Source organism: Stegodyphus dumicola, chromosome 3 (genome assembly GCF_044657685.1).
Source record: "Stegodyphus dumicola isolate Sdum_Otavi_A_Nest chromosome 3, ASM4465768v1".
NCBI lineage: Eukaryota > Metazoa > Arthropoda > Arachnida > Araneae > Eresidae > Stegodyphus > Stegodyphus dumicola.
The window spans coordinates 50,201,613-50,269,423 of record NC_140770.1 but is presented as its reverse complement, the minus strand read 5'-3'; the positions used below and the strand labels follow the sequence as shown (position 1 = coordinate 50,269,423).

Below are 67,811 nucleotides of genomic sequence, written 5' to 3'. Positions count from 1 at the left end.
AAGCCTTAGCAGTAGTATGGGCACTCAACAAATTTAGAGGATATGTTGAAAGCCAGTCTATCACAATCACCTCTGACCACCAACCATTGAAATGGCTGATGTCTTTAAAGTCACCAACTGGTAGGCTCGCAAGATGGGCCTTACAAATCCAATCCTCCAATCTGACTATCAATTACATTCCTGGACGATTGAACTTTATTGCTGATTTATTGTCTCGTCCTATTTGTGAACACTCAAGTACAGATTCTTGTCAAGTATGTGCTGTCTCTGTCGAAATCCCTACTATTAGCCCTGCAGAATTAAGACAGTCACAGCTAGAAGACGATGATCTTCGGAAGATCATCGAAACTTTTGAGAGTCCAGAGAAAGAAGCAGACTGTGCAACTTGGACTGGAAGAGGCTACGTTATTAACAGAGGAGTTTTGTACCGATATTCCCCTGATTCAGAAGAGGAAGAAGCTCAACTAGTTATACCTCAAAAAAGAAAAGCAGAAATCTTGAAAGAATATCATGATTCGCCAACGGCCGGTCACTGTGGATCTGAAGGAACATTTTATCGAATAGCAAAAAGATACTACTGGGTTGGAATGAGAAAGGATATAGCAGAATATGTCAAAAGCTGTCTCGAATGCTGTCGTTATAAAGCCACTAATCAAAAGCCATCTGGTTTACTTCAAACTCCAGTCTATGCTCAACGTTTTGAGACCTTGTCAATTGATCTTTTCGGTCCCCTTCCTGAAACACCGTCTGGTGAAAAATGGATTTTTATTGTGCAGGACTGTGCTACGAAGTGGACAGAACTATTTGCTTTAAAGGAAGCCACGGCTAGAGACTGTGCCACTATTCTTTTGGAGGAAGTTGCCGTTCGATTTGGGTTACCCAGGAAAATAATAAGTGATAATGGTACCCAGTTTACTAGTGCTGTTATGCAACAACTATGCTATATCTTGAACATTGATCAAAGTCTTACTCCTGTCTATCACCCACAATCTAACCCAGTTGAAAGGAAGAATAGAGATCTGAAACCACGTTCAGCAATACTTGTTGGTAACGACCATCAGTCATGGAAGGATAAACTGCCATTAATAAGGTTTGCTTTGAATACAGCCAAATGTGATTCAAGTGGTCATTCTGCTGCTTTTCTTCAATTTGCACGAGAGTTACGAACCTTAGATGATGTAAAGCATGATATAAAAGCCGTAATTGAGAACGATAATTTTGTTCCCGAAATTACTCCATATTTGAAACGTTTTGCAAGAAATGTACAACAGGTACGAGAAAGAGTCGAATTGCATCAAGATAAACAGAAACGTTATGCTGACAGAAAACGAAGAGAAACGCCGAAATTCGTTCCTGGAGATAAAGTTTGGGTCACCCTCCATCCAATCAGCAAAGGTCCACTGAAGAAAACTGCTAAATTCATGCCCAAGAGAGATGGTCCTTATGTGATAGTGACTACAAGATCTCCAACCGCTTATGATATTGCCGATCCTCATGAACGAGACAAAATTCTCGGCAAGTATCATGTTTCAGCCTTGAATCCATATCAAGATCGAAATAAGTTTCAAAACACAGCTCGTGTAACTCCAGTGGTTCCCTTAAAGAAAAGAGGACGCCCGAAACGTGTAATACCACCCGAATCTGCACCTGTTGCACAAGGTGCTGGTGACGCTAAATTTCCTGCTTGTCAAACTGGAGCCCATTCATCTGATTCTCCGCCCGCTGCACAAAGTAGACAAAGGTCAGTTCCTGACTTCTTGCCGAGACGTCTACGAAGTCAGAGGGGGAGGATGTAACAGACCTATTTAAGTGTAATTGAACTATTTTATTCATGTCATGAACTGTAACCGAACTATTTTATTTAAACGCCATCTCGTGGCGATATGAAAAAACGTCAGTCGACCTCCAGCCGCCATGATGATAGCTTACTATGTTATGTTATTCTCAATGTTTGATGTTCCATTTGGTATATGTTTCATTTTTTATGTATATTTCTTTTGTTTGTAACCGTTCCTGTGTGCTCTGTTAATAAATCCTTTTAAAGCTAGCCGGCATTTGTGTCTATTGAGGAACGGCTACGTCACAAGAAGAAAAAGCATATTTTGCATTCTTACAAAATTGTTGTTCTCAAGTTCATGAACCCTTGACTTGCATCACATGATAGCGAAAAATGAAATTTCACTATGTCAGACAGAGCCAACAACATTCTTACATGGATGTTCTAACTGCTACTCGATGTACATTAAAGCGATAGCAATTTTCGTGATGCGCGCATTCCACCTGTTTTACAATTAGAGAATGTAGACTGCGCAAAAACGAAAACAATGGGACAGTTCAATATCTCCCGTTTTACTGGACGGATTGACGGAATTCAACTTACGTTTTTCAGGTCTTGAACGTATGACTTAGGATATGTATTAGATTTATTTATAGTATGTAGTGTTGTTCTAATATAGGTATTTTGACACAAAATCGGATTTTTCCTGAAATGACATAATTTTTTTTCCATATTTTGATTCTACGACTCAAATCATGCCACACTGCCTAGTTTTGTAAAATTCGCACGAGTGGATTTTTAAAAAATAGCTTTCAAAATTTTACCTCCTCAATATTATTAATTAAATTGGATATATATTTATTAATATCTCTTTTTTTATTAAACTTGTAGAGACATGCAGGAATTTTTTCGAAGCCTGAGAGATGAAATATGAGGAACCGCCTTCGCCGGGAATCGAACCTCGGACCTCTGAAATACTGGCCTAGCGTGCAGAACCACTACACCACGAAGGCACGCCAAGAAGGTGGGAGAAATACCTTATATATTCCCCCTTTTAAAGAGCGACTGGGGTTTTTAGGCGAACCAATCGCCAAATCCTGGGCCTGGAGAGTCATCATCCACAACCCTTTTAGTTCGGGAGCCACTGTAGAGACATTAGGATTTTTTTCGAAGCCAGAGAGATGAAAAATGAGCAACCGCCTTCGCCGGGAATCGAACCACGAACCTCTGGAATACCGGCCCAGCGTGCAGAATCACTACACCACGAAGGTACGCAGAGAAGGTGAGAGAAATACCTTATAAACTTATTTGATTCTTTCTTCCATAATACGAAATTTAGGCTTAATCGGAATATAATTCGCATATTTTTTATGATTTATTTTTAAAATTTGTATAAATTTCTCGAAACAATTTTTGTATAATATACCTATAAAATTTTTGGCTTGGTTAGGTTTATAGAGCTTATGGCAAAGCACACTAGGGCTATCTGCCTAAGGGGAGGCATGCCGTCGTGGAGAACTTTCTAAGGAAAACTGGCTTGTATACACGTTACACATGGGGAAATCCACGAAAACACCCATGCAGCCAGCTCGTTCGCGGGATTCGAACCTCGGACCGAACTACCGGTCTTCAGCGACTTTATCGCTCGACCGCTGGTGGGCCCTACAAAATTTTTAACATCGTCTTAAAGTAGATGTAATTTTATGCACACCTGCAGAAAAAAAATTATTCAAAATGTTCTAAGATATACATGAATTTACATATTGGAGCGTTTTGAAATTTGGCATTATTATTTTTAGCGATAATAACGCCAAATGGGGTTTCCGCACTTTGCTAAAATTATATGAAAGTATGAACGATGACTTTTTTTTTTATCCACTTGTCTTACAATGAAAAAAATAAAAGAAAAAAATAGCTTGCTATAAATTAAGAAGTTCGCCAAGTAAATTATTCTTGGAGAAAACTGAAAAAAAAAACGCCACATAAATTTTTTATTCCTCCTCAAATTTTGCCCCAAATTTTACAAAATTTAATATTTAGGCAATAATTTGAAGCGTAGAATCGAAATATGGAAAAAAAATTGGCATGTCATTTCAGAAAAAGTTCGATTTTGTGTCAAAATACTTATGTTAGAATGATGCTATGTATGAACTAATATACAGTCTAAGTCGCGCTTTCGAGACATGAAAAACGGAATTTGAATTTCGTCAATTGGCCCAGTAGAACGGGAGATATAGAACTGTCCCTATTTTTTTTTTCGCAATGTACATTTGTAATAATTCTCAGTTCGAATTTTTTTAGTGTGGTCCAAAACATGGATCACAAACAATTTGCCATTGATGAATACCCGGAGAAACAAATAGAGCGTAATGCAGATATAGATTGGGAAATCAGAAGCACAGCTGTCTGACTTGTGCACTTCGACCGATTCAAAGATTAAAAAATAGCTGCAATCAGATAATATAGGTTCCAACAACATGCTGAATGTTGCAAAGACTCGATTACCAAGAGATTTAGGTTCTGGAAGAAAGAAACGTGAAATATCAACTATACATTCTCAGGGTTTCGAACCACAGATTTTCCGTTACTAAATGATATTGTACCACAACAAACAGCATGCGAGTGGAAATCGTAGTCACTTAAATCCACGTCTTCAAAAGGAGGCAAGAGACTCAGTCAAGTCCAGACAGAGACAAGTGATCGTCCATTATATTTTTAGCTCGAGTTATTACTTTTAGCAGAAGAATAATGTGAGAAATCAATTGCAATCTTGCCTGGATTCGAACCACCGAATCATCTAATTTACTACCTGGAAGTGCTACCGCTATACACCCCATGAGAAGGCACAGGAAGAATACCACGTTCCTCACAAGGTTAGGTATTATGATATAATCTTTATTTTTAATTCCAGTTTAATTAATATATGACACAATATTTTAACTGGGAGAAATAGCACTTAATAAATAATATATACTTATCTTATTTAAAAAAAGAAACTGCATAATTCAAAACGTATAACGCTATAAATAAATATTAGCAATAATGCAAGTAGCAGTTTGTAATAAATAAAGCTCAACTTCGCAAATATTAGCCGTTACAAAGTTTAATGTTTGCATTACTGGGCAAAATGCCCAATGCTCTCTTTGTGAAGGGACATCACGATGAAACGGGCTTCTAGACTGTCCTGGAGAATCCTTCATTTTGGGAACAAAGGAATTCGCTTTATCCGTTTTGGACAAGAATACGAATGATAATATGATCATAATTTAGGTGAGACTGATAAAGTATGATTTGGTGTGAGCGTTCTTTTTCTTATCTGACCATAAATCTTCCGTCGCCAAATTAAACTGCTGTCCTAACAGAGGGACGCAGCGCTCCTCAACCGGCGAATAAAGAAGATAGTGACGTCATCTCGTCTTTCCAATAAATCAACACTGGTCTTTTGGCGACGAAACGATTTATTCAGAGAGGTGTCTCCTTAAAATGGGTTTGTCTCTTTCAAGAAAGAGGTACATGTAACCGTATCGTATCTGTAGTGGACAAGGTAGATGTTTTCTGATTGGCTGTCAAGTATAGTTTCCTAGCTATTCTCTGAGGCATCGCAAACAGTTTTTTCCCTCCGAGGAAGTATTTGGTTTTATTCCTAAATGAAAAGACAAGCAAAATATTTGGTGAGATTACAAAAAAGGATAAATAGACATTAAAAAAAAAGAAAGTACTTCTTCACCTGAGATTTTCGTGAAATATGTTGTTTGAAGCTCAAGCAGTTGAACAAATTTACATTTCTGAATATATCTATACATATTTCCATTCATTTTACATATGTCTGATCATACTAAAACATGTTCTAACTGGGTTCCACAAATTTCTACTTATAGATTTCAGCTTTCGTTATACTTATTTATAAACCATTTTTTAATTTTTGTCATTCAAAAAAAATTGATAATCATGTTTTAAATTAATCATAATTTAAATTCACGTGAACTTTAATGAGTACAGTTTGATAATTTTTCATGAATTGTGTTACTCGAGTCAATTCAGCACTTGACTCGATAAAGAAAACATAAAAATTAGATTTTGGTTTCGATTTGGGATATTAGTTGGCATTTCTGTCTTATATTATCTTATGATTCATAATAAAAGAATAAAAGATATGATCATCTTTTGGAAATAAAAATAATAATAATAATAATAACAATAAAAAAATCTGAACGCTTTCAGATTTTATATGACGCCCAAAGGGACGTTTTTTTAACGTTTTATGTGTTGCTTTTATTTATTAAATAACATGTTCCTTGCACTTAAGCCATAAAATTCAATTCAACAGAAATATCGCAAAATAATTTTAAAAGAGCGTACCTTTAGAATTTCCGATACACAGTCTCGCGCGCTGGAGATAAAAATGTTTTTCTTCCCGCACAGTGTTGCCATTGCTGGCTTTGAAATCGGTGAGTTTTTTAATCAAAAATTCGTTAAGTTTTACAAAATATGAAATAGGTAATAAAACAAATTCAATAGCTTCGCTCTTTAGATGCACTCTGCATTGTGTTGTTTTTAACGTTTTTAGTAGTTTAAAATGTAACTACTGATTATGCTGTATGGTACTGAGAAGAATTGTACGAGTATTTTTGTGGAACGGTAATGTGGTAGTGGATACATTGGAGTGAATAATAACAATACTACTTGATGAAGTATCGAAACACACTTTATTGGCCGGTATTAATCAGGACAGCTCCAAAACACGCTTACAGTCGTCGATTATCTACTATAAACACACTGGAACAATCAGCGACACAGCCTTCCCACTCTCAGGCAATAACGGTGGAGACAGCTTCACTGCAAAGAACCCGAGTACAGCTCCCAACACTGCTTGGTCGTTCTTGGAACTCCACGTACTCTCGAGACTCTCCACGCGATGCACTCGACGATACACAAGAGTATAGCTCTCGACTCAGCACAGTCTCGACTCGACGATGCACTAATTCGCGATGCACTAAAAGACTCTCTCGATGCACTCGACGACCATCTCGGCGCTAGACTTCGAGACACTCGCTCAATGACTGACTATCACCTCGCTAGACGAGGCACACACACTGGATACTAACTGTCTCGCAGTCCAGACGAGGCATTCTGACTCGCCCTCTCGAAGAGACACACTCTCGATACTACACTCTCCACGTACCAGCAGGGTTTATATAGCTTTTCGCTGTGGTTCTGGGCTAAACCGATAAGAATTCATTCCAGAAGGTTCTCCAGCCTTCCATGGTATATCGCCAATTTTGTCGCCAAATGTGGCAATCCTGCCTTCCCTTGCCATTTTATGGCAACCCTAAAACTGCTTTGCAGGGAAGCCATCTTACCACGTCTGGACATTTCGTAACAGTATTAATGTGTAATAGTTGGGCTTTCTAATTTTGGTTAAGTCCTAAGTAATAAATTATAATCATTTTTACTTCCTTGTACGAAGTAAAAAGTATTTTAATCGCGAAAAGCTTCAGGCAGCATATTTCAACGAAAATATCCACTTTGACCGCTTTCGAATGCAATTTAACGATGTTTTTGCGTAATATCTATACGTAAGGACAGAATAAAAGACTCTTTCCCTCCAAAAAAAACTAAAAAACTGCTTTAAAATGAATTCTGAAGAGAACTTTTCGTGGCGTCTGTACGAACGTATGTACGTACGTGCGTACGAACGCACGTATCTCGCATAACTCAAAAACGAGCAGCCTCAGAACGTTGAAATTTGTATTTAAGACTACTATAACATATAGATGTGCACCTCGTATTTTGGTTTCAATCGGCCGCGCCAAACGTATATAAATATATTTATAAATATGTCCACTCTGTTACCCGGCTCAGCGATCTCAGTTTCTTTACTCTTATATGTTTGTAAATTGTACATTTTTTGCTTTAAAAATGATTGAATTATGTTGTTTTTATCTTCCGGTTAAAGTTTTTATGCCTTTCGTAATTCTGGAAGCAATATTTGTACAATTATCCACAATTTAAAAGCTGTTTAAGTGCGGTTAAGTTTTAAATAACATGGCGGACATATTTCTTTACATTTGAAACAGCAGAATTGTAGATTTGTTGCCAATCTAGAGACACTAAGCTTCGCAACACAAAAATGACGTCCTCATTTATTATTGTGAATTAAATCATGCTTAATCCTTTCTGGAATTTTTTCGAGGAAATAAGTATTTAAGATTTACTTCGTAATTTTTAATACAGATATTTTGAGTTTTTATGTATTTTTGCCTTGTCGCGAAGTGAAAACGGAATTAATTGAATGAGAAATACGCAATCGTCTGAGAAAAACTGTTTCTTTTTCGTTTTGTTTGCTTAATTTCTTTTATACATAGTTCTAGCTTTGTTATAGTATTTGAATAGAACATGTGGCAACGATTAGATAATTCTTTAAATGATATAAATTTTGTGCATTCTGAGTTATAATATGAACGAAATATAATACTGCTATGGTAAACAAAGTGAATTTTAAAGAATGCATTTATTCTATTGTGGTTTATGCGCTGTCGGTGAAGTAGGTTTAATTCAATCTAATAGGTTAAATGAAATGCAAGAAAAAATTGCGTATAATTTAATATTCCGTACAAGGAAGTCATGTGATGTACACATCAGATTTTTTATCCTTAGGATCTCGTGCAAATATCTAAGGCTTTCCTGTCCATTGAATATATAATGACTGGTTGCTATTTCTTCTTTCGAAAATGCCTAATTTTTTACGACAGTAAAAGAACATCTTCATCATTAAAGACAGAAGCATAATTTCACTCGATGGTTATTACAAAAAATGTACTTTATTACCTTATGTTTGCATACTAACTATGCAAAACTGGACATCAGACATCAGGACGGCATATATGCACAAAAGCTTGAACTGTGCGGCCCATTCACTATTGAATTCCTTGGAAAAGTGGCATAGAGGTTTACTCACAATTTACAACTTTTCAGTTGCTTTCGATTTCTCTGGCAATAGTTAGAGCTGTCTAGCTCGAAAAGAAAGCAAATTAGATATGTGATGCATGTCTCAGTACAGTGCAGTAATTATGCAGAACACTTGAGAATTTCAATTACGTCTCTATCGCTATCAACTTAAAATGGAACTAATTTAGTGTCCTATGAATACTTAACCTAATCTTCTCATTCAGAAAGCGAAATTTCTTCATCATATGTGGTGAATGTTTCACTCATTTCTTTCGCTCTTTACTGTAGCACAAATTAAAATTATAATAATGAAATCAAAAATGTGTTTAAAACTTTCCTAAGTGTCATTGAATATTTTGACTGATTTGCATTACTGCTGAAGGATCTTTTAAAGGATTTTCATGGACAATATGATTTCAGTCCTTAAAATAAAATAAGATAAAACAATGATAATTTAATTCCTTAAACTAAGATAAAAAGATGATAATTTCAGTCCTTAAAACCTTTTTAAGCTTATACTCATCTTAGCTTACAGCTATAAATGTTCATAAAACACACGTATAAATTGATTTTACTCACTTCGAACTCGATTCAAAATTTCCTTGCTTCCGCCCTGCGAATTCTGCAACCGCCAAAATGTCGCTTGGAGTAATTACAGGCTCGAAATTCGATAAACTCAGTGTTAACTGAAAAGACCATTTTCTCCGTGTGTTATAATATTATCGTAACTCCCCAGAATCTCGATTTTTATACTTGTGGTTTGTGTCCTTTCTTTATCCGTTCTCGTTTGGACGGATGAAAAGTGATTGGTATCATCACTGCGAGCCATATGTATATTTTTTTAATTTCATGCGCTTCATCCTCATTATTAAAAATGCTTCTATTTATTGTCATGAAAATTTTGGATTATTTGCTACACATGACGGCTCAAAATGAGAATTCGTTTACAATCAAGGACTGAAGAAAAACATGGGAACAAAAGAAAATCGACGTTTGTTTTCAGTGTGGGTAGCTTTGAGCCTTTCGAATGCCTAGTTTGCATGCCGGTTACTAGATCAGTGACTTTTTCTACGGTTTAGGGTACGGTTTATAATACGCAGCTATAACTCCAACCTTTGACAAAAAGCTGCAGAAAAAATAAGAATTTTTTTATCGTTTCGTTGTTCTTCTCAGAAGCTTCTTTACGGATCATGAATAGCAATTAAGGAGGGAAATATAATTGTGCATGGCCTAACTTTAAATAAATAAAATATTTCATGTACATAATCTGAAAAAACGACTGCCCCAAGCATTTTACTCTTTTGATTTGAAATTTTAAAAAAATATAGTGCACGTGTCTCGTTCATTAACGGAATTTTCTCACTCCTAAAAACGTTCATTCGCTGCTCGTAATCATGAATTGTCTGTAATGATACTAATATATAAATATATAGATATAGATATAGATATATACTCGTATATTGTCTCACAAGAATAAATAGTTAATGTTAAATTAAATTTAAATAATTCTCTTGCGCCATTGCTTCAGGGAATGAAATTTGAATTTAACAAACATTCTCTATTCGTATAAAGATAATTTAAAGTTAACTAAATTTTTTAATTGCATGCAAATAAAATATTAATTATTCCTGCGAACTAATTTACAATATCATTTAAACTCTGAGAGCATATGTAAATTAAGCGCAAGTACCTAAATCCATGAAAAAATATATAATATTCTAAAAAATTAAAGACTAAATTAATTTGCATTAATGAATAATTGTTGAGTAGGCAAGAGACAGGTCTTATCAAGGGGAAGTTGCCTCAAGGGAAAGTTGCGAAACACAAACTGAGTAATTGAAGAGTTAGGTTTGGAGGCAACTTACCCTGGATAAAATTTATCTCCTGCCTACCCAATTAATTCCACTAATGCAAATTAATTCAGTCTTAAAAAAATTTTAGGATTAATTTCTTAAAATATTACATTTTTTTCATGGTTTTAGATACTTGCACTTAATTTAATGCTCTCAGAATTTAAATGATATTGTAAATTAGTTCGCAGCAATAATTAAGCTTTTATTTGTATGCAATTAAAATTTCATAATTTAAATTTTAATTTTAATTAACTTTAAGTTAGCTTTATACGATTAGAAAATGTTTGTTAAATGTATATAATGCCTCTGATGAAGAAACACATTCTCTATACAACGACTGATTCACATTCTGTTTCTGAGCAAGAAAACGTAGCAAAAGAAAACAGAAAAGAAAAATACAAATTTCCGAGACGCGAAAAGTAGAACAACTCCACCCGATATTAATTCTAGGATGCGGAAGATTTGCATTCTGGATGGAGAGTGTTTCGTAATCATCATTAGAGTAAAGGATGTGTTGTATCCTTTTCTGAAAGATCTGATTTCTGGTTGTTTATTTTCTGTTACGAGTGAAAGTTCAGTGGAACATCACCAAATCTATTTGAAGTTCCACTATACGGTTTCCCACCATAATAAAAGCTTCATAAATTTAATTTTATTTCCATTACCTGTAAGGTTGCCATCCATTGCCTGTAAGCAAAAGGAAGATAGTCCATGTTTTGTTCTTCATTTCATGTTAGTTAAATTAATTAATTCTCAGTTATCATTTGAGTGATTTGACTCCAATAAGTTTCGGATTGTTATATCATTTATAAATATTATTTTTGCCTGGTCTTACTTTTTTACGCTTATGCGTATTTCATGTGGATGCGCTAACTACAGAATTGCTTGAAATTCTACAGCAACTATTCTTCTACTTATACATACCGTCAATGTTTTGCGACCATGAATCTCACCGTAATTTCGTGCTTCGCCTTTCAATGATTTTCGTCATCTGGATTGTTATTCATAGGCAGTAGTTCAGTATGTGAGCCCTTTTACATCTAACAGTATCTTCTGTGAGTTTTGTTTGAGACAATTAGTGGTAACTGCGTAGAGACATTGGATTATTTTGAAGCAGGAGTGCATGAAAATGAGCAATGCCCTCGCCGCCGGGACTTGAACCTGGACTTCTCGAATATGCGCCGAGTGTGCTACCCTTACACCATGAAGTCAATTTCAATTTTCTATAGTCGACTTTGTATCAACTATAGAAAATTGAGTTCAAAAACTTCGCAGTTTAGAATCATCGTCGTCGAAAATATTGTAGTAAAAAATAAAGTACCTACAAATCATCGCATGACGATAACATCGCACACGTGCGTTTTTGAGGTTTTAAAAGCTGTAAATGCATGTCCGCATAATGATTTGGAAGCGCAGGAAGGAAAGAGGGATACTTTTACTTCTATATTTCATTTTTTTGATTGAACTAATAAAATCTTTTTACTTCCTTGTACGAAGTAAAAAGGAAGTATTGCAATCGCGAAAAGCTTCAGGCAGCATATTTCAACGAAAATATCCACTTTGACAGCTTTCGAATGCAATTTAAAGATGTTTTTGCGTGATATCTGTACGTATGGACAGAATAAAAGACTCTTTTCCTCCAAAGAAACTAAAAAAACTGCTTTAAAATGAATTCTGAAGAGAATTTTTCGTGGCGTCTGTACGAACGTATGTACGTACGTGCGTACGAACGTACGCATCTCGCATAACTCAAAAACGAGTAGCCTCAGAACGTTGAAATTTTATATATAAGACTACTATAACATGTAGATGTGCACCTCGTATTTTGGTTTCAATCGGCCGCGCTAAATGTATATAAATAAATATATTTATAAATATATCCACTCTGTTACCCGGCTCAGTGATCTCAGTTTCTTTACTCTTATATGTTTGTAAATTGTAAATTTTTTGCTTTAAAAATGATTGAATTACGTTGTTTTTATCTTCCGGTTAAGGGTTTTATGCCTTTAGTAAATCTGTATGCAATATTTTTAGAATTATCAACAATTTTAAAATTGTTTAAGTGCCGCTAAGCTTAATTTGATGGCGGCCATTGATGTTTACATTTGAAACAGGAGACTAGTGGATTTGTTACCAATCTAGAGACACTAAGCTTCGCAACACAAAAATAACGCCTTCATTTATTATTGCCAATTAAATCATGCTTAATCCTTTCTGTAATTTTTTCGAGGAAATAAGTATTTAAGATTTACTTCGTAATTTTTAATACAGATATTTTGAGTTTTTATGTATTTTTGCCTTGTCGCGAAGTAAGAACTGAATTAATTGAATGAGAAATATTCAATCGTCTGTAAAAAACTGTTCCTTTTTTGTTTTGTTTGTTTAATTTCTTTTATACATCGTTCTAGCTTTATTATAGTATTTGAATAGAACATGTGGCAACGATTAGATAATTCTTTAAATGATATCAATTTTGTGCATTCAGAGTTATAATATGAACGAAATGTAACACTGTTAAGTAAACCTAGCGCCAGAGTGTCGCTATGGTAAACAAAGTGAATTTTAAAGAATTCATTTATTCTATTGTGGTTTATGCGCTGTCGGCGAAGTAGGTTTAATTCAATCTAATAAGTGTAAATAAAATGCAAGAAAAAATGCTTGTAATTTAATATTCCGTACAAGGAAGTCATGTGGTGTACACATCAGATTTTTTTAAAAGTAAAAAGGAAACTTCATTATATAAAAATTGAAAATGAGAAGAAAATTAATGCAACTTATAGCAAGTACTTAATAGAATTTTAAATTTAACATTTGGTGGCAACAATTTGAAAAGTGATTCAGACTTTCATAATGAGCCAACGCAAAATACCAAAACGAAATTAATAGCTCTTCTATGCAAATTAGAGCTAATAAATTGTTTAAGGGAGAGAATTAAATGCTGTATGTCACTGCATTTAAAATTTGCAGAATATTGATTCGTGAGTTTATTACAACGGTTCTCTTTAACGATTTAGTTTCACATTTAAAATTCAATTATTTTATTCATAAGATGGAAGTTTTTTTTTTTTTTTTCATCTATAGCAGCAAATTTGTTTCGAAAAAGAAGTCAGAATATGTGAGAAAGAGGAAAGCAAACAGGAAATTTTCGGAAAACTAATGCTTGCAGCTTTTAATTCTGAGTACTGAGTTGAAAAACAAGTTTCTTCGCCGGCAGTGTTACCCTAAATCTTACATTGTTAAAATTAGAAGGCGCTATTTCTTTTTTTATTTATCTGTAGAGACCCTTCGTCTTTGCCACATGAAAAGTTTAAAATATCTTCTTAGGACAGTTTACATGCAGTACCTCGGCCAGCTGGAGAACATCCTGAATTTTAAATTCTCGAAGGTCACAGCTGTACTTAGCGGCTGAACTCAGGCGGATTCCACTCAGGGGTTCTGTCCATCTGTGACCTGAAAACTATTTGGTTAATAAAAGAGAGCTAAAAATTTCTATCATTACAGAGCATGGAGATAGGAAGTAACATCCATGTTACAGAGGATGTTCCATACCATGTACTTAGCCCTTAGACAAACAGAAATCGTATTTCTTAACTTAATTGTATTTGTTTGTTTTACAGCTGACATATCGACAAGAACTTCTGCAGATGTCAGTATTTCTGAGAAGCATTCACTGCAAATAGTACATATTATCTTTAGAAAAAAAAAGATTGCTCTTAAAATTATACTTTCAAATTTGAGTCTTTCAATTAAAATGATGTATAAAAACGAACTATTTTCCGTTAATATTCCCCTGCTGAAGTGGCCACAGTGCCCAAGCGGTAAATTCGCTGATCACTGGTATTTCGAGCAGGCGAACGAGCTGTTTGCATGAGATTTTCGTGGTTTTGCTAATGTATAACGTCAATACGTGCCAGTTCCTGAGAAAGTACCCTACAAAGGCATTCCTCTTCTTAAGCAGATAGCCCTAATGAATTTTGGCATAATTCAATAAATTCAAATCCCACACTGTCATATTATGTAACTGACTTTCGTCATAACAAACAAATCCACATCCAAATAATCGATTACGCGCTATACATGAAAACGTCAAAGACACTTTAAGAATAAACGGAAACAAAACAAGGTATAATTTTACACTAAATATCAGATTAACAAACGTGAAAAAAAAATAATTTGATCATTAACTAAGCAATTTTTCTAGAGGCAACCTCATGCTTATCTTCCTTTTTCTAAACATTTTTAGACTATATTTTTCATGAAAAAGTATCAGTAAAACTTTATAAAAAAGATGAATTTATTAATGACCTTTGTTAGTTAACTACGTAAATAAAAATTCTATTAAGTTTGCATTAATTATCTTCTCATTTTCAATTTTTAAATACTTAAGTTTCCTTCTTACTTTTTCAACAAAAATTTACTCGTTCATTCAAAAATATGAAATATAGAATAAAAATATCCCTCTTTCCTTCTTGCGTTCCCAAATCATTATGCGAATATGCATATACAGCTTTTAAAACCTGAAAAATGCATGTGTGCGATGTTATCGTCTTGCGATGATTTGTAGGCACTTTTGTTTTTTATCACGATATTTTCGACGACGATGTTTTAAACTACGAAGTTTTTAAACGCATTGTTTTAGACCACGATATTTTATACAACGATGTTTTAGAACTGCGATGTTTTATTTTTGCTTTCTTTTCTCCTACGATGTTTTGTACCACGACGTTTTTGCCTTGCGTTGTTTTCTCCGAGAAGTTTCCGTCCGCGTTTTTCGGCTGTAGCGAAAATAACTGGTTTATTAACATAAATACACCTCGCAAATGAATTTTTAAATCTGCTAGTTATCTCAAACTTTAATTATTAACTCGATATATATTAAAAAATGTGCACTTTAGAATGTTCTGGTTTTCGATCACTGATCTTCTATTTTAAAACCTTAAATTCAGTTATTCAGCTGGTACCGAAACTTCATACTTTTAAAAAACTGATGTGTACACCACATGACTTCCTTATACGGGATATTAAATTATACGCATTTTTGATGCATTTTATTTAAACTTGTTGAATTGAATCAAATCTACTTCGTCGATAGCGCATAAACCACAACAGAATAAATGGACTCTCTAAAATTCTCTATATTTATTTATCATTGCGACACTCTGGCGGTAGCTACACTTAACAGAGTTACATCTCATTCCTTTTTATATAACTTATAATGCACGAAAATTATATCATCTGAAGAATTATCTAATCATTGCCACATGTTCTATTCAAATACTATAATAAATCTAAAACGGTGCATAAAAGAAATTAGACATAAAAAAACAGTTGTTGTTGCATAGCTTAGATTCTTTAGATTGGCAACAAATCCACTATTCTGCTGAGTTTCAAATGTACACAAATATGGCTGCTGTGGTAAAAAAATTAGGCTTAGCCGCACTTAAACATTTTTTAAATTGTTGATAATTCTACAAATATTGCATGCAGGTTAACTAAAGGCATAAAAACCTTAACAGGATAATATTAACAACATAATTCAATCATTTTTAAACAAAAAATGCGCAATTTACCAAAGTATAAGAATTAAAAAAACTGAACTCAGGGATCCGAATAAGAGTGGGTATATGTGTACATACATATTGATTTACTTTTGGTGCGGCGGTTTGGCACAAAAAGGGAGGTGCACAGCTACATTTTCTAGCTGCTCTGTATACAAAATTTCAACGCTCTGAGGCTACTCGTTTTTGAGTTAGGCGAGATACATACATACATACACGCGTACGCGTAGGTACAGACGTTACGACAAAAATCTCTTGCGAATCCATTTTAAATCAATTTTTTTAATTTCTTTTGGGGAAAAGAGTTCTTTTCTGTCCTTACGTACAGATTTCACTCAAAAACATCGTTAAATTGCATTCGATAGAGATCAAAATGGATATTTTCGTTGAAATATGGTACCTAGAAATTTTCGTGATTACAATACTTCCTTTATTTCGTACAAAAAAGTAAAAAGGCTAATAAAAATAAAACACAAATATGAAAGCTTTCAGATTTTACGTTACGCCCTAAGGGGCGTTTTTTAAACGCTTTCTGTGTTACACCTTCAGTTAAAAGTTTACAATTGGAAGCCCCTTGTTTTTTGGCGGTTCTTTTTTGGTGTCAGGAAGGAACAAATTAAAGATGGCCGCTACACAAAACGAAAATAAGAAGTCAGATAATCGGATAAACTCGATGTCCATGTACACATCGATCTACCTTCATTTAAAAAATTAGGAAGCTAAAACAAAGTTAAAACTATCATGGTAACCAGAAATAGGGTTTTATCGCCAAAGTTGAGCAAAATTTGTCGCTATCTAAGGGAGTATCCAATTCTACACTACAGCCCACCTTTATTTATTAAATATCATGTTCTTCTCCCTTAAACCATAAAATTCAGTTCAACAGCAATATCGCAAAATAATTTTTAAAATGATCATATCTTTAGAATTTCCGATGCAGAGACTCACGCGCTGGAGATAAAAATGTTTTTTCTGTACAACGTTGCCATCGCTCGCTTTGAAATCCTTGAGTTTGTTTCGTTAAAGTTTTAAAAAATATGAAATCGATAATAAAACAAATTCCAAATTCCAAATTTGGGCTTCCAGATGCCCATATTCGGAGGAGGATTATGTGATTCAAAATTTGATGGCTCTAGGTATCGTCGTTTTATCACAATGCGAGAAACATTCGTACATGTACGCAGATTCTTCATTATTTAATTTTTTCAAATATAACACAAGACGATAACATTTGGTGGCAACAGTTTCAAAAGTGATACGGATATTTACAGAGAATCGACGCAAAATGGCAAAATGAAATTGATGGCAATTTATTTCCAAGAGATGTGGCCGTGGTCTCTGTAGATCGTGATAACATTTCGAATTAAAATTAAAGATTTCTTTACAAAATGCAATTTCGTCTATTATTTATTTCATTAGAATGCACGCGGCTTTGTAACTTTTTTATTATTTCTTACAAACCATTACTTTTTTCCCAGTAAAGTTTAAAACTTTACGTATCAAGAAATTGGCATCATTCGTGTTTAAAGTTTTGTGTTTGTGGTAACTGACAGGCATCTTCAGTTTCTTCAACAGCTGGATTTTAAGCTCTGAAGTAAGTGACAGAATAATGATCTATAATCTAGACTTATTGCTTGTTGACAAATTATTGCTATTATTTTATTAATTTAAAAACTCGAAATATCCAAAACGTAGTTTTAAATGCAAATTAAAAGCTTAAATTTGCAGTAATGTCTAAAAAACTATTCCATCATTAAAGGGCGTTTTTAGATTTTCATTGTATTTTTAAAGTAAGTAATTGCATTTCAAGTTGTATTGCTGAATTCGAATTCAAAAATACATGAGATTTTCTTTAGGAAATATTATTTAGTTCAACACAGTACATATCACCTTCTTCTTTTTTCATCTTTCGCTCTACAGCCGATTTCCGGCCAAGGCTGTCTCAATCAGGTAGCACCTATCATAGCTAATCTTAAAAATCAATCAAAAGGCATTACAAAAGTATCGCTATTATTCAAAATTTTACAACTAGATAGATATGCATAGATTTCGAATTGTCTGCAATAACTTCTAGATACATTAATTAGTATGTCATATTGAGAAAAAAAATGGTACCTTTTTTAAAAAAAAATTTATCTTTTCTATGCAGAATGACTTATTCCAATTACTATTTTTTAAACATCTCGAAGTACTACTGATTTTAATTTTTGATAAAATTTTATTCTGTAAAAATTAATATTATTGAGAATAGATGATGAACAAGATCTTTCGGTTTCATATACGAGGTTCATATAAAATGGTTATAATGGTAATAAAATATTATTTATTAACAATAGACAAAAATACAGAAGGTAATTAAGAGTCTTACTTGCCTGTCATGTTTCCATGTAATCAGCAAATCTGTTAAGCATTTATCTGAACGTAGGACCGACTTGTTTAACCCGGCTTGGTAGAAATCCCATCTGTGAATCGAGCCAGTTCTCGATGGCTGATTTCATAACACTGTCTGAAGACGGTCTCATTTCAGATAAATGTTCCCTCAATTTCGGAAAAAGGAATTAGTCACTGGGTGCTAAATCTCGGCTATATGGGAGGGTGACTCCAGACTTCCCACTTAAACCTTTGCAGCAGTTCTTGAGTTTGCCTAACAGTATGGGGACGAGCAAGCATTGTCATGCAGGAGGATGACACAAGCACTCAACACGCTAAAACACCTGCGTCGGATGCCTTCACGTAACCTTGTCAAAATGGCACAATAACGCTCGACAGGAGCGTTATGGCTGCGCTCGAGATACTCTGTAAGGATAACCAATCACGGCTCGTACTCCAAGCGAGACCACTTTTCAAAACGTCTTGCCATTTTATTTGCTCTGACGCGCCTGCGAATTTACTGTACGCACCCTCACAAACGTTGCTAGATAAATACTACTAGCTGTCTACAGGCTGTGGATAAAGTATTCCCACCATAATAACTACTTTTCAAATGGCTGATGCTTGTAACTTTTTTTTTTTTTTTTTTTTTTTTTGTTTTTGGATCCACCTATGTGCTTTTGCTTTTATAAAAATGACTGGTACTTTCTGATTATCCTCACTCAGAAACAGAACAGAAAAGCCTCAAAACTGTGTAAATGAGACACATATACATGTAATAATTTTGATGCGTAGTCGGGATGGCAAAATGGCAAGACGAGACGGGATTCCCGCAAATCACCAGTTTTTTATTTTAGAGCTTATCAAAAATCATGCTTTTGTAACCAAGATACTTTTTAATCATACAATAATTTCCATATACACCGTTTTAAAAGTATGACGTAAGCATTTTGGATTGGACAGCATAAGCGGCGTAGAGCTCTGGCTAGAGAAAGGAATGGAATAAAGTAGTTTGATTGACTGACTGATAACTTATAGCCAGAATACCACTGAGATCAGTAGTTTATCTGGTTCAATCAAATTTATGCCGGATGGGCACAATAACATAGAACTATCTTCACATAATGTCCGCAGTAAGGAGGAGAAAGACGGATAAAGAATAGGAAGACCAGCAACGCAAGAGCTCACTAGCAAGTAACCGGCCCGGTAAAGGCGTGACTAAGTGGAAGTCATAAAATGAGTGTAGAATGTGAATAAACTAGTGAATTTAAGAAATACACAGTACAATAAATGAGTAAGATACAAAATTAAGAATGCTAATAAACACATTGGGTACATTATTTACAGGTGGGCACTATGTGGGAAAGTTCGGGTCCCTGATAAGGTGGGCCGCAAGTGGGCGCAGTTTGGCGTCCTCATTCAATATTTCGTAGGTAAAGATATCAAAATTTCTCATATGGTCACAGTTCAGAGCTTTCGTGAAGAATTTCCTGTTGATCTTATTCAGGTGCTCTTCTAGAGTGTCCAGTTTTAAGTCACAGTGCAGTGTAGCATTGCTCACAAAAAAGTGAGCATGGGTGATAAGCTTTAAGTCTTTGTTTTGCAAGATTTGAAGTCTTTTTATATCCTCCTTGGTAGCCGTACACCAGGCCGGCGATGCATAAGTCATCAATGGCCTAATTGCCGTGATATAAACTAGCCTCTTTTTCCTAAGGTCTAAGCTAGAATAATTACCCAATATAGGGATGAGACTATTTACAACAGTGAAAATTTTTCTTCTGACCTCTGTTATATGATCTCCCCATTTTAATCTTTCATTTAGCATTACTCCTAAATATTTCGCCTTACTAACTCTAGGAATCTCTTCAGAGAATAAGAAGAGCTTGCTATTAATAGTCAACTGTGTATTTTTCCTCCTTATCAATAATAATTGCGACTTGCTGGCATTAATAGCAATTCTCCAAGTCGTACACCACTTTTCTACCACTGGTAGAAGCTCCTGTAATTTCTTGATTGCATGGTGTGCGTTTGCGGACTTTACGGCTAATGCCGTATCGTCCGCATAGCACCCAAGAAAGTAATTTCTGCCAATGTGAGCCCTAGGGAAGTCATGAACATAAAATAAATACAGGACGGGCCCTAAAATGGACCCCTGTGGGACGCCTGCATTCATGGTGCGTAAACTGGAGATGTCCTTTCCAATAGCCACAGTGAATTTCCTATTAGTGATGAAAGACATAATTAGCTGAGTCAGCTCTCTATCCATAGGGAGATTTATAAGTTTATAAATAAGCCCCTCATGCCAGACGCGGTCGAATGCCTTCGCCACGTCTAGCATGAGTAAGGCGACATTTTGTTTCTTGTGAAGCGCATCCCCACAAAACTCGACGAGCCGAACCAGCTGCTTCGTTGTTGAAAGCTTTCTCCGGAAACCAAATTGTTCCGGAGGCAGTAATTCAATATAGTTTTTCAATCTGCTGTAGATTAATCTCTCAAAGACCTTTCCTAGTCCCGGAAGCAAGCTAATGGGCCTGTACCCATCTGGCTTAGTGTTATCCTTGCCGGGCTTAGGCAATAAAATAACTTTTGCGATTTTCCATTTTGTGGGAAAATAGCATTAACTAAGACACGCATTGATAATACTCGTGAATTTTGTCACAACATTGCAGGACAGATTTCTAAGTGCGTGATTATTAATACCGTCTATGCCAGGGGCCTTTTTGACTTTAAGCTTCTTTGTGATTTCTTTGATCTCACTGGGGGTAGCAGTGGCCATGTACCTCTTAGCAGTGTGGGCATTACGCCAATCCCTAACAAAGTAGCATGCCTCATTGACAAAATTAATGTCCATGGGCGTCAGGTTATGTCTGAACTGTTCTTCTAAATGGTCCGCAAGGACCGTCGATTTGTCTTTATTATTGAGAGCAACAGAGTTTTTAGTATAAATCGGCTTATTGCATGTACGCTGCCTTTTCAAGTTACGCATGAACGTCCAGAGAGTGCCATCATTCGGACTAAGATTCTGAATTTTTTCCTCCCATACATCTCTCTTATGCTCATGTATTTTCTTTTTAATTAATTTATTTAATTTGTTCATATCTCTTTTAACGTGAGGGCTCCATGTAAGGTGCCACGCTTTCCTCATCCTATTCCGGTCCTTAATCATCTCTCTAATTTCCTGTGGCAGAATGCCAGCTTTATTATTTCTTCTCACGTGTCTAGATGCATTTTCAATAGCATTATTGATTGAATCAGTGAGGGTATCAACTGCATCATCTATATCTTTCCGCGAGTTCAGAGTATCAAAGATGGGCGGATTCTGACTTCTGGAACTTATTCCAGTCAGTCGTGCGGATCATTTCATTTTCTGCCTCTTTAGTAGTGCCTATGTAAGCAATGACCGGTATATGGTCAGAGCTCAATTCGTGCTTTACTTCAGTATAAAAAGGGATTGAAGTATTTGTCAGAAGAATATCAAGAAGGTCTGCATTTCTTGGGTTCTGTGGTCTGTACGTATACTCCTCAGTAACATGCAAGGCAACTGGGTGATTATTTATAAATTCATAGAGGACCTTACCATTTTGGTTAGTTTTACGGCACCCCCACTCGGAGTACTTTGCTTTGAGATCACCCGTTAGGATATACTTATTATTGTCAGAGAGAAGTTTGGAAGGAACACTTTCCGTCAGTAGTTTCCTGGGCGGATTATAACATGAAATGAAATTCAAATTACCATATTGCGGTAAGCACACTGAGACTGCGACCATCTCATGTCCGTCGTTTCTATCTTGGCTAATCAAACAGGACTGTAGCGAGTTTCGCACATAAATTGCGGCCCCCCCACCACGGTGACTCAAACGATCGCACCTATATGTGCGGTAATTGGGCAAATTTATACGCACGCATGGCGTGGCAAAAGTCTCTGTTACAAGGGCAATATCAATATTGTGATTGTTAAGGAAGTTTAAAAATTCCGTCAACTTGTTCTGAATGGCATGAGCATTCCAGAATGCTAATTTTATGGGATCTCCTTGTGTGGTGTACCTATCCATTAAGATCTTTATTTATGGTAGTTTTGTCCTTATGAGTAGGTGCATTTTGTCCTATTTGCTGTGTTAAAAGAAAGCCGGAGCTCTTAATGACCGATACAAGCTCGGCCAGGTGTGCAAAAACAGTTTTTGCTTCCTTGATCGTGTCTGCATACAAACCAGTAGACAGGGCTTGTGCAAATGATTTATTTTCTATAACCCTACTAGTATAGACTTTTGGCTTATCCTGTTTCTTTTTAGGGAACATCTCACAACCCCTAAAGTTCGAGGTGTGAGATTGTTTACTGTTCGCACAACATGGTGGCAAGTCAGAGTTTTTATTAGGGCATTCAAAGGACAAATGTCCCTCTCCGCATCTCACGCACTTGGGTGCATAGTTGCAGCCAGTTTGCGTATGATGAAATCCTTGGCACCTATAGCATTGTAGCGTGCCCGATCTACCTTTATAATTTTCGACTTTAATTCCTAGGTCACATAAGTGAGTTTCGTTGTGCATATCTTTGGATTTGGGTTTCTTCGGCAGAGTAACTAAAAATAGCGGGAGTTTAATAACCGCCCCTTTTCTTCTGCGCGTAAGTTGCTTAACTGATTGAACTTTGTATCCTAAATCCTCTAACTCCTCTTGTATTTCTACCGTATCTGTATCTCTTAAAAGTCCTCTTATCACAACTTTTATGTCTTTATCCTCAGGAAGCGTGAAAGAGTGATGTTCCACTTTCGTGTCTTTTAAATAAGTAACAGTCTGCCTGTTATGTTCAGGGTTTCTGATGAAAATTTTAATCCCGTTATTATTCTTATTAGAGTTAAACTCAATGTTTCTCTGTTTAAGTGCCCTAGCTATGTTTTTCCAAGTAGGGTAATCTACTTTAACAGTTATGGGTGGTATCCGTGACTTTTTCACAAATTCCGCTTCTATGTTTCCATCTGAGCTTGTATTTTGTTTAGACGTACTAGCGTCCGTGTCCATACTATTGTTATCCTCACCATTAGTGGAATTTTCACTAAGTCTCTCCTCCATAGTGTTCATTTGAGTTGCGCCAGCCTGGGGAATATGAGCGTCAGTTCGCCCAGTCGGGAACGTGACCTCATCTGGATAACTGAGTGGTCGCGCTGCGTTTTCGGTTCCAGACCTACTCGCTGCAGCCTGTTTCTCAGTTCCTTCACGAGATGGCGCCACTTTATTGTGGCTGCTGACCGCAAACTGAACTCAATGTTTGTGTAATTTTACTACCTATGTCCTGACTAGGCGAGATTTTTGAACTTTTGGGAGCCTTCGGTTTGGGATTTCGTTTCAAGCTAACATCACCTTCATGTCTGGTACTGTGCTTGTACAGTTCGACAGTAAGTGCGGAGTCATCATCAGCTATGTTCGCAAGAACATCAAATTTGTTTTGCACCTCAGGAGGGTCCGATTCAGTATCGCTCAGAGTACGTTTCGTTTTTTTGGTAACAGCAGTCCAATGCATATCGTGTTGGGAGACATCAGCATGATGGGTATCAATTTCATTAGACGATAACCGGTTAGAACCGACTTGCGCTAAGCCTAGTTCAGAGCCACGTGCAGAGTTCAGACTTGCTCGTACTTTATCCGATAGGTTAGGGAGAAGATTTAATAGAAAATCCAGATCAATTCTTTCATCCTCAGTCAAAGGTAAATCCTTCTCTTTGGAAGTTAATTCCGCATATCGAGCGAAAATTAGTTTGACCAATGACATGTTGATCGAGTCCTTAAACCAGTTCAGTCATCAGGGAAAAATAGATGCAAAGAATCAGTAAAATCGCACTAAGGCCTTTTTACTACTCTTTGGCCACTTAAGACCGGTGAGCAACCTTTTATGTGCTAACAACTGATCGTAGAAGAAAAATCAAATCGACTTGGTAAAACCGAGAGCCGTGCTAAGACAACCTTCACGTGCGAGTCCGTGACCGAAGCTTCGAAGCAGTGCTTCACTTCATGAAGTAGTTTATTGTGCCAAGAGGTATTTATACTAAGTCTGATGAAATTGCAAGGACAAGCTATGATTGGTTAATTTGAGGCTGTTGGTTGGTTGGTAACGGAGGACGGGGACGCCTGATGTCTAACAGAGGTAAACAGGCATGTGTCCCGCGCCCTCCACTAACCAGGAACAACTCCCTGGGGCCTCAAGAGGCCGCCTCGGGAGCTTTTTAGGATGTTAACAAGATCATTTACATGGCCATACAAGGGCAGATTGCATTCGTTTTACCGTTTTGACATTTGTTGTTGCAATTTGCTATGGTAATTTTGCACATTCACAATAAAATTCTAATAAAATACAAATTAAATATACAGATACAAAAATACAGTTACAAAATAATAGGATCAAAATACAGGCTCATAGGGAAAAAAAATAAATAATAATAAAAAAAATAAATAAAAATAAAATAAAATAAAATAAAATAAAATAAATAAATAAAAATTTTTAAAAAAAATTAGTATTATGCATATACAGAAGAGGAAATGTTAAATACATTTGATTGTGCATTATTTGAAAGGTGTCTGTAATAGGGACTTATGTAAATTTTAGGAGTAGTCTTATGTGTCTGAGAATGTGGAACTGCATGCTGACTTAGTTAGTGTATCATGTCTTGAGAGTTTTGGTTAATGAGGAGAGCACAAATCTTGGCCCATTCTCTTGAGCTTGTTAACAACTTTGCAAATTGTATTTACTGCCGGTTTGTGCTTTATAAGGAAGCGGTGATAAGCTTCACTATTGTTGATAGGAAGAGGGAGGTGATTTCCTGCTGTCAGATGGCATTCAAAAACATAGTGGTCTGGGGAGCCTTCCGCTCCGCAGGCGCATATGTCCGTGGTTGTTATGCCATGTCTATTGAAGTAGGTCGGGAATGGGCCGTGTCCCGTAATATAAGCCGTAAGAGGAGCTATTGCAATGTTGCGTTCAGTGCTGACTTTCGGGAGATAGCTGTATGTACGTCTTCCAGTTGTGCAGTGCGTCCAGTCTTCCTGCCAAAGATTTAGGCCTTGACCCCGTAATAGCCCTTTGAGGTAGGAAGGAGGGGCTGGGATTGTGATTTTTTCAGCTTCTGGATCAGTGGCTGCTTGCTTGGCCAGGCTATCAGCTGCTTCATTTGAGGCTGTTATGTAACATAGAAAGATCTCGAATTTGGGAAAAGAGATGAATTTATGGGGAGAGCACCAAATCTAGAATCGTTAATTTTTAGATTGCCAATTTTTTTTTTTAAATCAGCTATCGTATTTTGTTATATCTTACACACACACACATATATATATGTGATATTTCGGCATCAAAGTTCAGGCATGGTTTATGCAGAGTGGTAAAGCTAATCCAAATGAAGAGGCAAGTTGATTTAGCTTTTAATGGCACATCTTTATTCCATAGCTTTAATTTAATTTGTACCGTAGATCATGCTTTACTTCATATTAAATTCTCTAAATCACATATTCAATAGTAGTTTAAACCAAATACGACTAAAACTTTATGCGCCATTACTATTTCTAACAAAGGAAAGATAGATCAAGCAGCAGCGAGATGTATAGCACAAGAGGAGAGGCGAGCTTCTGACGCAAAATGTCGCGCATTCGTTATTTATAGTAGCAGTTACGTAATAGACTAGCAATTTCTAGAAGGTACTGGTCTAGGGGGAAGATCCTGAATTGCAAAAAGTTCATTAAAAGTTGCTTGTTAGTATAGGCCTTTCAGTTATAAATACACTGGTTATCATAAATTAAGGAAAAATCACGATTACTGAAAAACTTACATGTGAATTTTAACACATAGTAAGGTATCAAATAACATAAAAGAAATTACCAGACAATTATGGTAGTATAGAAATTAGCACATGTATAAAATGAACAAATAGATGATGTCAGTTTGCTATAATAAAAGTACCTTCAGTATAGAATATAATCGCCTTTAGAAGCAATGCAGCACATTCAGCGATGTGTGATGCTTTCAATTATGCGGTCTATCAGTTCCATAGGAAGCGAGAGCCATTGCTCTTGCAAAACAGTTGCAAGCGCGGCAAGGGTCTAAGGGAGCGGATTGAGAGCAACTAGACGTCCCCCTAAAGCATCCCAAACGTGCTGGATAGGGTTCAAGTCCGGGGATCCAGCTGGCCACTCCATGCGCATAATTATTTCCTGTTGAAGATAACCACATACGATGCGAGCCCTGTGTGGCCTTGCATTGTCGTCCTGTAACAGGAAAGCATCACCTATTGCCCCGGCATATGGGCTTACATAATCATCAAGAATGTCACCTCTATAAACATGAGCATTCACGGTTCCCTTGGAAAAACATGGAGGTCTGTGCGTCCACCCAAAGAGATGCCACCCCAAACACAAACACTGCCTCTTCCCTCTTCCGTATGCATCTCTTTCACAGATGTTTGACGGATGATAACGAGTTCCAGGTTATCTCCATATCAAATAACGCCTACTATCGCGTTCTAGACTAAACCTGGACTCATCCGTAAAGAGAATAGCCCTCCATTGCTCAGGCGTCCAGTGGACATGTTGTCGTGTCCACTGCAAACGGTCCCTGCTATGGCGTGACTTGAGCGGCACGCAAATGGTTTTTCGCCTCGCATACAGACCACCTTCGTGAAGCCTTTCTACGCACAGTTGACGTTGACTCCAACCTTCCGGTGGCTGCAGCAAGGGAGGATCTAAGAAGAGTCGGAGTAGCGGTTCTATTCCTGAGTGCACATAATGTCAAATATCGGCCAACGGCGCTCGTCTTAGCAATTTGCCGTCCTTGGCTGAACCTCCTAGGTGCCGAATCTGTGATTTGAAATAGCTTCCAAAGTCTATGAATCACAGAAGGACTCACATTTTGCCATCTGGCCACTTCTGTTTGTCCTGCCTCTAGTCTTCCAATGGCTCTCTACCGTAGTTCTGCAGGCAAATAATGCCTGGAGGTCATTGTTACGACTCGGCTATCTCAGATTTCTGATGTCACTATCACAGTGAAATATGTGGTCTTGCTCTCAAACATGGACTTTTATGCTCCTGGCAGATGACGTATTCCGAGTGCAGCGCCAATAATTTTCATATTGGAGTTTTACTCAGCTACTCTTACTTGACAACATGTTCAAATTTTACACGATTTGGCTTATTTTATGCGAGTTATGGCTATTTTTGTGATTTTTCCTTAATTTATGATAACCAGTGTATATTACCAGTTTGATGGCGTACAGTATTTTATGTTTATAACAGCTAAAAATACAGTGTGATATAATTCTATGTCTGTAACAGGATCTAATTGAGCACTTTTGTTATTCCAGCATGACTGGGGAAGGAGATGTCAAACGTGATATTATTCGAGAACTTCCATTGTCGGATCGAGTAGGATTCGATACATTACCTTATCAGTACGTTAAAAAGTGTGCAGAAGAAGTCTTCGTTTTCAACATCATGTGCGTAGGCGAGACAGGTATCGGTAAAACGAGTCTAATTGCCTCTTTATTCAATATACCTTTCAATGATTCCCACAGCAACCATAATTTTCCAGAAGTGAAGCTAAAAACTGAAACACACATTCTCACAGAGAAAAATATCAAACTGAAGTTGACTGTTGTTGAAACGATGGGCTATGGTGACCAAATCAACAAAGAAAATAACTTCAAACCCATTGTAGATTACCTTGACTCTCAGTTTGAAAACTTTCTACAGGAAGAAATGAAGTTCAAGAGAGCGATGTCATCTGTAAAAGACACCATGGTCCACGCTTGTTTGTATTTCATTTGTCCCACCGGACATAACCTAAAATCAACTGATCTTATTTGTCTGAAGAGTTTGCATCAGAAAGTGAATATCATTCCTGTTATTGCTAAAGCTGATTCAGTGTCCAAGGATGAGCTGAAACGTTTCAAAGAAAATATACGTAAAGAACTTTCAAAGGATAATATAGCAATATATTCTTGTCCCACAGACGACGAAAGCACCGCTCAAATCAACGCCGCTTTGAATGATCTGATGCCATTCGCTGTTGTGGGAAGTCAAGACTTTGCCATGGTTGATGGCAAAATGGCTCGAGTTCGCGGCTATCCTTGGGGCACGATCTGTATTAATAATGAAGAGCATTCTGACTTTCCCAAACTCAAAGAAATGCTCATCATGACCAATATGGAAGACTTGAGAGAACAGACCCACAAACGTCATTACGAGCGCTACAGGGCAATAAGCTTAGAAAAAATAGGTTTCTGCTATTGGGAGAATGATGGCAAGCCCTTTAATTTGAGAGACATCTACGAGAAAAAAAGAGATGAACTCCAAAAAGAGATGAATGATAAGGAAACAAAAATAAAAGAAGCTTTTGCTCAAAAGGTCAAGAGGATGGAGGCAAAACTGAAGGAGGAGGAATGGGCGATGCATTCTAGGAATAAACAGATCAGCATGCAACTAGAGTTAGAGATGAAAAAGCTGGAAGAAGATAGAAGATGTTTAGAACTTGAAATAGCTGCATTTCAGGTGAAGAAACAAAAGTCATTTCTCAAAACAGGGAAGTCTGGTGTTTAGAAAAGTCTCATTGTTAAGTAACAACATCATAGCATTATGCATACATAGCATTCATCCTTTATTTTTCCATAAAACCGAAACCTGATTCACAGAATTCAAACTCATTTCGTATTTTATTCTTTTTTTGTGCCACCCGAACTTTACTTTTGAAACTTGACTTTTTTTATACCGCCAAAACTTATTTACTAAAAATTTCAAAACGCTGTTTAGAAATTATTTAACATTAAACATTTTATATAAGTTATATCTTCTCATTCTTTGAGTCTCACCTTCTTTGATAATATCACCTAGATGAAAATTCTGAAAGACATAAGTGAATTATCGCTATGGCAATTACAACAGAGACTTCAAAGACCTTTAATTAAATTCAGTTGGCTCACCTAATACCAGCGTGACGAGCCTAAAGACGAGAATAATGTAACGCTGCAGATAAACTCCTATAAAAAAAACTCAACTAGTAACGTAGCCTTCAGCAGGCCGAACACGCTTTGATTCTACAGTCTAAAACCTTCCAATTCCTTCTCTTTCTACCTCATTAGAGTACGCGCGAAATAGATACTAGCATTCTGGCAGAAAAACGGAAAGCGAGAAAGAGAGTAAAGATAATTAATATAAAATAACTGGCTCCCCAAACTAAATAAATCCTTACAAAATCTAAAACATGCATTTATATATATGTATATCTACCATCTTTTTTTTTTTTGTATAAATAAATATATATAGTATATATTTACACAGAAAAATAATAACAATATATATATATATATATATATATACACAGAAAAATAATTGCGTGCGTACGTGTTCGTAATAAATTGAATGCACAAGTCCTATAAAAAAGAATACAAATTTATTATTATCACAACAAATAAAACAAAATGCTTAAATTTCCTAATTTTCTCACAGTAGTTACCTTTTTAACTACACAAAACCTTCTTTCAACAGAACTTAATTCAAAACAGAGAAAGCTAATCCGATTTCATCGCGAATTCGCTACAGTAAACAACAACAGTTTTCTGAACAACTGAACTGAGATTTTTGGATCCCGCTTTTTATAAGCTTTTAAAATGCGCGAGCACATTCTGGTATTTCCTCTATTTTTCTAGAAAAGCAAAAGCTTAGAATTACGAGATTTTTGTTTATTAAACGCGCGTGCCCCTGCATTTTTCATTTTTCCGGCGTAGCTTTCTCTTCAAATTTGTCGCGCGCAACATTGCACGTGGAAATGAAACAATTTAATAATAATTCTATTTTAAAATAGCTAATTCAATACAAAAACCGTAAAACTGCCCCTTTTCAAGGACTGCACATCCCGGGCAATGCAATCTCTGGACAGGAAGCCGAACTGGCAATAATAAACATTACATCACAGTAACAAACAACACAAACAATAACTGCAATAGTAACTTAAAACAATTCAAATAATGTCATATATTAAATACAAATCAAATACTAAATACAAGTCAAATCAAATACAAAGTGCATAAATTTTACAAATTTAAAAACAAAAAGCACCATGGTCTTATACTATTTACAAAACACTTCACAATTATATACACAACGTACTATGGCCATAGTAATGAAATAGCCTGTCATAATGAACGACTTAGTGAACCATCGACAATGGTTCAACGACTTACAGATCTGAACCACGACGTCATTCAGCCTGTTTAGGACTGTATACGAACTATCCTTGTCTCCTTCACACCTTGTCTCCTTCGTTGAATTCTATGTCTAGTATCTGGTCTTCGTGTCGTATTTGGTCTTCATTTTCTCCGCCGCCAAGTTGACTGGCTCTCCTGCAGAACGATGCATCACTTTAAACCGGGCCTGAATATCTTGGATGCATTCTTCAGGCGATGAAGACGCATACGTAGCGTGACCAAACAAAAGGTCACAAGTCAGACGAAAGCCTCGACCGAAGAGCATCTGGGATGGAAAATAGCCGGTAGTCTGGTGTTTCTCTTCGACCCTAATATGATTTCGGCAGCTTTTTGAACAGGCTCTTTCACATGAGACGTCGAAGTTTCCAGGCGAGGATCCCTTCTGAGGGTGGACATTCATGTCCACAGATGCTGAAAGCAGTTTGTTGTTTTTGAAGTCTAAGGGAAAATTGTATTTCCTTAAAAACTCCAATCCGAGTAAGGATCTGTGATATCTGCCACATACGCCGTGTGATAGTAGGCGGCACTTTCAAACGGGATGTTCACGTTTAACTTCAAGCTATGTCGACTTTATCACCACACGCAGTCTGGAGGGTAAAACAGGATGGCGTCCAAATGAGATTGTCCTTAAATTGTTGAGCTAAATCTTTCCGAATCATGGTAACATTAGCTCCTGTGTCAATGATCATATTGCAAGGAAATCCATCGATATTCCCATTCAGGAACACTCCGCTACTATTGCCACTCACTATAGAAATCTTGAGCACTTTAAAACAGTGTTTTTCATTGTCTGGCAATCTCCGCTCTTCGGTATGGCCATTAATTTGTTTCCTGCGTCGTTGCTGAGAAATGGTCTTATTTTCCGTGCCCTGGGGTGTTCTGCATTTCCTTTTGTGTGTGGCCTTCAACACCGCAGTTCCATCACTTTAGGATTGGTTCCTTTTCACTCCTGCTCCGTCTGAAACATTGATTTGTCTGGTTAAATCATCTAAATGAGCCATCAATTGATCCACTGGCTTGTGGACTCTGACTGGGTATCGATCTCTACGAGTTGCCTGCTGGGCTGCCTCGAATTTCATAGCGTACATTAGAGCGCTTTTTACGTCCTTCACATCCGCCATTCGCAGAGCTTTCTGTATTTCAGGATCCCTGATGCCATCCATGAAGTACTGCAAGGGCAGGATTTCCCTCATTTCTCTCGGGTACTCCGTAAAGACGAGGTGGGACGCCTTTCAACATCCGTGGCAAGCTCCTGGAGTGGTTCGATGGGTTTCTGTTGACGGAATTTTAATTGAAGCCTGCTGTAGTCTTTTAAACATTTCTCGCCAAAGCGCCGGATAGAGCTTGAAAGTCAAGTCTCTGGTTTTCTGGAAGAGTCTGAAGAATATCCGCAGCGTCTGCTCTCAAAGAAGTGGCGAGATTAGCTTGGGAATCCCATCCATTCGTATCCGCTACTATAGAAACTTTTGTCTTATACACTTGCCAGGAGGTCTTCCCATCATATATAGATAGCTTCAGGGAGCGACGAGCAGGCATGGGTAAGAATTTTAAAACCATCCGAATCGGTCCCTGCCGTCGCTACGAATTTCTTTAAAGTATCAACTTCTTTGGCGACCGCAAAATCCCTGTCATCAGTTTGTTGTTCAATTTATTGCTGAACGGAACAAACATTTTCTTCGATTTCTTCTTTGACAGAAGAAACTCTGTAACCTATTTGTTGTTCCACAGGCCGAAACTTTCTTTTTGTATTTGCTCTTTCACAAAAGAGTATTTTTCTTCAATTTGTCCAAATTTATATTCAACCGCGTCTATTCTGGCTTCCATAGCCTCAAATTTGTTTTCAATTATGCAAATAATTTCCTTTTTTCATTTCTTCTTGACCTGCTTGAACGGCTTTCATTTCTTTTTTAACCGAGTTGAAGACCCCTTTCATCTTTTCTTGTAATGCAGCAAATGCCATTATCAATTGCCTGAATTGTTCTTCCATCGCTCTAGTTATTGGTATTCAAAATCCCACTTCTGACACTAAAAAGTGTAGCATGCGTACAAGTTCGTAATAAATTGAAGTCCGATAAAAAGTGAATAAAAATTTGTTATTATCACAACAAACAAAACAAAATGCTTAAATTTCCTCAGATATTCTTGCAATATTTCAATATCTCACAGTAGTTACCTTCTAAACTACAAAAAACGTTCAACAGAACTTAGTTCAAAACAGAGAAAGCTAATCCGATTTCACCGCGAATTCGGTACAGTAAACAACAAAAGTTCTCTAAACAACTGAACTGAAATGTTTTGATCCCGCTTTTCATATGCTTTTTAAATGAACGAGCACATTCTGGTATTTTTTCGACTTTTCCCGAAAAGCAAAAGTGTACAGTTACGAGATATCTATTTATTAAACGCAAATCAAGATGGGAAAAACTCTCGAGCTGTGATACGCGAAAGTTTTGTTTCAAACTTGAGAAAATACCGTTGGAGACTTCTGCTTTGCTTCAGAAGCATTTGCCCCCGCCCGACTTCTTTTTCTCTCCGAAAATTAAAAAATCCCTCAAAGGACTGCATTTTGGGACACTGAAGAACACCACGGCGGCTACGATAAAGATTACTGAAGGACATTCCTGTGACGGATTTGCAGGACGCATATAAAGCATGGAAATAGCGATGGAACAAGTATGTTAAAGCAGGAGGGATATATTTCGAAGAATATTAAGTAATTGTACGAATCGATTCAAGAAATTTATTAAAAAAAATAGGAGCATTTCTTTCGGGACAGACCTTGTATATATAATATATATGTGTGTGTATGTATATGTGTATATCTGTGCAACTCGCCATCATATAAATAATCTATATATATCTGCAAATAGTAATAAATTATGTATATGTATCTTCTTCCTTGTATTTCATTTTGTCTCTTATAGTTCATTTAATCATTAGTCCAAAAGGGACGGGCCCACCAGCGGCCGAGCGGTAAAGTCGCTGAACACTTGTAGTTCGGTCCGAGGTTCGAATCACGCGAACGGGCTGGCTGCATGGGCGTTTTCGTGGTTTTCCCCATGTGTAACGTGTATACGAGCCATTTTCCCTTAGAAAGTCCTCCACGAAGGCATCCCTTCCCTTAGGCAGATAGCCCTCGAGTCTTTGCCATAATCACACACACACCAAAATGGGCGTTACGCCTGAAAGGGATATTACTCTCGAAAGGGAATTTTGCGTTGAATCATTACAAACAACGTATCACTTTTCAAGTAGTTGCCACCATATATTATCGCCATTCATTAGATTTAAAGAAATTTTAGAAAAATGAAGAAATTGTATGAATGTATGCATGTTTCTCATTGTGAAAAAACAGTGGTGCCCAGAGCCACCAAATTTTGAACAACCTCCTCTTCCACCCGAACATGTGCACCTGGAAGCCCTAATTTTTAATTTCAAATTTATATTATTATCTATTTCATATCTTCTAAAACGTTAAAAAAATTTTAATTAACAAGTTCAATGATTTCAAAACGAGCAGTGGCAACACTGTACGGGAGAATTTTTTTTTTTTTTTTTTTTTATCTCCAGCGCGCGAGACTGTCTAACCGAAATTCTAAAGATATGCTGTTTTTAAATATTTGTAATTTTGCTGTTGAATTGAATTTTATGTGGTTTAAATGCCAAGAGCGTGATATTTAATAAGTAAACACAACTTTAAAAAAAATTTGTAATGCCAGTATGAAACTGAATATTTATATGATGAACTAAGAAAAGACTGAAAAAACACGGGAAAATGTATACCAACACTCAACACTTCATCGGAAATTCAAAACGCATACTCCTATGCTGCTTTTAATTTTTTCAAATTTTGCTGTTGAATTGTACACGGCTGAAGCGAAAGAAAAAAAAATGATGCTTATCAATAAAGCTAAAAAGACAAAAAAATGTGGGTTGTTAGGGGCCAGTCTAAGAGCATATTGATAGACTGCGAGCTCAGCGATAGCGCAAAAAATTTAACAAACCCTTTTGGGCGACCATTAAAATCTGAAACCTTTCAGATATTTGTACGTTTAATTTATAGGTATATACATACAAAACGTTTCAAACTTGGAAATAAATCATTTAATTCTTACTCTGAAATGAAGAAGTAAGCAGCAGCACTTTTTTGTTTTGTTTTGTTTTTTGAAAATAACTTGCTGAATAAGTTAACTTAGCTCTAGTATATTTGTTTCTTGGTCCGCAGCTCCTTATATAGAGAGACACTGAAAAAGAGAGAGAAAGGAAGAATATAGTGAAAGCTAAAAAGAAATCTAAAACTTTCGTTGCTTAAAAAGCAAAAGACAGTTGTTTGAACACTTTTTTGCCAAGACTGCAAAAACAGTGCTCGATATTATTGATCACTTTTTGACAAACTAAGATGAAGTTTTAAACTCTTGTTGGCAACAGCTTGAACAGTTTTTAAAAGTATGTTTTGGCCTGAGGAAAGCGAATAATATTGTATACCATCTGCAATTAAATACTTGTTTCGAACTTTTATTTTTTACCAAGAGAAGACAAGGTTACATTAAAGGTCAACAGATAGTTCCTAAATCTTTGAAAGGGAAAGAAACAGATTTTCGAAGATTACGTTCCCGATAAATTGTCAGAAGAATTTTACAAAAGTTGAATTATTCTTTTAATAATTCGTAGATGTTCGCATTGCTGAAATAAGTTTGAATTTTTAATGAAACATCCCTCACGTAAGTAAGCCTATTTACTACACACACATTTTTTTTTTTTTTTCCTAATTCCATAAGCTGTTTTGTTGTCACTTCCGAGAAATAAAACTATAGTGGTCAAAAGACAATAAGTAAACCAAATTAAATGAAAATATGTATAAAATACAAACTACATGTTATACGACGTACAATAGTAGATTTTCAACTTTTGTAGGTGTATATGGATTGTAAATAAAAAGTAAATATCGAATGCATTGTTGCGTGCGACCGGGCTCGTAATAGATTGAATGCACAAAAGGCCGCTGATAGGTTAATGACATTTCTTTTATCAACAGAAACACATCAAAGTTCAGGAATTTCCCTCAGAAATACTCGCATAGGAGTTCACAGTATCACAAAGTACAATCAGTAGTTACGAATTAAAAGAACGTTAAACACAACTCAATGCAAAGCGTATCTAACGAAGAGACAGCTAACTCGGATATCTCAGTTCACGCGGAACTAACAACTCCAATAACAATAACTAAGCACGGCAAGCAATACAAAGGTTGAATTGCGGTTACAGCTAACATAGTGGTCAATTACATTTATGCAATTTCAATACATATTACGGCGATACAGGTACCGGAACAAAATGTCGCCAAATTTGCTGACTCTTGACTATTTCTCGCCAAAATTATTGTCAGCTTGGCGATATCTCTCCAAATTACCGAGATACCTATTTACTCAATGTTAAATGCACGTGCACGTGTATTTTTACTTTTCTGGCATAGCTTCTGTTTAGATTTTTCCTGTTACAAAAGAAACAAAACAATTTTACTTATAATTCTACTAAAATTACCTATCTATAAGTACTACAAAATTCGTAACAGTATGGCTTAGATTTTTTCCCATGGATTTAAAAATTACGAGTTCTCGTTTATAAGAATTTTATTATATTTTAAAGTTTTATTTGTCATTTATTGCACAGAAAATATGAATTTTCGCATTCTTTATTACTTCTAAGCATAAATAAATGGTCAAATGTTATGAAGCATTCAAAATGTGTCAGACTCTTGTGTTTATTAACCAGTTGTTATGAATTTTATCTGCACTATAACCTTTTTCCGTATTGTTCACCAGAATGCAAATTAGCTTTTAGAGTATATTAAGCTGAGTATTTTGAAATTTAGAGAGAGGAGAGTATCTGGCCCTCGCGCAGTGCTGTTAGAAATTTAGACAGTTCTTTCTATAAGTGATTGTTAAAGCTTTTGAATTCTCTCGCAGTCAATACAGTAGAGTCCAGCAAAGTCGACATAATGTGGACTGAGAGACTGTAAAGTTTTACGGAATAAAGGATAGGTTTTTCAGAATTCTTGATATTTAACACTTTGATGCGGGCGATATTATTTTTATAATGTTTTAACTAAAAAACTTTAGAAATCGAATATTATGATCCTAGAGACAAATAATATACGAATTTAAAAATATCTGCTCTTTCCAATTGATCTGTGGGTGATGGTTGCACTGTGAAACAAGCGCGCGTCTAGAACTTTGAAACTTACTGAGGTAGTAGGAGGAAAAAACTTATTTTTTTACCGTGCGCATTTCCAATAAATGGTGAAATTTGCGAATAAAAAAAATTGCATCATATGTAAATTTTTTACATTATTTTACAAAGTAAATCGTCAGAAAAAATAAACATTTATGTAATTTTTCTATAGAGGTGAAAACATAAGAACGTAAGAATTAATGGCACAATGCGAAAACGGCAAAAATCACAGAAAAAGAACACTCAAATCTTTTAACAGAGCGAGAAAGACATAAGCATAAGCAATAATTATACGTACACTATGTAATATATGGTCTCTTTGGCTTAGAGATATCTTAGAAAAAGTTCCTAAAAAGTTGTCGAGCTTGCAAGTCTCTACTGTACTTTGAAACTTATACTCCGGTAAAATTAATTGGGATGTCTAACAGTCCAGTTTATTAAATGTGTAGTCTTAAACTACTTTTCCAACATTTTAACCTAGTTGACTGTTATTTCTTAATTTACATCACCACAAGAGGCCGTTTGTAGAGACATTAGGTAATTTTTGGAAGCAGGAAAGATGAAAAATATGCAACGCTTTCGCCGGGAATCGAAACGCGGGCCTCTCAATTAAGCGCTGAGCCTGCAGATCACCACACCACGAAAGATCGCTAAGAAGGTGGGAGAAATACCTTATACGTTGTCTGAAGCATAATTTGTGCCTTTTATGTTAAACGTTCGAATTAAACGACAAGGTTGTTTTAAAAACCTTCTTCAGCACTTTTATAGTTTTTAAGATGTAGCGATGACTCTCTAAATTTGTCTAGTAAGGTCTGCAGGATTTAATTTTTATCTATATCAACAGCGACCATATAGCTGTTTTTTTTAATTGTCCCCCTTTAAAATATAAAATTAATGATTGCCGATTTTAACACATTTTATGTATTATTGGAGATGTCAAACAACAATAATCAGTGTAATATTTGTAAATTTTTCAGGGAAAAAATTCTTTGCAAACTGATTTGATAATTGCTGAATTTGCATCTTCCAAATGAGATTTAATCAGCACGAAAAAAACGAGTTGTTTGTTTTGATGACTTACGAGGAAATCAATGATTTCCCATCTGCATGACATTTTATTCTGATATTTACCTAAATATAAAGCATAGAGCAAAGTCGTCATTATTAGAAAGCAGAACCTGAATTTATATTGACTTAAAATTGTACTTTATATTTCGATATCATCAAGTAAGGCATATTTCATAATATGCAAGAGGATATTAAACTAAATCTAATAAATTCTTATAAAAACCAACAACAGATTTCGATATGAAGATGACATTTCTATAGGAAATCTTTTTCAGGAGACTTAAAAACCGTTGCTTTTAAATCACCTTTAAAAACTGAGGTTTACATTGCATTGCGAAAAGCATTCTTTTTATATCTTTCATCAGGTTCTACTCAGATTAAAATTGTAACTGTTTCTTTTTCTTTGTTCAATTGATTAAATTTATTTTACCAACAAAAGCTTCCTATACTGATTTAATAAAGAGTAGTTTTAAGTAAACTGTATATAATATTTATTCTCTTTTTACTAATGTGTTGAAATAATAGCATTGCCATTTTTTTACAAGTTCTTCTGCTGTCTAGCTGTTTATTGGCCCACCAGCGGCCGAGCGGTAAAGTCGCTGAACACTGGTGGTTCAGTCCGAGGTTCGAATCCCACGAACGGGCATGGCTGCATGGGCGTTTTCGAGGTTTTCCCCATGTGTAACGTGTATACGAGCCAGTTTCCCTTAGAACGTCCTACACGAAAGCATCCCTCCTCTTAGGCAGATAGCCCTCGTGTGCTTTGCCATAATAAATACACCAACACTAACCACCTGTCTGTTAATTTTTGTTAAATCATAAAAGTCAGATTTTTATTTCCTTCTACTAAATTTTTCTTCAAATTTTGCGTATTTGTATGTTTGCCATGGTAATATAGTACTTAACGGGGAATTTTTTTCCAACATTTAAAGGCTTTTTTCTGTTTCATAACACAATTTTCGCACATGTTCTTTTTTAACAACCAAATCAGTCATCAAAGAATTTATCTTCGAGCCTTCGAGAGTACAATCAGTGGGAAAAAGTGTTCTGAAGTTGGTTATTTTCTCCAAAATCGACCGAGTAGCTAAAAATAATCGTGATCATGCTAAAAATAACAGAATATTTTAAAATCAAAATTATCTAAGAGACAATCAAATGAATGTAATTTAACACCATCAGATAAATGACAAAAATATAAAGAAAAGGTGATGTCACGTACTTCTTATCTCTACCAATTAAGGAAGAGGTGGTTTTAGGTGCTCCTGCTTCGAAGTATGCAAATACATAGTTAACCATTCTGGCTCCACTGCTCATTGGAAGGAAAGAGCAGTCTTGCCAGAGAAGAATCCCAGTGCAGGGACTCAAAGTCTTTCGCCTGAAGCCTTGTCGGCCTCAGCCAGATTCCGGGAATTGGACTTTCTCTTGAACTTAACAACAGATAGAAATATCTGAATCTTATCCGCTGGGTTAGATCCTCCCAAACACATTTTCACTATAAGGCCAGTTCCCGACAATATATCCCCAGAGCCGAGGCCTGTGATTACAGATCTCAATGAATATGAGGAACTATCTCGAAGGGTATATCTGTTGATAAACGATAATTTTCCTACCTTTAGAAGCAATGATTTTCTTCCTTATAATCTGTCTAAGATTTAAACATATTAAACAAAATGTCTCAAAAAAAATTACACAATTTTTTTAATGAAAAATAGCATGTAACATCTTTTAACTAATATTACTTGCTTGATATATGTGATTAAAAATAACATCGTGAGGTATCCAAAAAACTAGTTTTGAGATTTTGACAGAAAAGAACTGAAAATTTAGAAATGGCATATAAAGAACTTAAAATCCTTCATTGCTAAGAATCCCATGAATTTTTAATCACACGTGAGCTTTAATATAAAGAAATATAACCAAAAAGGTTTAATATAACCAAAAAGCTATTTCTTATTTTTACTTTCTGTTGTGTTTAATTAAAACCATGGGATTTAGTTTATTTTCCTGTGTAACAAAATGAAATAAAATATTCGCTTAAGTGAGAATATACATCTATGAGAAACTCTGCAATTAATCAGTTTAGAACCTCATTTTAAGTAGTTTAATTGTATTTGTAAGCATAAACAAAGTTTAATTCTATTTGAATTCACAATTCACTTTCGACATCTTTTTTCTTTTTTACACGAAGCGACCACTTTTCTAGCGAGGATCAAATTGCAAAATGGAAGTTTTTAGTCGATAGATAATATTTCCATTAAAGGCTAAGGTAGAAATTCGATTCTAAGTATTAATAGGGAGAAATAAAAAACAACCACGATCAAATAGCTTTGTTTTCCTTTCCATTAAATAATAATTACCTAATGATGCTGTTAAGTTTGTATTACCTTTTTAGTTAAAAGCAGTTAAAGGAAAAGAAATTTTGGTACTTTTCCGTTTCGCAGGCGCAAATCTCGCCAAGCAGACTTTATTGGCGACAACACACAGTATACACATAAAAAATGTTAACAAATGTTAGTTCTAAGAAATTTTTACTTTTATAGCATAAGCATTTTAATATCATTTAAAATTTTGTAAAACGACAATAAATAAAGACAAAAAATTTGTAAAAAGGCATTAATTTAAGAATTTACTATGCTTTTATGGTACAACATCCTGATTTGCCGTTTCATATCACGTGACCCCACGTTAAATTACGCTACAAAAATCTAATTCTCTGAGTAATTATCTACATTAATTTCATATTAAATCTTAATTTGGAATACAATGTTAAGCGCAAGAATTATTTCAATTCGTACGAATAGCTAGCTTACTCAGAAATTATGTAAAACCGCAGTGCTTTAATTCGCTAGTGCATTCTCATTAGAATAGATGATATTAACCCTTGACTTTGCCTTTTCTATATTTTCGCCTTCCGGTGAGCGGTGAGATTGCATCCTAATTGACTTAATTACCGCGAATGGACTTAGAGCATAAAATTGAATTATCTGGTAAAAATTCTATGTAATTGCATGCCAGTATCGAAAAAAGAAACAATCCATCTGATAAGAAATGGCTGCAACTTGTTTTGAAAATAAGGCGTCGTTTGGCATCGGTTGTACCATTTTGGCGACTTTATCGCCTATGCCGGCAAAATGGAAAAGTAACGAATGGTAATATCATGTAAAGTGCCATTAGAAATATAAATTACTTAAAGAAAGAAATTAAACCTTCATATTTAGTGATAATTTATATTATTGCGTCCGTACGGGTTCTTAATAGATTGAATGCGTCTAGAACCTATCATATCTCGATCATATTTATTTTATCAAAAAAAAAAAAAAATCTGAAATGTTTCAGATTTTAAATTACGTCCAAAGGGGCGTTTTTTAACATTTTGTGTGTTACCTTTCTTTATTAAATATCATGTTCCTCGCACTTAAACCATAAGATCCAGTGCAACAGCAATATCGCAAAATAGTTTTAAAACGAGCATATCTTTAGAATTTCCGATACAGAGACTCACGCGCTGGAGATAAAAATGTTTTTTCTGCACAACGTTGCCATTGCTCGCTTTGAAATCCTTGAGTTTGTTAATCAAAAATTCGTCAAAGTTTTAAAAAATAGGAAATCGATCATAAAACAAATTTCAAATTTCAAATTTGGTCTTCCACATGCTCATATTCGTTGGAGGATTACGTTATTCAAAATTCGATGACTCTATGTACCGTTGTTTTATCACAATACGAGAAATATACATACATTTATGCAGATTTTTCATTATTTAATTTCTTAAAATATAATGCAGGACTCTAACATTTTGTGGCAACAGTTTGAAAAGTGAACCGACATTTATGAGTCCGACGCAAAATGCCAAAACGAAACTAATAGTCCTTCGGGATTCAAATCCCTTTGGACTAAAAACATTTTACAGTTCCACAAAAATACTGATACAGCTTTTTTCAGTATCACAAACCACATTCAGTTGTTACACTTCAAACTACTAAGAACAGTAAATACAGAGCAATGCAAAGTAGATGTTAAAAGGAGAAGCTCCTACAGAGATATTTCCACACTCCGAACTCACGCTCAATTAAACAACGCAGAAACTGATGCTCTCTTCGCTCTTGTACAGTTTTCTACCGGCACTCGAGAAATCTCCAGTACCTTCCACCACTCGAAATTAATGAAAGGCAAATGAGAGCCGAATACGATTACCGTTATATACATGAATCAATTACATTTATCCAATCACAATTCCAGTTAGAGTTACACAGGGATTATAACCAAATGTCGCCAAATGATCGCCAAATTTGGCTACTTTTTGGAGATCCCAATTAGTTGCCAAAATCATCACTAGCTTGGCGATATCTCGTCAGTTAGCGAAACAGCATCCACTGCAGTCTTATTATTCCAACATAGCTTAGCCTCTTTCAAGCATTTCATGATACATTATACAAAAAATTCTACAATTACGTATATGTTTCACTAGAATCATTTACATATATCAAAATTCGTAACAATATTATTAGTCTAAAGGGGCTTTGTCCCTGAGGACCTATTGTTTTCGTACGTATTGTTTTGTACGTAAAAACGTATTTCTAGTATAATAATCTTGTGATAGTTATGAAGGAGCTTCAGTCACTTATAGTTCTCTGCTCCGATACCGCTGTGGTATTTCTCGAATAAAGCACCATTATGCCAGTACAATACTCAGATCTATAGCAGGGATTAATAGCTGGCATATTCCGTCGGGTTTATTGATAACAATCATTATAATGGTGACATCTCTATAACGCTGTTAGGATATTAGGATTTGCAAATGCAATTATCAATCCTTGTTATAACCGCATTCTAGATAAATGAATCACGGTGGAATATTTATAGTTTCAAGAAAACTTCCGCTCTAAATTCATAATCGATATCAGACGAGAGTTTAAGAAAATAAATAAAGATGAAATTTGCGATTTTGCGTCGAAACACTATAAACAGCTGTACCACTCTTCAAGTTGTTGCCACCAAATATTAGAGCCCTCTATTATATTTGAAGAAATTAAATGATGAAGAAACTACATAAATCTATGTATGTTTCTCGCACTGTGATAAAACAACGGTACCTAGAACCATCCAATTTTAATTGACGTAATCCTGCTGCGAATATGGCATCTGGAAGCCCAAATTTGAAATTTGGAATTTGTTTTATTATCGATTTCCTGTTTTATAAAACTTTCTGATTAACAAACTCAAGGATTTCAAAGCGAACCATGGCAACGTTGTACAGAAAAAATTATTTTTATCACCAGCACGTGAGACTGTGTAGCGGAAATTCTAAAGATATACTCAATTGAAAATTATTTTGCGATATTGCTCTTGAACTGAATTTTATGGTTTAAGTGCGAAGAACATGATATTTAATAAATAAAAATAACTCACAAAATGTTAAAAAAATTCCCCCTTTGGACGTAATTTAAAATCTGAAACTTTTCAGATTTTTTTGTTAATATTTTAATAAATAAAACGCTAATAAATTTTTTAATAAATGGCTGCTATTGGCAACTTTTTTATTTCAGGTTAGGACAATTGACACGATAAGTTATTGCTACGCAAGGTTTCTAAAATATCTTGGTTGCCACGTTAATTCGTTTATTGCTATTGAGAAAAAGTTGTTTTGTTACATCAGATTTGAATCCTGACGTCATATGTATACGTACTAACTTAAAATGTCAAAAGTTTTTGTTTCCTGTTTTGGCAACAAAAAAGTATTTACGAAGTGATTGTTGCTTAGAAAGAATCAAGATGAGTAAAATATTTCATAGGATATATTAGAAATCTCGGAAAGCATGAACTGATTTCATTCGTATTGAAGTGTTTTTACACATTTTTTTTTTTTTTTTAGGTGTACATAAAACTTTGGCTTTATCCGCAGTACGTTCGTCTGACGGGCTCGCCCGCTAGTTTAATAAATAAAATACGAAAAATGTTGTTAAAAAAAGCTTTTGTAAAGTAATAAAGCGAATTTTGTAAACTGAGAAGGTAAGAGTTTTCATATTTAGGTAGCATAAACTGAGATTATTGAATTCCTACTAAATATGTTTCTTTACTTATTGCAATTTCGACATCTTGACATTAAGTATATAATAATTCTGACTCTGCAAACGCATAGTTAAGTATTTGAAGTAAAATAAGTAAAGGAAGTTTTATTTTGGTTCTCAGCGGAAAATATCTTATTACAATCTCACCAAAAAGAACCTTATCTGTTTACATTTTTTACGTAACTAATATTTTGAAAATACTAAGTACTGAAAATAGTTGAGCAAACAAATTAAATACGCTTGAATTTTGTTATTTGTAAACTGCAAACTCCGTCTGTGCATGAAAGTGAAACTAATTAAAAAGAACAGGAAAGTTTATAAAATCGCCTTACACCGAACATTTCACTTTCTTTTTTTAAGTGAAACTTTCTTGCTATTTTAAGAAAGATGAACATTAATCTTCAAGTTACGATTCACTAAAACGCTTACATTTCACATTATTAAATTTGAATATCTCCGTATCACGAAAAATGACAGCTTTTCAATACTATGCCTGAAGTAAATTTCATCTTTATTTATTTACTTAAACTCTCGTCTGATATTACAGAATTTTCGATTATGATTTTAGAGCGAAAGTTTTCTTAAAACTATAAATATTCCACGGCGATTCATTTATCTAGAGTGCGGTTATAACAAGGATTGGTAATTGCATTTGCAAATCCTAATAGCGTTATTGTTCGAGATGTCACGATTATAATGATTATTATCAATAAACTCGACAGAATGCCAGCTATTAATTCCTGCTATAGATCTGAGTATTGTCCTGGCATAATGGTGCTTATTCGAGAAATACCACAGCGGTATCGGAGCAGAGAACTATAAGTGACTGAAGCTCATTCATAATTATCACAAGATTATTATACTAGAAACACGTTTTTATAATTATTAAGTGTTTTGAAACCTTTCTCGAGTACCACCTTCCTAAAAGGGTCATCTTTGAAAACGATTTGTATCTCTGAGAATAATGTTTGTGTGTACGAGATTGTAATAGATTGAATGCACACAGGATCAATGTTACTGTTACGAATTTTGCACATAGATAAATGATTTTAGTGCAATTACATGTTAAATTGCCGTATTTTTCTGTGTAACGTAACACGAAAGAATCTCAAGAGACGAGTTATGCCGGAAAAATAAAAATACAAGGGTAAGTCCATTTAATATTGAGTAGATGGCTATCTCAGCAGTTTAGCAAGATATCGCAAAGCTGGAAAAGGTTTCGGAGACTAATTGTGTCGCCAAAATCGCTAAACGTCGCCAAACTTGGCAACCATTTGCCAGCATTTTAGTCCTATCCCCATAAACCGTAATAAGAATTGTAAACGAACAAATTTAATTGTTTCCTATATTAGCTGCAATCGTAATTCGACACTACTTCTGCCTTCCAGTAATTTCGAAAAGCAGAAATTACTAGAAATATCTCGGCGGCCAAGTGAAAACTATATAAAGCCGCAGAGATGATCTGCTCTTAGTAGTTGTTCTTGTTATTGTTGCCAGTTGTTAGTTCAGCGTGAGATCGGAGTACGGAGATATCTCCGGGTTAGCTTTCTCTTTAGATGCGCTTTCCATTGCATTGTGTTTAACGTTCTTAGTAGTTTGAAGTGAAGCTACTCATTGTACTGTGTGATACTGTCAACAATTGCACGAGTATGTCTGTGGAAATTTCCAGAATCATGAAGTGTTTCTTTTAATAAAATAAATAATTATTAACCTATCATCGGACCGTTGCCATTCACAGTCTATTACGACCCCGTTCCCAAGCAAAAAAAAATTTGATAAAATTTATTTCATCAAAAGAAACATTTCAGAGTTCTGGAACTTTCCACAGAAATACTCGTAGACTCTTCACAATACCACAGAGTACAATCACTAGTTACACAAAATATAAAGTATAAACCAGTCCAATCACTACTTCATACTGTTAAAAACGTTAAACACAACTCGATACAAAGCCCATCTCAAGACAAGGATATTCCTTACTCCGAAATCAGCTCTGAACTAACAACTACTACTCCAAAACTGATGGTTTCCAGTCATATATAGTTTTCCACATGCCGCCGAGAAATGCCCAATCCTTTACGAAATTGCTGGAAGGCATATGGGGGCCGGTTACGGTTACAACTACATATAACATCTATTAGAGTTATTCCGTTACAATGTCCATTGCAATTATACAAGCACCAGAACAAAATGTCGCCAAATGGTCGACAATATTGGCAACATTTGGAGATTTTTCGCCAATTTAGGGAGATAATCATTTTACTAAGCTTATTTATATGTGTGCAAAATTCGTAACAATATGAGTAACTCGTTATTTACTATTGTAATAGAGTAACGCGCCGCTTAATGCGATCACGTTTGTACAAGCCATTTTGATACATTTAAACAAATTATAGCATTAAAAGACGAGAAAAAAAACAGCCTTCAAATTAACAATAAAATTTATCTAATTTAATATAACTAGAAATATATAAATAGGCATTTACATAGCATTTTAATCAAGAAAATAAAAAATTCTGTTCATAATGCCTTTTAGGACAGACAAGTGAGTAGGCACCACCACCACACCAACAACGTAATTTCTTTAATACAAAAGCTGATTTATGAACATTTCTGGAAATTTCCGATGCTACGTTCCTAATCGGAGGGCATCCCTCATTAGATGAGGATCTGACAATGTAAAATTTAAAATTAGGGAAAAAAACAACCTTAGTTTGGCATAGATATTTTCATGGAATTTTGTTTTCACCGGAAGAAAAAAAAGGTTCTGAAGCCAATTTGTTCGCTTCTGAAGAAGAGGGACCTTTATCTGATTCCCTCAAAATCGGTACTAAATATCTGCATCTACAATTACATTAAACTAAGCATGTTTTTCTACCTACATTTTAAACGGTTGACTAAAATCTCTATCGAACTTAAATATTTTACATATTAAACAAATTAAAAAATTACATCTCCGATTCTTAATGTAATCGTAAAATTTATGATTAATTTGATTGAAAATACTAGTTAATTATTCTGAATCATCATTTTATCCTTTTATCTCGTGAAGTAATTTTCTGTATAGGCTTGCTTCGGCGGCTTATTCTCATCAAGCTTACACGAGAATATAGTTCTGTTTAAATTATTCACCATATTCTTTAAATGGTTTAACATCATATAATTGTGTTTTTCCTAACGAGTATAAAGGAGCGTACTAGTACAATGCGTACTAGAGGAGTGCGAGAGTGATATCCAATACCGCCCCATACCATAATACCCGGTGCAGGACCAGTGTGGCGGTGCATACGCAGCTGTTCAGCTTCCTCTCTCCACGGTATCTCCAGACTCGAACCCGACCATCGTGGTGTTGCAGACAGAAGCGTGACTCGTCAGTAAAGACAATTTCATTCCATTCTTCCGTCCACATCCTTCATTCATCACACCATTGGAGGCGGAGACGTCTGTGGTTCTGCGTCAAGGGTAGACGAAGCAATAGACGTCTTGACAGAGCACTCTGCTGTAAACGATGTCGAATGGTACGCGCAGACACTGGATGATGAATTACAGACTGAATGTGCTGTGCTATGGTTCGTGATGTGACTGAGCGATCCGTCACTGCCATGCGTACAATGTTCCTGTCATCACGTGAAGTGGTGCACTGAGTTAGATGCGATCGAACACGTCGGTCCGTCGTACCCTCCTGCATCCAACGGTCACATATCCGTATTACATTTGTTTGGCTTCGTCCAACACGACTACCGATTTCCCTGAAAAATAATCCACATAGCGCTTTGAAGTGGCGCCATAGGCGCGCGTTATGTGCGTCTGAGCTGAAATTCTAATCATTTGCATATCTCACCTCCGCCAATGCATGTTGTAAATTTCATGTTATTTGCATGCTTCCTTCAGGGTGTTGCATTTACGGTGGCCAGCAGTGTAGTTCTGTAATTAGAAGTATATGACTACGACCAACGATTGGGCAAATAAAGGCCGATTAAGGGAGGAAGGTATATCTACATATCTAATATATATGTCTGGTGTTACCGATTGCAGTAAAAAAGGGAGGTGCACAATCAGATGTTATATCAGTCAACACAAAATTTCAGCTTTGTACGGTTGAATTTCTACGATTTGAAATATGCAAGATACCTACGTATATATGTTATTAAAAAAGTACCTTTTATTTTACAAGTTTGCGAAAAAAATACTGTCCTTTATTTTGTCCGTACGCACAGCTTTCAAGCAAAAAATTCGTCCAAATAGATCTCGGAACGGTCAAAATGCATATTTCTGTTGAAATATGATACCCGATTTTTTTATTACAATACTTCCTTTACTTCGCACAGGGATGCAAAAATTATGTATAAAATAAATTTTTCCTGCGTTCTTTTTTCTACGTTATTTGCTACACGTGCAGTACTTAACTGGGAATTTTATTAAAATAGCGGTGGGTAAAGTTAACAGGTTCTTCTATTACAATTTTCTTTGACAGACTTCAAAAACCATAAATAGTGTAATCCATTATGCTAACAATAAGCGACATCACCAAAAATTATCTTCTCTAACCGGTTCTTTTTCGTTCTTTGCTACTCAGAACACCGCGTCTAAAAACACTCCCAAGCTTTTATTTTCGAGATATCTGATTGGCTGACTTACACAAAAACCTGTTCTTTGAAGAAATCGTATGAGGGGCAACACTTCAAACGAAACATTTTCAGTTCTCTTTCAAAACGTCCCGCATAGCTGGGCGGTACACAACTTTCAATAAAACATGTTTCTGCTAGGAACCCTTCAATGGTTGACGACAGTTCCTTTCTCAAAAAAGTTTCTTCTAGTCTCACGCATCACTAAATGTAATAACCCTGTGAGCATTTATACATTTAACTAAATAGTTAATTTTAATTTCAAGTTCTTTTCTGTCACTCTCTTTACACCCAGACTTTTAATGCCAGAATGTAAATGAGATAGCGAACATTTATTCAGATTGAGGGAGAAGGAAGTGCTATTTAAGCGAAGTTTCACAAATTAAATTTAGAGCGTATTGTGCCTACTTAAGACCACATTGTTACCTTAATACCGATTTGATTCTGTGGCGTTGAGTGGTTCTAGCCATTTAGCTTTTCTCTCTGGTTTTCTACAAACCAGAGCCTTACCTGCGACATTCTTGTTTTTATACTTCGGGGGCCAGTGTAAAATCTTGTATTCTCAGGCAGTATAAACTACAGACTTTAAACAAACTAGTGAAGAATTTACTTCTAGTCTTGTGAAACAAAACAAAAGTCAGAAGAAGGGTGTTAAAAATCCTTTAATTTGAACACAAAGAAGTAACAATAACCCTACTTGGGTTTACTCAAGCCAGCACTTCTAGCTTAACTTAAATAAATAATGTTGAACTAAATGAAATGGAATAAATTATCTCTACGACTCACAGGATAAAGTAACGCGCAGGAAAAGCTCTGGTTTGTAGAAAACCGGAGAAGACAAGCCAAATAGCTAGAATCACTCAACGCGACAGAATCAAATCGCTATTAAGTGAAGGTAACAACGTGGCCTCAAAAAGGCAGAACACGCTCTAAAATGAACTTACGAAACCTTCGCTTAAATAGCATTTCATTCTCCCTGAATCTGAATAAACGTTTGCTATCTCATTTACATTCTGGCATGAAACGTGCGCGTAAAAAGAGAGTAACAGAAAAGCACTTGAAATTAAAATTAAGTATTTAGTTAAAAATAAATATATAAATCTTCAAAATACCATAAGACAACTACCTCCACAGTGCATGACCAAAATCACATGAAATCGCCAGCGGTCGTCTTTTCTTTGTATTTTAGATCCATAATAAGAAAATTCTTGGATATTCATCTGTTTCACTTAATGAAAACGTCCCGATAGAGGCACTAGAAGGTATTAAGTAGGTCTGTAAATAAATATGAAATTTCTTTATTATTTTCCGTACGTTGTATCAGGGTTTCTTAAACCTTTTTCAGTCGCAACCCCTTTTTATCACTGAGATATTTTCGCAACCCCCAGGACCGCATAATATTTACAAAAATTGTGTGGGACCCCATAAATATTGCGCAAATCCGACACACGCGTGAGTGAAGTTGTCAATGTTGTACTGTAATATACTATTGCAGTTTTAGGTCATTAACTTTAATTATTAATTTTAAGACATAGAACAATGTGAAAATTGTTAATAACTAACAGACGAAATGACAGCGTCACGTGCAAAGCAAGTAAAATTTTTGGCGACCCCCCTTGGGGATCGCGACCCACAGTTTAAGAAATCCTGCGTTATATCAAGAAATATATTAAGTTCTTGCTTTTAATATAGTCTTAATTTAGTGTATGAAATATCAAGTAATTGGTCATTTTGGTAACTGGTTATGTATGAACCCTCTATGTCCCACATTCATTAACTAGAAAACACAGAAGTAAAAGCCAGCCTAAAATGTTTAGGTGTTTTCACATGTCACAGATTCCCAGGAACTAAAATTACAACCTAGAAGGCTATTGCAGTGTGCAAAGATGAGAACAAATGCACTACAAATAGCAGTAACCGAAGTCTGCACGTTCTAAAAATGATGGGTAATAGTTTAAAATCATAACTAGTTTAACTCCCACTGTGTCGGGTTTTTGGACCAATAAGAATTAAAGCAAACTTACCGAATACAGGCGCTTTTACCTCTTTACTAGCTACACTATTTAAACGAGCTCAAGGCCAACATGACAGTACAGATGTGTCACCAAAGATTTCTAAGAGTGCATTAGCTTTATCATTGTGTAGGGGTTTATATTTATTTTAAATAACTAATTTTATTTAATTTGTTATTCTTTCCTATAAGACTTTATAGCGCGTGTGAAGGAATCCAAATCCTACCTTGAAGAAAGAGGTTAAAAACCGAGGTTCAGTAAGAAAGAAAGAGAGATAGGCTATTGCCGTCACCTCTGTTGCTTAAGCGTCTGCGCCCAGAGTGATTGCTGTTTGGCGTGGCTTAATTGCATTTACTTGCTACCACTAGTTTTCGACGGGGGTTTAAGCAACAGGAATTATTCCGAGCCATGTAGTTTAGTTCGACGACTTGTACATATTGTTACGAAATGTACAGGTGCGGTAAGATGGCTCCCCCTGCAAAGCAGGTTTAGGGTTGCCATAAAATAGCAAGAGAAGGCAGGGTTGCCATATTTGGTGAGAAATCGCTCATTTGGCGACAAAATTGGCGATATACCATGGACGGATGGAGAACCTTCTGGAACAAATTCTTACCGGTTTAGCGCAGGATGGTCTCGAACACAAGTCGAAAGCTATATAAAACTTGCTGTTCCGCAGCCAGTTAAGGTGTCTCAGAGAGTGTGCCTCGTCTAGCGAGCCGTGCGGAGTCGATCGAGTTGACAGCCAGGCAACGAGTGCCGAGTTCACCGAAGGAGTCGCTTAGTGTATCGCGGTTAGTGCATCGTCGAGAAAGCGTGTTGAGTTCCGGGAACGACTGAACCGAAGAGTCGGGAGCTGTGCTCGTGTGTCGTCGAGTGCATCGCGAGTTGTAGCGTGGAGAGTCTCGAGAGTACGTGGAGTTCTGAAAACGACCAAGCAGAGTCAGGAGCTGTACTCTGGTACTTTGCAGGTAGCTGTCTCCACCGTTATTGCCTGAAAGTGTGAAGGCTGTGTCGCTGATTATTCCAGTGTGTTTATAGTAGTTCATCAACGATTGTAAGACGTGTTTTGGAGCTGTCCTGACAATACTGACTAATAAAGTGTGTTTCGATACTTGATCAAGTGTCGTCGTTATTCACTTCAAATCTACGAACCTCGTACGAACTGGTGTCAGAAGGAAGAAAAAAACCGTAACAACTGGTGTCAGAAGTGGGATAACGTAACAATATCTTTTAATCTTTAGTTAGTTCTTTGATTTCAGTTACCGCGTGTAACAGCTTTAAATAGTATTACAATCTTGTAGTTTAAATAATTTAAATAGATGAACATTAAGGTATTTGTGAATGGCAATATTGGAAACCAGATATTGCTGTGTTCCATCATTGGAGTTGCTTCGTATTGCCAAAGAAGTATTACAGTAATAATTATTTTGGAGGCACCGACCCAGATCGAATAATCGTGCGTATTTTTATTTTATTAGTTCATCACTGAACGTAATATTAGTAATACCAGGTTATTACTTCGTGTTGATATTAAATTACTTTATTTTATTAGTTCATCACTGAACGCAATATTAGTGATACCAGGTTATTACTTCCTGTTGATATTAAATTGCCTTATTTTATTAGTTGAACGTAACTTCCTGTTGATATTGAATTGTCTTATTTTATTAGTTCATCACTGAACATAATATTAGCGATACCAGGTTATTACTTCCTGTTGATATTGAATTGCCTTATTTTATTAGTTCATCACTGAACGTAATATTAGTGATATCAGGTTATTACTTCCTGTTAACACTGAACTGCCTTATTTTATTAGTTTATCACTTGAATGATACCATTTTAATGCCATTGCTACTAGAGCTCAAAGGAAAAGAAAAATAGCTGAAGAGCAGATCTTGGAACCGATGAAGGAAGAAAATAAAGCATCCAGAGATGTATTTGAAGAAGAAGTTAAATCACCAGAATTAAACGTGGAAGATGTTCACGAAAATTTGAAAAACGATAAAGAAATTAATATTGAGAGAATCATTTTGCAATGCAGCGTTATCATCATCTTTCGGCTTTTGATTTAATATCAAGGCCGCTACTAATAGACGAAGAAAACAATTGTCGAAAGCAAATGACAATTGAATATTATCCGAAAGGCACAGATGAACTGAGGAAAGGCTTTGCTGTGAATTATAGCCAAGGAACTGGTCCAACATGAAAGAGATCTAGGCGCCGTCAAGGAAAAAAAGGAAGACTAATTTGAACACTGTCCATTTTCTATTTAAATGTGGTGTAAAAATATTTGTTTAAAACTTAAAAATTTTAGCCTGAAGTTTGGAAACTTATCAGAGAAGTTACCTTTTCTCTTTAAGCAAATGAGCAAGCCGAGATTATCAAACTGTCGAATTTTACAGAACTTTTCCCTTCGGAAAAAGTCTCTCCGTTGGGGGAGAGGTTGTAACAGCTTTAAATAGTATTACAATCTTGTAGTTTAAATAATTTAAATAGATGAACATTAAGGTATTTGTGAATGGCAATATTTGAAACCAGACTCGAGTGCCACGTGCGACCCTCGCACGAAGAATGTAATTTATTTTTAAATGTTAGAATATGTTTTTTTTTCTTCTGTATGTCGCCATTTTTGAGTGTTAAATAAAAGTTATTGCTGTGTTCCATCATTGGAGTTGCTTCATTTCGCCAAAGAAGCATCACACGCGCAAGCAGAGGCGTAGTCCGTTAGCGTCGAGTTGACGCATTGTAAATTTTAAAGAGTTAATTATAGGGTTACTTTTAACCCTTCTTCTGTGCAGTTACTATTCTTGAGAGTTTTCAGATAGGAGTTAAATCAAGTAGACTCTACAATTGTTATGGTCATTTTCCTCACATATTCTCTTTACATATTTGTTAAATGTGCATTATGTTGGTAGAACTGAGCTGAAATGATGATTACAAGAAACAGAAATTTTGAGCAAGAACTGGCTGGGTAGTTAAACCGAAACCTTTCAAATTCACTTTCAGCTGGCTGATGTTTCCCATATGCAGTCAAATTGAGTGCAGTCTTTCTTATTCTATCGCTTTCCTCAATTTTTTATTTATATTATACAATGGTTCACTAAAAATGTCCCTTTCACTTTTCAAACTGTTGCCACCAAATGAGTCCTCCATTATATTTGAAGAAAATTAACTAATGAAAAATCTGCATAAATGTATGTATATTTCTCGCATTGTGATAAAACAACGGAGCCATCAAATTTTGATTGACGTAATCCTTCTACGAATATGGGCATGTGGTAGCCCAAATTTGAAATTTGGAATTTGTTTTATTATCGATTTCATATTTTGTAAAACTTTAACGAATTTTTGATTATCAAACTCAACGATTTTAAAGCGAACAATGGCAACATTGTACAGGAAAAAGCATTTTTATCTCCAGCGCGCGAATCTCTGTATCGGAAATTCTAAAGATATGCTCATTTTAAATAAAACTATTTTGCGATATTGCTGTTGAACTGAATTTTATGGTTTAAGTGCGAAGAACGTGATATTTAATAAATAAATGTAACACACAAAATGTTAAAAAAAACGCCCTTTTGGACGTAATTTAAAATCTGAAACCTTTCAACTTTTTTTTTTCCCCCGCAATTGAATTTAAAAGCTATTCTAACGCAATGCTTCGTTTCATATTGAGTAGCAGCGAAATTTCTATCCCTCCATTGAAGAAAAAACGTAGAAAATGCTCCTCAAATAACATGTCGTGAAAGAGAAAATGAGGTGCAACTTCAATATTTTCTTATGACATACTCTTCCCCTTTCACGTCAGAGCACTATCGGAAGGAGTTCTTAGAGTGATGGGTCTAGATCGAAATTTCAGAATACAAAAGAAGCTAGCCAACACCTAAACAAAACTTCCTACCTCCATCATTATCTCAGAGGAGAAATAACCCTGCTATATTATCTTCAAAAAGTGATCTATAACCCTAAAGGGGATTGGAAGAACTGTAGCAATTACTTTGCATAACGCCTCTTTCGAAATTCCCAAGGTCCTGGAATATTTCCAAGGCCACGTTTATCGTGTCCGTGGAGCTATTAATATTGAATACGAACGCCGAGGAGACTGGGGGCGTGCTAAGAGACGTGTTCCGTTGATGTATTAGCTCTTTTCTTCGCCGAACAAGAGAACGATATGAAATTGTAATGAGGGAGTTCAGAAGTTCCCTTGAAGAACTGAGATCCGAGGAATAATTCCTTTTTAACTCGATTTCATACCGGCTTCGACATCTAAAAGGAATCTGAGTAATGTTCTTCCAGAGCCTTTTTTATGAGGTTATTAATACTTAAGGACATTTTCACAGAAGAAATGACCGTTTAAAGTAGTCTGAGAATTAGTAATTTTTTATATGAAGGTACATTCTTCATCTTTATTCTTTAATCAAATCAATTTGAATAATAAATAAATATTTTTTTTTTAAATCCGAAAGCTTTCAGATTTTATATTACGCACAAAGGTGCCCTTTTTTCTAACGTTTTGTACCTTTGTAGAGTTCCCCGCTTTGTAAATGCTCTGTTGCAATTGAACGTGAAGAATCTCACGGACTGATAAGCGAATAATTGCTTGAGTTCGTGTAACAAGAAACAGCAAGATGAAAGGGTAAATAACCCTTTATTATTCAGATAAGATTCAACAGAACTCCGTCTTGGAGTATGCAATAAAATCCGAACTTAAGAGGCTAAGAAGTAAACTAAAACTAATCTAAACTAAAGAGATTTAGCCGAAGCTATCAAGATTCTAACCGAGTTGACCCCTTAACGCTAATTGACTGCGAAGCTATCAAGGGCATAAGTACGGCTGAGCGTAATAATAGCTTACGAGAGAGCAGCATAAGGCCGCGTCAAAACAGGATACCCGGTAACTCTAAAGACCGAGGAACTTCGCGGTTTAAATTCCGCTCCTCCTCATTATGTATTCAGCTGTGATTCTAAAACTACGTTCTGTCCGGAAGTAGTAAGTTGAAGCTAAGAATTTGACAGGAAAGAAGTTTAACTCTAAAATTAACATAATGCTTACACCTTTATTTATTAAATATCATACTCTTCGCATTTAAACCGTAAAACTCAATTCAACAGTAGTATCACAAAATAATTTTAAAACAGCATATCTTTAGAATTTCCGATACACAGTCTCGCACGCTGGATATAAAGGTGTTTTTCTTTTAGGTACAGCCTTGCTATTGCTCGCTTTGAAATCGTTGAGTTTGTTAATCAAAAATTCATAAATGCTTTACAAAATACCACATATGGATATGGATATGGAGAAATGTGGTGGACACCCATTTTTGAACCATTGGCAATGTGGGTATTGTCCAGCCGCACTAGATATCCAGATAAATTACACCCCACATGACTTACAGGGGATCCTGCCAGGCGTTGCTTGCAGTGCTTTGTATTTTACCAGACCACAGGAAGTGCCTTTCTTTTAACAAATTCCAGATTCCAAATTTGGGCTTCAAGCTACCCATATTCGGGTGGAGACGTACGTTATCCAAAATTGGATGGCTCTAGGTACCGTTGTTTTATCACAATGCGAGAAACATGCATACATTTATGCAGATTCTTCATTATTTAATTTCTTTCAATATAAATACAGGGTGAAAAGGGATTCAGACTTTTAAAGTTTTCGATGCAAAATGCTAAAACGAAATTAATAGTCCTTCTGGAGCTTTGGGCTAAAACTTGTGATCTAAAGTGTTTAGATTACACTGTAATACTTAGAAGTGTTTGCTATTAAAGTTTAAAAAAATTAAAAATATAAAAATAATAAGTTTAAACAAAAGTGCAGTCGGATCTTAATGCGCAGGTTTCATGTTTATACCTAAAACAATTATAAGCTAAACTGTTACGGTAGTCCTGATAGCTTAAGAATTAATCTTCCGGTAATTAAAGACATTGAATATAAGATCATGTATTTAAAACAAACTGCTCAAAATGTTAGTGCCAAATTGTAGAAAAACAAATTTCCTATGACATTATTTTATCATATTTAAAAAGCAAATGTCAGAGCGAAGTGCTGTGCATTTCTTTTAATGAAGAAAAGCTTTATTTTTCCAAGGCACATCATTTTATTTTTACTGGATCGCTTACACAAGAAGCTCGCAAAAATGTTTCTCATAAGTGTCAATGTGTTTTATCTTGCTAGGACCGCCAATATGCGAACTGAAAAAAATACCTCGAAAAGGTTTTTCTCGGAAAGGTTCTTTCCAAAGGTTACAATTTCAGAATTCTAATCTAATGAGACTTTTGAGGACTGATGGCTTTAATCTAATTATTTTTAAATGCTATTTACATATTGAAATCAAGTTTATGAGAGCATAATCATAAAAATACTTCTACTGTTACGCGCGTAGAGGTTCATAATAAATCGAATGCCCCCAGAACCGATGATTTCATGAAATTTATTTTCCGAAAGGAAACACTTTACAGCTCCAGAAATTTCCACAAAATTACTCGTACAGCTCTTCACAGTGTGACAGAGCGCAATCAGTGGCTACACTTCAAAATACTAAGAATGTTAAACACAAAGCAGTGCAAAACTCATATAAAGCGCGAAGCTCGCATAGAGATATCTCAGTACTCCGAACTGTACTCTGAATTGAAAAAATGAGAACTCTTTTATATTTATTCTCCTACTCGTGGAGAAATCTATTGTACCTTTCTTTTCGCGAAATTACTCGAAGGCATATACGGGAAAAGTTACACATAAAGGCTGGATACGGTTACAGTCAATTGAAAGCAATGCTGGCATTCTGGCTATGTCAATATCTAGACACACTTGGCTTCTGGAGATGATTAACAGTCTTCACGATGATTAGAACTATCGTTTATTCGGTGGTAGGTTCAGGCTCGGAAGGGACCGTCTGGTACTGTCTTATTCTCTACCCCTTGGTTGTGGGATGTCTACATGGTTAGATATCGAAAGTTGTTCTTAGGGGGTTGACTCCCCTTGGTCAACACTGGGGAAGACAGCCGAGCGATCTTTGACTTTTTGTGCAATTACCCAGATTTGATTAATTATGAGATCAAAATTTTCCCCGTGGGTTGACCGGGGGTATGAATCCTTGGATCATCTCTAGGGGTTGGGACATTTAAAAAGGCAGCCTCGAGCCTCGGATATCCCTTACCTCTTAGTGTACAGACGTTATCGAATGCAATTTAACGATGCTTTTGCGTGACATCCTGTACGTAAGGACAGAACAAAGGAATCGTTTGGGAAAACGAATTATAAACCAAACGAATTATAAAACTAATATAAAGTGGATTCAGAAAGAGTTTTTTCCCATGGCGTTTCTACATACGTACCTATGTATGTACTCGCATAGCTCAAAAACGTGTAACCTCAGAATGTTAAAATTTTGCATATAGGACTGCTATAACATGTAGTTGTGTACCTCTCGTTTTGGTTGCAAACGACCGCACCAAAAGTATATAAATATATATATATTTATATAGAGTAAGTATATATATATATACTCTGTTACTCGGCTTAGTGAGTTCAGTTTCTTTATTCTTATATGTTGGTAAATTGTGCATTTTTTTGCTTTAAAAGTGATTGAATTATGTTGATCTTATCTTCCGGTTCAGGTTTTTATGAGTTAGCATGCAATTGTTTTAGAATTATGAACAGTTTAAAAGTTGTTTAAGTTCAGCTAAGCCTATTTTTTTTTTTTTTTTTTTACCATAGCAACCATATTTGTTTACATTTAGTAGAATAGTGAATTAAATCTTTTTGCATCTTCAGTGTTTTTTGCCGTGCTAGACCAAAACGAAACTTTTAGTTTTGTGTACCGAAAAATCTGTCTTTTTGCCTGCTGGCCAAATTGCTTGTAATTGCAAAAAAATTTTTTTTTTTTTTTTTTAAATTTTTTTAACTGTATTTGGTGTTTTACGTTTTTATATCTTTCAAATTTTAATGAAAAATTTTGAGTTTTTATTCATTTCTGTCTTGCCGCGAAGTGAGAACTGAATTAATTGAATGAGAAATATACCTCTAATGAAATTCGAGGAAATAAGTTTAAATGAAATTCAGAAAAAAAATGCGTGTAATTTAATATTCCGTACAAGGAAGTCGTATACATTAGATTTTTTACTTCAGTTACTAACTAAAATAAGACTCGAAAAAACATTGTAACCCATCATTATTGAGATTGTTTTTCCCTTGCAAAACGTAAATGTATCTACCTCATGTATGTTTCGAGATAATTATAAAAAACAGACTCAATTTATTCTCTTACCTAGTTTAAATACTTTACTTAAACAAATTTTAATAGTAGTTGGCTATTTATCTCATAGGTGAACTTCAGAATCAACTGAATTTTGCTAAAACTTAATATAGCACAATAATTTTTATTATTAGAAATGTATTTATGAACGATTTTCCGAAATTTTTAATCGTTAAGTTTGTTACGTTATGTTATGCTACTATGCATTTTTCATCCACAAAGCTAGGTAAGTATTGCCATTGCGCGAATAAAATATTTAATTTACCTGCCTCGCCGTCTCGCAGTCAACCAGTTTCGCAGACTATTTCTAAGAACGTTGGTATATGTAAAGTTGTCAGATCTTTCATTTTTCATTCAAATTTTAATTTCTTAAAAAATTGGGCTATTTGAGAGCAATAAATATACTTTTGGAGCATTTAAATTACTTTATTTTTGATAACATATCTAACAATCCAAGTGAAACATTTTATGAACATCTGCAACATTATTGTAAGTAATACAATTTTAATTTCAAAATAAATACCATAAAATTTATATTTAAAATTTCTGCTTTATAAGGTGATACTTTAATCGTAAAAAATTTGAAATAAAACAGAATTACTAAAAATTTACTAGAACTTCATGCCGTACAGAAGGGAAAGTAGTTAATAACTCTGACTGCCGTACCGAAGGGCTCAGGTTAAAATCCCGGAGGAGGCATAGATGCAAATTATCTGTCCCTTCTTAGGAGGCAATGGGGGCCACTTATTAAGTGGCTCCATAATAAAATTGCCACAGTTTATGGCGTTAGTAGAGGCGAAAGCCTAAGATGGCTAGTTCCCACCATTTAAAAAAAGAAATTTAATTACTTAAAAATGATAAACTAGCAAACTAACGCTTAAATTTAAACCTAGGAAAAGTCTTCTTTTACAAACTCTATAATTTCTTAATTCAGGTAAATCAAGCTCAGATTCCATTATCATAAACGTTACTTCAATTTAAATCATGGACAGGTACCGCTAGAAGTGGGCGGGACACCAGAATTTCACCATCGGGTCGTACAACTGCATTGACTGTGCATTTCCGCCCCGAGTTTTAGCAACAGCATCCCGAGAGGCGGCCCTAGCGTCTCCCACCTCTTCTCCTCTACAAGCATCCTCTTGAGAAAACTTTCGGCTCGCATGTGTTTTAAATGTCCCTTTGCTGTACAGACACGATACGTTTACAAACAACCATGTTTTCTCCGGGACATCGGTACCGCATTCAGCGGACTCAGCCTAACCTTCATGCGAATCCGGACACAATCAGTACGGCATTCAGCTTTGCTAACCACTATACCGCCTGGAAGGTTTTAGTCATCCACAGCAAGTTGTTCAACTAGACGTGCCGACGATAGCTATATCATCTGCAATCTGTCTGATCTCTAGCGTTCATATTTGACAGTTGGTGACGATGGTTAAATAAGGCAATAAAAACAATTCTGTATATAGAATTGCAAGAACCACACTTGGTTTCCCTCTCTACTGCAACTAATAAACTGCATACCTCTAGAATAGGAGTAGAAGTGATCAATAGAAAGGAAAATTTTGAAAGAAGTTTTCAAGTTCAAAAACGTTTTGAACTTTTCAGAAAGGTAACGAAACTTTGTTGTCCCCACGAAATTCATCAAGGCAAGGAGATCAAGACTGCGCTTGCCTTTGGCAAATGTCATAACCATCATACAGTTAGGTGACAATACGACTTTGCTCAGTTACGCCCCAATTTTGATAAGAGCACCCCGGGGGGGGACGGGTCCAAGAGCCTCCCACTCGTCCTCCTCTGCTACCAAACTCTCGAGAGAACTTTCAGCTCACCATGTATTTAGAGTGCTCTACGCGGCAAAGACACTATAAACATCCGTATCATCTCCCGGATTTGAAACCGGGCCTTTCAGTATCGCAGTAGGCTCCCCTAACCATTGCACCATCTGGGCGGCTTAAAAATCTTTATCACTAATTTCAGTTATGTTACAGCTCAGTCCAGCTTTTTGTTGCTACGAAGGTAAACCCTTTATATAAAGTTGATGGCATTTCAACGAAAGTATCTTGAAGCGAAAGTTTTCAGTAAAATTCTTTGCTACATTTCTTATTATCCCAATACACCTTTCTTCCCTTTATGATTCATTCCAAAAGCTGCATCTTGAGGCAGAGCTTTTAGTTAAATAAATCAAGTTCAACATTAAATGAAGTCCAGAATCTCGGGTTTTACAAATATTTTCAGTCATGATGATCTCAGAAGCTTTTCGACGTAATCTTCTTTTCGAAATAGTTTCATGAAGTCATCCCCTACTGGTGTTTTCTATTTCTGAACGAGTACCCGAAAAGTGCGAAACAAGTTTTTACCCAATCTAATTCTAGTGATCACATACATGCTGACTTGAAGGCGCCATTTTCGACTTTTACATCCTTCCAAATTTATCTTACACCTCTCTTATTCTTTTTCCTTACACAGAATCTTTTTTTCCCTTCCTTTTGCTCTCTTTTAGAATGCTGGATTTAATGTGAGTGTTCTAGAGAGAAAAACTTTTAATGTTTTGTATCTGTTTCTTTTCCTTTTTCTCACACAAAACGGTGAGGCGAAAAGTTTTCTAGGAAATTATTTTTTATTCAGCTAGGTTTTTGTAGCAGTTTTGTGCGATTCGCAGAAGTTCTATTACGGTGGGATTACTTGGGGCTGCTTTCAAAATATCTTGTGATGCATATTTCGGTTTCAATGAGTCTTTTGCTTTCCTGATATTGATCTGAGGTATTCTTTGAAGAAAATTAAAGGCTTTCAAGAAGTTTTCGAAAAATCCAATTATAGAGACTTAAAAGAACATGATTCGCAAATGGGAGTGAAGTATAAGCTGTTCGAAATAAATTTCATTTATGCGGCAGTACATTTCGGCGATTTTTCCTCTTCTGAAATGCATAACTGTTTTTAAAGAGAAAAATAAATTATTAAAATGCTATTTAATTTAAAAACATGAAACCTTAAATTATGTGACTATTTTTAGTTGATAACTACTAAAATTTAGCGAGAAACGTTATGAAAATTCCTACCATCGTTTTCATTTGTTTTTTATCCATATATTAAATTCGTTCGTTTCGAAAATAGCCATTTCAGTAAGTGTGACTTAGTAAAAGTTCACTCTCAACCTTATTAGTTCGACTTCGAATCCCAAAAAAGTACGGAAGTTGTTATTGCACTGTCGTTGCGGAAGAGAGCTACTTAAAACCCGTCAATCCGAATTTTCTTTCAAGATTTGGTGGCTGGAGGAAGAGGATCCTAGGCTCTAGAATTCTATCCCTCTATAGTTATTTTGCAAACATATAAAGATCTCAATGCTCAAATAACCATAACTTGGATCAAAGAGCACAGAGGGAACGTTGGTAATGACATCACCGACTATTTAGAAAAGGAAGCAGCTCTTTCTCCAGAAGGCGAGTTCCTCAACATCAAGCTTCCGAAATCGCAACTGTGACAAATCCTAAACAAACATCTAAGCCACGAGTGACAAGAAGAGTGGAATAAAACAACAACAAGCCCACACATTAACCAGTTCTTCCCCAAAATCGGCACAGAAATCAGACACTCCAAGTCTTTTTTCCTAACTTATTACCTCACAGCGTCATGGCCCATATCCAGATAATCTCTTAAAACGAACTTCTTCAACAGCGACAGTAGCGTCTCTGGAGTGAAAGGAGACGCAGACTATTACCTGTTCTTCTGCCCTCTTACAAGTGACCTAAACATTCGGAAACCCACCAATCTAGATCTTAACATCAAAAGACTGGTGATATCTTAACGCCACCTATATCCAAAAATCATGAAAATACAGCAAAAGCTCATTGCTGTAGGACTAGACTTACGCCAAGTCACACCTGAGGGGCGCAAAGGAAAAAGCGGAAAGAGCAATGGCTAGGCTACACCCCATATTTGATATTCCAAACAGCATTAACAATTTCCATAACGCTTCAAAACACCAAGCGTACTGAGCTGAATCCATGAACTTTATTAAGAACCTAACTGAAAGACTGGAGCTCAGTAAACCTCTTACCTGTAACAAATATCCTCACATAACAAGACTCAGACATTCCAATATACTAGCAAAATCCAATCCAATATGTTTATCTACACTGCTGGCCACGGTAAATGCAACACCCTGAAGGAAGCATGAAAATAACATGAAATTTACAACATGCATTAGCGGAAGTGAGATATGCAAATGATTAGAATTTCAGCGCAGACGCAAATCACGCGCGCCTGTGGCGCCACTTCAAAGCGCTATTTAAGGCTTGGAATTTTCGACGATTTCAAGTTCGGTAATTGTGTTTTTCTTGTGGTTTTTTAAAAAAAAAAAAAAAAATATCAATTATGCCTCGTAGTAAACAGCGATCATCGTTTTATCAAGTATCCGAGTTCGACAGAGGAAGGATAGTGGCGAGAGTGTGGATTATTTTTCAGGGAAATCGGTAGTCGTGTTGGACGAAACCAAACAAATGTAATACGGATATGTGACCGTTGGATGCAGGAGGGTACGACGGACCGACGTGTTCGATCGCATCTAACTCAGTGCACCACTTCACGTGATGACAGGAATATTTGCGCACGGCAGTGACGGATCGCTCAGTCACATCATGAACCATAGCACAGCACATTCAGTCTGTAACGCATCATCCAGTGTCTGCGCGTACCATTCGACGTCGTTTACAGCAGAGTAGTCTGTCCGCAAGACGTCCATTGCTTCGCCTACCCTTGACGCAGAACCACAGACGTCTCCGCCGCCAATGGTGCGATGAAAGAAGGATGTGGACGGCAGAATGGAATGAAATTGTCTTTACTGATGAGTCATGCTTCTGTGTGCAACACCACGATGGTCGGATTCGAGTCTGGAGACTCCGTGGAGAGAGGAAGCTGAACATCTGCATATGCACCGCCACACTGGTCCTGCACTGACTATTATGGTATGGGGCGGTATTGGATATCGCTCTCGCACTCCTCTAGTACGCATTGCGGTTCTTTAAACAGCCAGCGCAACATCTCCGAGGTGTTGGAGCTAGTTGTCCTTCCTTACCTTCAGGGCTTGTCCACAGCCATATTTCAAAAGGATAATGCGCGAACACCTGTGGCACGCATTGCCCAAGGGTTCTTCGTCAATCGCCAGATTGAATTGCTTCCCTGGCCGGCTCGCTCTCCGGATCTTTTGCCGACATGAAACATGTGGTGCATGGTTGCTGAACGATTGACCCAGATTACATCTCAAGCTGCCACACCAGATCAACTTTGGCAACATGGGGAAGCTGCTTCGTCTGCTGTACCCCAAGAACACATCCAAACTCTCTTTGAATCAATGTCGAGGCGTGTGGCAGCGGTGATCTCCAACAATGGCGGCTACTCTGGCTACTGATTCTGGAAGGAACCACACTTCACAGAAGTCTATAAATTTAATCATTTGATACTTGGTCAACATGTTATCTACTAAATAAATTTTGTTGTGATATCTCTTGTCCTTCTTGGTGTTGCAATTTGGGTGGCCAGTAGTGTACCTACATAAAAATGCAAAAATTCCAGTACAACGATCTCCAAAATATCAACGCTGTTGTATTTACGTAACCCAATACTGTAATGAGTATATTCATCAATTTGTGATATATTATGTAACTTTGCTTAATTTTATGTTATCATCTTCTTATATTTAAATGTAATAACTCTGATGTATAACTTCAGTATTCCTGAGGAGAAAAAGACCATACAGTCAAATTCAGTTTTTTATACTCTAGCAGGTTAGTGTATTTTGGCACTAACATGCTAGAGTACAGTGTTAGTCTCTGGTTCTGGTTTGTTCTGTTCTTTGGACTTAGGATATATATTAGATTTAACTATAGCAGTTGTTCTAACATAGGTATTTTGATACAAAATTGGATTTTTTCTGAAATAACATACCAAATTTTTCCATATTTCCATTCAACGATTCAAGTTTTGCCTAAATATTAAAATTTTCAAGTCCCGAAAGCTCGACTTAAAGACATGTATTAGATTTATATATAGCATTGTTCTTACATATAGGTATTTTGACACAAAATCGAACTTTTCCTGAAATGACATGCCAATTTTTTTTCCATATCTCGATTCTACTGCTCAAATTATGCCAAACTGCCAAGTTTTGTAAAAATCGCACGAGTAGTTTTTTAAAAAAATCAGCTCTCAAAATGTTAGCTCCTCAATGATAATTGAATTTGATATATATTTATTAATATTTCTTTTTTTACTAAACTTACTTGATTCGTTCTTCCAGAATTCGAAATTTCCGCTTAATCCAAATAACGGTTGTCGAATTCTAACAACTGATCAACAATACGAACTTTGATAAGCAGTTGTCGATAATCAGTTGTCAACAATTATTTGTTATTATTAAAATTTAACATTATAAAATTAACAAAAAGAATATAAGACACATATCTGGCGAAGTAGCCACATAGCCGCCGAAAACCGTATTTTCCGGCCGTTCCCTAGCTTATCGTGCATTCTTTCCAAAAATCGGGACTTTTTAAATCGACGCGGGATAAATTGTTAAAAATCGGGACTGTCCCGCCAAAAGCAGGACATCTGGTCACCTTAAGTAAGGGTAATGTAAAGAGATATTCATTTAAAACATAATATGAAACAGTTGACAGCTAAATAAAGATACATTTCAATACAAATGAAACATTTTTTATTAAAATACATACTTATACTAAAACAATTTTTTTCTCACACAAATTTTCTATTCTATCACGTAAAATTGACAATGAAATAGTCTTTAAAACGTCATTACAACAGTAACAGTCTCATAAATACAACAGTAAGTGTTTAACTAAAGTTTTTGAACAAGTCGTTTAAAGTTCATTGGCAATATAGCTTTGTCAGTACTTAATATTCATAGCTTTTTCCCGAGTCATCTCCATTAGACAGGGGTGGCGACGATGACTTGGGTGATCGACTGCAAATCCGTCACAGATAAATACCTCGTTGAGACTGGTTAAGTACTCCTTGTAAATAATATTGTTAAGTTTCTGCATGCATTGCTCGCTAGTCAAATGTTCCAACTCCTGGCATTCTGATCGCCGTTTTCTTATCTCATGCGGTAACACATTTTGAAATAGAGCAGTTTGGATAGTCTGTGTTATTTCACTGTATAAATCTAAAAGTTTATCTGTCTGATATTGACGTTAATTCAAAACAATTTGCTACGAGACGGAAACCACCGCAGGGGCTTTTAAAAATTTATTGAAGGACATATTGTGCGTTTGCACAAAATACCGCCAACTGATTATTGGCTATGAAAGATGAGTCCGAATATTTGAAATTAAAGTTTGGTAATTTGTTCGTTAAATCATACCACGTCGCAGGAGTCATTCCTCACATCTTCAAGAGCAGATCCAGAGTTGAAATTATTCTTTTCTGGAAAGTTCTGTATATAAATTCAAACATTATTATTTCTACTTGCAACGATGGAAAGACGACACATCCAAATTCATTCTAATAGCCAATAATTGATCACTTCATCATGACTTCGTGATTTTAGACTATTGACGAGACATGACTGTCTACAGAATCATTTATTTCCCACTGGACTAGCTGATTCGCCGTTGTGTGTTTTATGTAATAGTGGACGGCCAATGACGGTGGAACCTTTGGACGAGTGTGAAGCACTGACAAATTTTTCTTGCAGATTTCAGCGCTATTGGTAAGCAAGGAGTTTAATGGCCTAACGGCCAATGTAACTGGCATTTGACAAATAAATAAATCATGACTTCGTGATAACTGATAATGCCGACTCAGCAAGTCGTCCTGGGATATCTCGAGTATCTCATCTTCTAAACGTGCTTTCTTGCGCGGAAAAGTCTTTTTATTCATATATGGTTTTTGAATTATGGAGTTTGTTATGTCGTCGTAATAACCGAAGTCCATTTCATCATAAGAACGGTTCAATTGCGGAGATATAATTTTTCTAAAAGTCACATTTATTCGAATAGTCTTCATTTTGGGTTGGGATGGGATACCGTGTTTCCAGACTACATTCGTGGGGGTTTCATCACTAGAAGCGATCCATGTTTCAGACTCAAAATGTGATATAATTCTCTCTTGTAAAATGCATTACTCGCGTCGCACTGTAAATCGGTGTGGGAATGCAGTAGGAAGGGTCTATGGAGCTTTCATCGTTTCGGTGCGCGGATATCTTCGCATCTCCGTCAGAGTATTTGTTGAGCAGAAACGTAATTATATTTTTCGTGGGTGAGTGCTTCTACTTCACTTTTAATTTGCTACAGCATAGGAGTCAAGGGCTGGGCGACGATCGATGTCCCAGAAAAATTGTAGTCCATTTTTATCCCCGAAGGCGCAACAAAGTCGAACTGGAATATGTTGGTGGCCGTAAATATTCAGTTTCACGTGTTGGAAAGGATACGTGCAGAGTTCTGCAAAGACAGAATCAACCTGTCTTTCTTTCCATGTCTGTCTGGAATTGTCTTCCATTTCTTTCCATGTCCATGTCATTCTATGTCCAACCTGTCTTTCTTTGCCATGAAAATCTTTGATATAGGGCAGTATTAACTGATCATCAAATCTTTCGGTCATCGTGAGTATTGTAAGAGTTAAAAATGACTGCTTCGAAGTACAATCCTCCAAGATTTGCAATGAAATGAGAAATCCACTGAGATCAGATGTTTCTAAACAACTTATTTATATAGTCATTTACTGATAATAAAGGATCATTTGATTCATTATCTCGTTACGATTTAATTCTTTTAATGGATAATCGCTTT

General features: G+C 35.9%; 1 pseudogene across 1 annotated transcript; it reads left to right on the top strand.

Moving 5' to 3' along the window:
- Window positions 1-17,621: 17,621 nt before the first annotated feature.
- LOC118180890 (septin-2 pseudogene) lies at window positions 17,622-29,298 on the top strand (annotated as a pseudogene). Its single transcript, XR_015039980.1, has 2 exons — window positions 17,622-17,730; window positions 27,842-29,298. The product of XR_015039980.1 is annotated as a septin-2 pseudogene (transcript).
- The last annotated feature ends 38,513 nt before the right edge of the window (window positions 29,299-67,811 follow it).